The sequence below is a fragment of the Ursus americanus genome, chromosome 18 (assembly GCF_024610735.1).
Source record: "Ursus americanus isolate L20-20 chromosome 18, mUrsAme1.1.p, whole genome shotgun sequence".
Lineage (NCBI taxonomy): Eukaryota > Metazoa > Chordata > Mammalia > Carnivora > Ursidae > Ursus > Ursus americanus.
In genome coordinates, this window is record NC_142144.1 from 37,041,827 (window position 1) to 37,113,915 (window position 72,089).

The 72,089-nt window shown below is 39.9% G+C and overlaps 1 protein-coding gene across 8 annotated transcripts; it reads left to right on the plus strand.

The window, feature by feature from the left end:
- Positions 1–11,907: 11,907 nt before the first annotated feature.
- APTX (aprataxin) lies at positions 11,908–51,171 on the plus strand. 8 transcript variants are annotated; one of them, XM_045780394.2, is made up of 10 exons: positions 11,928–11,987; positions 19,507–19,542; positions 19,663–19,799; positions 21,093–21,139; positions 21,360–21,662; positions 22,297–22,356; positions 23,149–23,375; positions 28,833–28,936; positions 29,693–29,874; positions 46,201–46,337. In XM_045780394.2, the coding sequence occupies exons 2-9, from the start codon at positions 19,514–19,516 to the stop codon at positions 29,845–29,847; spliced, it is 1,062 nt and encodes a 353-aa protein (XP_045636350.1). In that variant the 5' UTR covers positions 11,928–11,987; positions 19,507–19,513; the 3' UTR covers positions 29,848–29,874; positions 46,201–46,337. The 8 variants fall into 8 exon arrangements, 7 of the variants coding, with proteins under 7 accessions (XP_045636352.2, XP_087725726.1, XP_045636350.1 ...); XM_045780395.2 differs by lacking the exon at positions 46,201–46,337 and adding an exon at positions 42,966–43,234; XR_006776597.2 differs by lacking the exons at positions 28,833–28,936; positions 29,693–29,874 and adding an exon at positions 50,129–51,171 and having other exon boundaries at positions 11,925–11,987; positions 46,201–46,361.
- The last annotated feature ends 20,918 nt before the right edge of the window (positions 51,172–72,089 follow it).

Here is a 72,089-nt window from a genome sequence, read left to right on the forward strand (position 1 = left end):
TAGATATGAATTGTTTGTCCTCATCATCTTTTTGTTAGAAAAAAAAATTGATGAAAGGAAACTCGAGGAATAGCCTCAGTTTGTTGTAAACAATTTCTATGGTGTCCCATGAACCCATGAAATGACATAAAAATCTACTCTGTGAGATATTCTTTTTTTTAGGGTCCTGTACATGGCAGCAACTTAATTTTGTTTAATGCTTGTCATATTGTGAATAAACTCTATAACACCCTTAACAAAACAAAGAACAAACAAAAGACTCAACTCAAGCAAGCATGATCCTTATACAGAGTCTTCTCTCATGCTCTTAACAGAATTATAAGCCCTCGTGTGTTCCCACATCATGCTGTGGACCCACCTCTAACATAGCATGTATGTATATGTGTATAGTGTATTATAAACACTGACGGTGATGTCTTCTTCCAGAAGGGTTCATAGCCATTTCTAAGGATACAAGAACCCAAAAAACAACAACAAAAAAATCACACACACACTCACCCCCCCAAGATGCCATAAATTAAAAGTGCAGAGAATGAAGAAATAAAAACATGGGTAGAGACAAAACGGAACCAGGGACAAAGCTAAAAATGCGTGTAGGAATGACCTTCACATTTGCTACAGCTGGGCCATGAATTTATCTCTAAGCTGACAGCCTCATTGGTCCCACAGTTCACGGTGTCCATTGAGAAAAAAACAAACCCATTACTCTGCAAAAGTAAAACTGTTCCCTGAACTGAGATCAGATTGGACTGTTTCCCGGGGCTGCTCTTAAGAGAACATTGTGTTACCTTGGGAGCAGTATCCTTGACAGCATCGCTGACAAGGTGGCCAGTTCACAAGGATGCCTCTCACAGCTGGATGGCAGCACACCCAAAAGAGATTCAGCGGGTTACACTGAGGTGGGGACTGCCTCAGTGATCATGGCTTCACAGTGTTTTATCTCCTCCACTTAGCACAGTTATTGGCATATAGCAGGGGGCAAAAAATATTTGTTGAGTGAATGTCAAATGGAGAAGACCCAGTTCGAAGACTCTCTCTAGAAAGGCCCCTCTAATTTCAAGACTTAAAATCCTGCTCCCCAACTCTGCACCCCTTTTGTAGCTACCTAGCAATACAGTTATGAAATAATTCTTCTACTCTTGGGTTAAACTGCCATTTCAGTATTTTTTTTAGAAGATCTTATTTATTTATTTTAGAGAGACAGCACAAGTGGGAGGGGCAGAGGGAGAGGGAGAGAGAGATCTTAAGCAGACTCCATGCTGAACGTGGAGGCTGACCCGGGGCTCAATCCCAGAACCCTGAAATCATGACCTGAGCTGAAACCAAGAGTCAGAAGCTTAACTGACTACACCACCAGGTGCCCCACCATTTCAGTATTTTAACATTAAATTTCTTATGTTTTCTCCGAATATGGGAGTGAGGCCAGAGGCATTTGTGTGTGTGTATACATGCTTGCTAGTGGTGATAGTGGTGGAGTTGGGTTAAGAAAGTACTGTACTCATCAAACTGGGAGGTCAGTTTGCAGGTGACCTTGAGAGTGCTACTGGCTTAAATCCAGACTCCCACATCCAGGCTTTCCTTTAAGGAGAGGTAGGGCTTGTGATGATGCCAGGGTGAGCCTTTGCCATCGGTTTCTGTGCTGAGCATCAGGAAGACCCAGTCATAGGCATTAAAAGAGACTCAGTGCTGATCTAGCAGCCACTGACTCAGGGCTCTCTACAGCCCTGTAGGGCGGATGGGGTTGAGCTGAGCTCCCAGGTTGGTGTTTAGTCATTTTAGCTGGCAGAGTTGGAGGTTTGGGGTAAGGGTTTTCCTGGAGGATGTCACCACCTCTCATTCCTGATGTCACTGACGTTGCAAAGGTGTTTCAGAGCAAGAACTTAATCTCTGCGTGCAGCTTTCTATCTACTGATGTCTTTATCACAGTGGTGCCCTTCATCTTCTGATGTGTCACCTTACCTTATTCTTGTTTCAACAGTAATGGCACTGCCCGACTTAGGACAGGAATCTGTCCTGAGTTTGAAGAGATACTGTAGTGGCTAAGAGTATGGATTCTGGAAACTGACTCCCTGGGTTTGAATCCTGTCATTGCAACAAGCAAGTTATTTATCCTTTCTGTGCCTCAGTTTCCTTACCTGTAAAAGAGGATGATAATAGTACCTAGGTCATAGGGTTATTGTGAAGACTAAACAGTCAATGAGTTAATAATGTAAAGTACAGGTATCTACAGGTAGTAAACCTTATAGAAGTGTTTGCTAATAATAGGAGTCAAAAAATTGTTTATTCAAACACAGGAACTAACATAGCTAGTAAATCAACATAATATTGATTTACTAAAAATTTTTAAGTGCCTACTATGTGCTAGGGTCTTTTTTTTTTCTAGATCAATGAGACAATGTTGACCATGACAGACATAATCCCTTCCCTTATGCAGGTTACAGACACGTGAGAGCATAGACATTAAGCTAACACTTAATTACACAAGTATATAAGGCAGTTCTCTTATTAAGGAAGTTGAACCTTGACCTGAAGTTTGTACATTTCAGTCTTAAGAATTCCAGCAGACAGTGGGAACAGTGTCTTTTATTTTATTTTATTTTTTTTTAAAGAAAAGGCTGTTCTGGTTATCTAATACTGTGGGACAAACTGCCCCCAAAATGTAATAACAGTCATTTATTTGCTCAAAATTCTGCAATCAGAACAAGGCTTAGCAGGCATAGCTCATCTTTCTCTGTGTGGTGACTGCTGGGATGGCTCAACTAGGGCTGAGGGTCCTTCCAAGCTGGACCATTCACATGCTGTCTGTTAGGAGCTCAGCTGGGGTGGTTGGCTAGGACCACAGTTTTCCTTCACATGATCTCTTCACATGGCTAAGCTGGGTTCCTCACAGCATGGCAGTTGGGTTCTGAAGAGGAGCACGCCAAGAGGATAGGCCATAATGTGTAATCATTTATCAAGGCTTGTACTTGTAAATTTCCCACTGGCCAAAGCCAGTCCCTTGACCAACTCCAGAGTCAATGTGGGGAGGGACCATACAGAGGTGAGAATTCTGAGAGGTGAGAATCAATGGGGTCTAGTAAAGTAATAGATTACCGTAGAGAGCCTAAATCTTCTTTTTCCAAAAAATGTTTTTGTTCTTTTTTCTCTTCAATCACATTTGCCATATCCGTCCTCTCTAAGACATCCAGGAGAAGTCACATAGGTAGGTGGAAAGTGAGGTCTTTTCTGTATCAGAAGCCCTCTGGAGAGTGGCTAAAAACTTTTGTTAGAAACGATATCATTTAGAGTTATGTTATTCTATGTGTGTAGAAAGAAAGAGTAAATTTCATTAAACTGTGTAACTTTAATATGCAGAGGTGGAGCTTTGTTGGCAAAATGATGACAAGGTAGGAGGGTTTTGGGGTTGTCTGAATAGTGTAGAAGTGTAGACATACAAATCAGTTGCCAAGAGGAGTGACACCCTGGTCAGGAAGATGCCACTGGGCATCCAGTCTGAAGTAGGGCAGCTAGGTCAGCTAGTGAAGGATTGGCAGGAAGGATACCAACAGGCTTGGGAGAGTAGAATAGCTCAGAAGTAAGTCTATGAAATGTGAAAGTGTGCTGGCCCCATGCTCACCAGACTAAAAGTCCATTAATGGGAGGAGTTGTGTCTGGCTTGACTTCTCCATCCTTACCACTTAGCTTCCTGCCTAATACAGAGGAGACACTCTTAAGTGGTGAGTGGATACAGACATTAAGGTTTGAAGAAACAGCAGAATTGTAAACCATTCCCCCCCTTTTTTTTTAAGATTTTATTTATTTATTTGACAGAGATAGAGACAGCCAGTGAGAGAGGGAACACAAGCAGGGAGAGTGGGAGAGGAAGAAGCAGGCCCACAGCAGAAGAGCCTGATGTGGGGCTTGATCCCATAACGCCGGGATCACGCCCTGAGCCGAAGGCAGACGCTTAACCGCTGTGCCACCCAGGCGCCCCACCATTCCCTTTTTTAAAGATCCTGGTGCCGTGAAATAATTAAAATGATCCTTTAAAAATATGTCACTTAAACATATGTTGGTGGTGGCAGAGCTCAAAAAAGGGTCACTTCTCTGATTAAAATCCTTTGATGATTTCTCACTTCACCTAGATATCTACATGACTTCTTCTTTTAGGTCTATGCTCAAAAAAGGCCTTTCATGATACACAAGATATGCTCATCAATTTCTATACTGCTTTTTCTTTACAGCATTTATCCTCACATGACCTGTATTATACTTCTCTATGGTCTGCCCTTCCCCACTAGATTGTAAGCTCTTTGTAAGCAGGAACTTTTTGTTCACTGTGGTAGCCATAGTACTTAAAACAATGTCGGACAAGTAGAAGGTGCTCAGAAATACTTGTTGAAGAGTGGAGAACTAGAACTTCTCTTCTTTCATCTGGCTGGAGGCCAAGACACTGGAGAATGCGGGATGCATGCGTCTATGTGGGTTCCTACAGCCACATTCCTCTTACTAATGGGAAGAGCTGATTTTGACAAAGCCAAGAGTTCAGGTCCTTCTGTTCTGGGAGTTACTGTTAACCATCTGTAATTATGAGGTTGAGGGCCTGGATAGTACAGGATTCATATGGTTTGGGAATGGTACCAAGGGCACACCCATCATCTTTAAGTTAGCTAGAGTAGTTTTCTACTCTACTAGAGTAGTTTTTAAGAACCTTGACTGAATGGGTTCAAGAAATTGAAAGAAAGGCCCTGTGTTTGGGTATGTGGATTGGCAAGGGGAGAGTGGTAGATGGGATTAGACCTTCTATAAAAATAAGACTAAACAGTGAGTTTAGTCTTAATTGGATGAGCAGTGGAGGCCCATGAAAGGATTTAAACAGGGGAGTGACATGGTCAGATTTGTGTTTTGAAATATATTCTATACCTGCAGTGTGAATTTATTAGAGGGGCAAGAGTGAATTTGGGAGAAAAGAACATTCCAGAAAATAGCATGAACATCAAGGAATGCATTTGAGTACTGCAGTTGGGCCAGGGCTTAGCTCATCCCATATAACCACTACTAGATTCTAAAACTGGCATGTTACTCTGCTTGCTCTATCCCATTTTTCTTCATCTCTCTATTCATCAACTTTTTTTTTTTTAAAGATTTTATTTATTTATTTGACAGAGATAGAGACAGCCAGCGAGAGAGGGAACACAAGCAGGGGGAGTGGGAGAGGAAGAAGCAGGCTCCCAGAAGAGGAGCCTGATGTGGGGCTCGATCCCGGAACGCCAGGATCACGCCCTGAGCCGAAGGCAGGCACTTAACCGCTGTGCCACCCAGGCACCCCTATTCATCAACTTTTTAAATACAATTCAATAAATTGCAGATATGAGTACATTTTGCCTTTCAACACTTCAGCTTGCATATAATTAACTAGAGTTAAATATTTGTTTAAAGTTTTAAAGTAAGCTTTACATAAAAAGAAATGAACGTACAAGTTTTAACTATAGCATTTTGATGAGTTTTGACAAACACGTGTATCAGTTAACCCAAACCCTTATCAAGATATAGAATATCAACATCACCAAGAAAGTTCTGTTAAGTGCCTTTTTCAGTCAATCCCTGGTCCTACTTTTAGAGAGGCAAGCACTGTTATAATTTTTTCCACTATAGATTTTAGATTAGTTTTTTCTGTTCTAGAAATTAACATAAATGGTATCAGTATGAATGCTTTTGAATAGGGTTCTTTTAATCAGCATTGTATAATTTGTATTATTTTTTATATCACTCAAATCACCATGTGGCATATATTTGTTCATGTGTTATTGTCAGCTTTCTCTCCACTAGACTGAAAAGGGGTCTTTATTTTGTTCATTTCTGTATTCCTCATACCTGAAATTGTACCTACCACATAGCAGGTACTCAAAAAATATTAAGTGAGTGGGGAAAAGTAGGGACAGGTCGTTCATTTCAGTATTGGCGGGGGAGGGAGTTGAAGGGTAAGAAGTTCAGTATTGCTGGTACAAGGTTGGGAATGAAGAGATGGTCGGAGGTAAGGCAGGACAAGTTAGAACTTCCTGTAACTTTTTTCTTAATATGTTTATAAGACATTTAAGGAGAGACAGCACAACATCTGTGATTTGCACAAATAAGAATTGCTGAATTGAAATAAAAGTTCTAACACGAACTTTGGGGATGTCACTACTTGGGATTTTGATGACTATTTCCTGAACTGTTGGAAATTTAGAAACTTGAGGGAGTTAAGCTGTGAAATCAACCCATAGTAGGAAGCTAACCCAGTCCTAAAAGCAGGAGTTGAAAACAATAAGGTTTAAATTATAGGTGGAAGATCTTAAAGTAAATTATAGGGTATAGTTTATGGATGCATTAGCATGTTTAAACTGTGATGTGTAGGACAAAACTTCTCTACTGGTGTGCCAATTATAGGTATGACTACCAAGAATTTGAAAAGATTATGATTAAGACATTTTAATCAGAAAAAATATATTTTATTTCATCATGAGATCCAATGTCAGAATATTCACAGGGCTGCCTGGGTGGTTCAGTTGGTTAAGCATGACTCCTGATTTCGGCTCAAGTCATGACCTCAGGGTCATGGGATTAGGCCCCGCATTGATCTCTATGGTCCGTGTGGAGTCTGCATGAGATTCTCTCTCCTTCTGCCCCTCCCCCCACTCGCACACACATACGCTCTCTCAAATAAATAAAATATTTAAAAAAAGAATAAAAGGTAATATTCACAGAAACGTGCTCAAGTTTCATATGAAAAATTTTAAAATATTTTATTTGACTATCTAGCCAAAATCAATACGATTTTTCCAAATACTCTGTTTTTTATTTTTCTTACCATAATTAATTACAAAGAAAATGTAATGATTTTTTTCATCTAGTTCCTCATAAGTTTACCCCAGTGTTCTGTGAATATGATTTAATCTTTGTGCTATTGCATTAAAAAGTTGGGAAGCAGTAGGAATTATTAACTTTTCTTAAAAGAGAAATAAAATGATATCTTTAGAAAATAGTCAGGAGGAGTTTGTTAGGTTGGATTCCCCTGGAAACAGACACTAAGGCAAGGATTTCAGCATATCATTTAGGAGATGATCCAAAGAATGCCCTGTAGGGGTGTGGAGAATCGAGGCTGGGATGGGAAGGAAGCCAGTGTGCAGGCTACCACTCAGGGCAGCTGGGGCTTAGTGTTGCTGGAGAACATCTGGGAGTTAGTGTTGTACATACTTCAGAGTTGTTTCACCTCAAGGTGAGGAAACAAGTTTACCCATCCGCCTTCTTTCCATCATTTTACAAATGTTCCCAGGGGCATAGATTCCCCTTATTTCTGGTGTGTTTGCACCCAGGAAAGGCTCCTGGGTCCAGATGAATACTGCAGGTAGAGTTGTGGGTGCCTGCAGTGAGAAGATTTTGCTTTGTTTCGTTTTTCTTTTTCTTTTTTAAAATTATTTATTTGTTTGTCAGAGAGAGAGCGCACAAGAGCACAAGCAGGGGAAGCAGCAGCAGAGGGAGAAGCAGGCTCCCCGCTGAGCAAGGAGCCCAATGTAGGACTCAGTTCCAGGACCCTGGGATCATGACCTGAGCCAAAGGCAGCTGCTTAACCAACTGAGCCACCCAGGCATCCTGAGAAGATTTTGGACATATGAAACATGCAACTAAATTCATAGGCTTTGTTCCTATCCCCACTCAGTGACTTTTATTATTTGGCATCTCACCTAGGTCTGCCTACAGAGAAGAATATGTCTTGTCCAGTTGATGCTGCTTCCAAAACATCTCTTGAGTTATCTACCTTTTTCCTCTTGTCCAGGCTGCCAACATCCTTTGCACCATATCAGTATACTTCTAACTGCTCTCACACTTTCTGTTCTTGTCCCACCCATCCATTCCTCCTTCCAGCAGCCACAGCATCCAATGAAACAAAAATCACATGATATTATTCCCCCGTCTAAATCTTCAGGGCTCAGATCTCACCATTTCTTTTTACTGTCTGCTCTTCAGCTCCATTGGACTTCTGTCATGCCTGAAAGAATGTGCTTAAGGCTTGATGGAGGGCTTTTGTATATTGCTCTTTTTTCAGTGTAGATCATAGATTTGTAATATTTTTCTCTCATGCCTACACTTGTCTGTTTCCTTTTGAACTTTCTGGGCTTGGTTTATTTTTTTTCCCTCTCACAGGTCTTTTCTCATATCCCTCCCAATCCCCTTCTCACCCTATACCTCCCACCAAAACAAAATGAAGTTTCTTAGCTATACCCTCTCCTAGGATTCTGTACTTTTCCTTCTGAGCAAATCTCTAGACCAGACCACTGCAGTCTCCCCAGGTTGGTCCTCTGGCTCCAACTGCTGTTCCCTTAGACTAGGATTCTCAAAGTCTCAAAGAAAGAAGAGTCCTCAGGGACCAGACAGGTTATATAAATGAGTGGGTGGAGACAGTAGCCTAGAGAGCACATGATAGTCACTCACAATTCTGGCTATTTGCTGCCAGAATTTGCTGGATTTATTGTTTTTTTTTCAATAGACCAAGAATCCTGATTTTCATGTGAGATATTCTAATTTGTTGGAATTAAAAAATAATTAAAACCTCCTGAGCAGAATAGTCAAGACAGTCTTGTAGAAGAGCGAGGTTGGAAGTCTCATAACTCCTGATTTCAGAAGTTATTATGAAGCCACAGTAATCAAAACAGGTGGTAATGGTAAAAGGACAGACAAATAGAGTAATGAAATTGAAAAGAGAAGCCAGAAATAAACCCTTGCATATATGGCCAAATGATTTTCAACAAAGATTTCAAGACCATGCAATAGGGAAAAGACAATATTTCAACAGATGGTGTTAGGAAAACTGGATATCCACATTCAAAAGGATGAAGTTGGACCCTTCCCTTACAGCATATAAAAAAATGACCAAATGGATCAAAGATCCAAATATAAGACCTAAAACTATAAAATGGGAAAAGCTTCCAATGATTTCTTGGATGTGATACCAAAAGCACAGGCAGCAAAAGTAAAAATAGATCATTGGACAACATCAGAATTAAAAATTTCTTTGCATCAAAGGGCACAATTAATGGAATGAAAAGTCAGTCTATGAAGTGGGGAAAAATAGTTGTAAATCCTACATCTGACAGTGGATTAATATCTAGAATATAAAAAGAACTTCTACAGTGCAACAACAACAAAATCACTTGATTTAAAAATGGGGGCCCAAAAAGAAAAAAAAATGAGCAAAGGACTTGAATAGACATTTCTCCAAAGAAGATATAAAAATGGCCAATGAACATATGAAAAAGTGTTCAATGTTACTAATCATTAGAGAAATGCAAATCAAGGCCACAATGAGATATCACCTCATACCCATTAGGATGACTGCTATTAAAAAAAAAACCAACAAAATCCAAACCAGAAAATAACAAGTGTTATCAAGGATGTGAAAAAATTGGAACCCTTATGTCCAATGTAAAATGGAGCAGCTGCTATGGAAAACAGTAGGTGGTTCCTCAAATATAAAAAATAGAATTATCATATGACCCACCAATCCCACTTTGGGGTATATATCCAAAAGAATTGAAGGCAGGATCTTGAAGAGGTATTTGCACAATAATGTTCATAGCAGCATTATTCATAATAGCCATAAGATGGGAGCAATCCAAACATCTACTGACAGACAAGTCAGTCGTAAATGAAGTGTGGTGTATACATGCAACAGGGTGTTATTTAGCCTTAAAATAAAAAAGTTTTGACACATTACAAGTAATGAAATGGGAAGACATTATGCTAAATGAAATAAGCCAGTCACAGAAAGACGACTACTACATGATTTCACTTATGTGCAGTATCTAGAGTGGTCGAACTCCTGGAAACTGAAAGTAAATTGGTGGTTGTCAAGGGCTGGAGGAAGGGGAAACAGAGTTAACACATAGTTTCAGTTTTGCAAGATTAAATGGTTCTGGAGATAAATTCAGTACAATGTGAATATACTTAACACTACTGAGCTGTATACTTAAAAATGGCTTATAAGTTTTATGTGTATTTCGCCACAATTAAAAATAATTTTTTTTGAATTTGAAAAAGGAAATAAAACCCCAAAAGCCTTGAGCAGGCCAACAAAACACATTTATCATGATGTACAGTTTGAAGTCTTTGCCTTCCTAACTTGAATCTCTAACTTGATCATGCATCAGGATAACCTGGTGGGCTTGTTAAAACAGATTGCTGGGCCACACCCCCAAAGTTTCTGAATTAGTAAGCCTGGGGTGAGGCGTGAGAATTTGCATTTCTAACAAGTTCATTGGTGTTGTGAGGCTACTGCTACTGATCTAAGGATTACACTTTAAGGGCCACGACATTAGTGGCTTTTTATTAATTTCTGTGTATCTGTTTGTGATACATTTTTGGTTCTGGGGTCTGTGAAAGTCTTAACTGTTTGTCATGCCCTTGTGCCATGTGACCCTACTTCTCTGGCCAGTAATATGCTATAGACAAAGGGCTAGACCTAGTAGGCTGGGCATGGAAACTGCCCAATTTTGCACAATATACAGTAAACAACCCAATTAGAATAATCCAATCAATTTTGAATGCAAGACACACTAAGGCAGGTCAGGTAGAAGCAGAGGCTAAGAGAAGCTTAATTCTGAGGGAACTGGTCAGGTGACCAGAGCTACCTCATTTTACCTCCAGTAGTGTGAATCACATTCCACAACCATGAAGGCTGTGTGGCCGCTAAGATGCTTCCTGTGCTCCCCTACTTCCTGGTGTGACCCTAATATAAACCTGCATCTTCACTGCTAAAAAGAGGAAGTCTCTTCTCTGTGTTTCCTGGAAGATTCTCCCACCCTATTTTGATAGCTCTGGTATCTCTATCTTAACTCTGCTTTTCTATGGAAGGAAATAATATTCCATCTTGATCAAGAAATGTGACTCCTTAAGGCTCAGTTTTTATTTAGTTTTGAGAAAAATTATAAACTATGCCTTCACCCACAAGATAGGAATTTTTCCATCTGCCAGAATGCCTTCGAATAATTGGAATATATGACTCTTAGGGAATATCCTGGAATCGCTATAAAAATCGGTAAACCCATCTCACACAAGCAGCCTGCTGCTTCTCTCCCCCCTAATTGCTTGTCAGCCAGTTCATTTAGTAAAGACAGCATGAAAACAATAATATAATAAAAAATTACTATAAAAAAATAACACCAAAAAAAATTAACATCCCTCAAATTCCACCTTCACATTCTTTACCTGAAATAAAAGGTAGTTACAATGTATGCATTGAGGAAAAAGTATTTCACTTCAGGGAGACCCAAATCCACTAAGCAAAGATAGGAGATTTTCAGTTGAAAAGGATTAACCTTTCTTAGATCTATTGAAAATCCTCTTATTTATTTTCTTCACTCATAAGGATGCACCTCAGGGCATACATGCATCAGTACAAAACCCAACAACACAAATGAGTTACATGCAATTCTAAATAAAAGATTATAATGGAAAAAAAAAACACCAAAAAACAATCTTATCAGGTTTCCCCACCTTAAGCCCCTCCAGCCCTTTCTCCCCAGAGAAAAGAGAGTCGATTGCAGTTTTGAAAGAGGGCAGAAAAACAATGCCACAGCAGGTACTTTCTACGGCGGAAAAGATGGCATTAAAGGTAGCGAGCTTCTACTAACAAAGGGAGTGTCAAGGCACTGCACAGTTGCCTAGAAACGGCCACAGGGGGGACAGCAGGGGGAGGTCTCTCCGGACTCAAGACGTGGTGACAGGGAAGAAGATCTCGGAACGAAACTGCTCATTGCTAGAAATCGCCCTACGTTCTCGGCCAGGAGGGACCAATCGGGGCCCACGCTTCCCGATCGGGCATTGGGAGAGACCCTTTCAGCCAATCTTTAGACAGGCACTTGTGACGTCGCTGGTTGCTCGCAGGCTTGCCTCATGACGTCATCACACAGCGCCGGAAGTGGTGCGGCTCTGAAGAGTGACTTGAGCGTGTCTGTCTCCGCCGTCTCTAGGTAAGGCGGTTGTCGGCCTACCTCCTCTGCTGGCCGGGGGGAAAACCGTGGCTGTGGGCCCTGGACCGGGGCCATTACTGCCCTTGAGTGATGTTCCTTGAATAACGCATTTATGGCTTCTTTCTCGTCAGGCTTTGTTCCGTCCTCGGGCTCTCGGCGTCTCACTTTGCTCAAGCTCCCTTGGCCCGTTTTTCAGAGGCTCTCACGTTGGTCGCCGTCCCACTTCACGTTCGTTCACCCCCCCCCCCCGCACACCCCCCCCCCCCGCCGCCCCTGGTCACAACACAAGCAGAAAAAAGATTTGAGAGAGTGGGCACTGTCCAGTCCAAGGAGGCGGCTCAGCTTGTCAGTATGGGCATTGTTTCCTCTAGAAACGCTTCCTGAAAGGAACTTGAGGGATCTTCACGTCATCCTCAACAGGGCTAAGAGGAGGGCCAGAAGAAGCAAGCTTTTTCTCATGCAGTCCGTGATAGTGGTTCAATAAAGCAGGGATATAATTTCCATTTGGAATTAATGTGGTCTAGGTTTAGAGCCTTTGGGGAATCTTACTTTTATTGGGAATCGTTAGAATACTTGAGACAAGACGGTCCGTGTGGGGACACAATACAGGTTTGTGCCCTTCCACCTTAGTTGCACATTCAGTGCTGTGGGATGATCTTTTTACATATCCTTAGCTCCTGCTTTTATCCTGTCTTCACTCTTAACCAGTGCTAATAGTGTTGAATGCTTGCTTTTTGCCAGATGCTGAGCTTTGCCTGCGCACTTCCGCATTCAGTCCTTGTGACAACCCTGTGTTGTAGAGAATTCTTAACGTTGTTTTACAGCTGAAGAAATAAAGGTTTGGTTAAAAAATTGGCGTCAGGTCACACAGTGGGTGGGTTATGGAGTCATGATTTGAACTCAAGCAGTTGAACTTAAGAGGCCCGAATGTTATCCACTATGTTACATTGATTTTTTTCTTCTGTTCATTAAGCTCCCAAACACTTCACTCCTACCTACTGTTTTATGGAGAGAATTGAGGTCCTCAGATGGTTTCCCTCAAATTTTTGCCCCTGCTTTCCCTCCTTAAAAAAATCATCTAGACTTACACTTTCCTTCACTCTGTCCTGGTCAAAGAGAAACCCTGTGTCTTTGCTTCTTACCTTTCTTTTATACTTTCACCTATGAGACCTTGTTTTCGTTTGTCTTTTCTGCCCCTGTCTATGTCCTAGTCGTATAAAAATATGTCAGATTTCTTAGATCCCTGGTCACCTGCCCCATAACCCCCCAAGCTAGAAAGAAAGGAAGTCTTAGTGATCCATCCTTCCTTTAGCTGTCATCCAGTAACTCTATTCCCTTTCTTATCCAAACTATTTTAAAGAGTATTCTAAATTCTGTCTCTCATTTCCTCACCTTTCACTCCTTTCTGCAGTCTAGCTTTCGGACCTATCATTCCCCTGAAATTTTAACCTTAAGGTCACAGTAATTGATTATCAAACCAGATAGACATTTTTTAGTCACTTTTGGATCCCTTTGCTGCTTTTGAAACTCTCACTCCCCTACTGCTTTGCTTTACAGGACAATACATTCCGCTGATTTATTTTATTTTATTTTATTTTTTTAAAGATTTATTTATGTGACAGAGAGACAGCCAGCGAGAGAGGGAACACAGCAGGGGAGTGGGAGAGGGAGAAGCAGGCTCCCAGCGGAGGAGCCCGATGTGGGACTCGATCCCGGAACTCCGGGATCACGCCCTGAGCCGAAGGCAGACGCTTAACGACTGCGCCACCCAGGCGCCCCTCAGCTGATTTATTTAACAAACATTTATGATACAGAGATGAGGAAGACAAAGTGCCTCTGTGTAAGGAGCTTACATTCTAGCTGTTTCTCCATGTGTCTCTCTCACCAGCCATTTCTCCTGTGCATAGTCTTTTTTCTTCCTCCCCTAAAATGGGTATTTGCAAGGCTTGTGACTTTGGCCCACTGCTCTTTTTGTTCTGTATACACTGCATTAGTGAGCACATCAGTTGGCTTGGCTTAACTCCCTTCTACATGCTCCCAAATCAAAGTTGTCAGACCTTTTTTTCTGAGTTTCACCCTCACCTCTGACCACCCTGCTAGACAGCTCTGCCTACAAGTCCCACAGACAGTTGAAAATTCACAAACTTGAAACTGAACTCAGTGTCTTCCCTGAACTTGCTCTCATCACATAGATCACTAAGTCCTGATGATTTTACCCCCCAAATCTTTCTCAAATCTGTGTTATATTCTTCATCCCTACTATTGAACTACTTTAGGCACCATCATCTTTCATCTGGAATATGATGGCCTTCTGACTGATTTCCCCACCTCCAGTCCTGTTCCCCATGTGTCTGCTCACACGAGGTTTTGTAAGTAACACTTACCCTCTTCCCCCGAATGATCTTTGACACAGATCTGTGTTAAAGTCCTGCTTAATACTGTCCATTCATCTGATCTTTTTTCTTATTCATTTAGCAAATATTTGTTGTTTATGACGTTGAAAAATCCAGTGGAACTTCTGAAGTTTGAGCTTCTCAGCCAGGGCTCTGCTTATTCTGGACCTGCCTGTGTCTCTAGCCTCTTTCTTGCCTCATGTTTTAGGTTGCAGCAACACCGAACTGCTTCTTCATGTGCACGCTGTTATTTCTCTGTGCATTGCCCTTCCTATTCCCTTTGACTTGAATCTTCTCCCTGTTTCCTTTATCCACTTCCTTCTTGCCTCATTAGGATGACCCTTTCACCTAGTTCACATCGTTTATATATAGGACTCATTTTAGGTCTAACTCCTATAGGAAATCTTCCTTGACATCTCCTTTCTCCAAGTCTGGGTTGGGTACTCCAGCCTTGTGCTCCCATGATAATCTGCACAGACCAATCATTTACTTACTACATTTATTATAAATGTTTTTGTGTCTCTCTCCCCCACAAGACTCTGAGCCTTTTGAAGGCAGGCATGGTATATTACACCTGCATTATATGAGTGAGATATATTATTTCTTTATTCTCAGTACTAGAATAGCACAAGGCACATAGTAGGCATGTAGTCCATCTTTTTAAAATATTTATTTATTTATTTTAGAGAGCACGAGTGGGAGGGGTGGGGGGAGAGGGAGAGAGAATCTCAAGCAGATTCCATGCTGAGCACAGAGCCCGACATGGGGCTCGATCTCATGATCCTGAGATCACCACCTGAGCCAAAACCATGAGTCAGACACTTAACTGACTGTACCACTGAGGTGCCCCGGCATGTAGTAATTTTAATTGAATGATCAAATGAGTGAAGGCAAAGGTATATGGTGTAGTGATTAAGAACCCATTCTTTAAGATTGATTCAAAGCCTATCTCTGGCACACATTGGTTATGCCAAACTAAAAATAGGTTACCTGTTTTTTCTTAAGCCTTAAATTTTCTCTTCCTTAGAATGAGAGTTGCTGGGAAAATTAAATGAGATGATAAAAGTAAGATATTTAACAAGTGCCTAGCAGATAGTATGCACTAGATAAAGGCATGCTGAACACCAGAGGTTATCCAGAAGTCTAAGGCCAGGCCTAGCCCAGGGCCGTGATCTTCTAGAGACCTGAATTTTCTGTATGGATAGGTAGTGATACAGGCTGTTTACAAGGAGATTATAATCTCATTTGGAGAGTAGAATTACACCCACATTTAATTTTCAGGGAACCGTGAAGATAAAGTGACTGCACCTTATGGCAAGATGTAGAGAAGACAAGATAGTCCAGTGAAGGCCTCCCTGGAGGAGGTGGGACTTGGAAATTGAGAAGGATTTGGGATTCTAGGAAGCAGGAAAGGGTATAATCCAATGCCAGGAGATCATATTAAGAATGACTTACTTGGGAGACGTGACTCAGTACATCATATCTGAGAGATGTATTTGTAAGAATAAACGTATGTGATTCTGGGGGAAGGGAAGTGTGGGCTAGTTCTATGAAAGCAAGTAGAAGGTGACAAAAGTAACCTTTGTGGGGTTAGAGAATGAGGGTCTTAACCTAAAGCCCGAGGAATTTGGGACTTATCAGTTTGGGCAAATTTCTGGGACTGGGTTGGATATCATGGTAGCAGCCATCAGCCACATGTAGCTATTTAAATGTAAGTTTAAGAAAAAATCTAAGAACTTTAGTTCCTCTGTTGCACTAGCTACATTTCAGAAGCTTGATTGTCACATGGTGGTTACATTATTAGACAGTGAGGTTTACAACACTTCCATCATTGCAAAAAATTCTGTTGGACAGCACTGTTCCATGCTATCAGATTGCTGGACTTGTGTGGCCTATCAGATCACTTTGGTTCCTTAAGATATAACCAGAATTTTTTCCTGACCAGTCCCTACAACTGGAATGAAAAGTAGGGAGTTTTTGCATAGATGTGAGGATGGGATTGCCCAAAGAGAGGAACAAAGGACCATATAAGAAGAGGAGCCAAAGCAGGGGAAAGAGAAGGAAGGGAGGAGAACCTGGATAGGATTATCATCTGGTGATTCACTTGCAAATATTTATTGTGTTCTCATATCCAAGTATTAAGTGCTGGAGATATATTGGTAAGCAAAAAATGGGCTTGACTTCTGTCATAGAACTTGCAGTTCATGGAGTTTTATTGGATGGACTATTTTAAAGATTCAGGAGCACCTATCATTGTACTCCCCGTATTTTAAAGTGCTTCATTCCTAGAAATTGGAACTGGAGGCTAAAATGGGCCAAAATGTTGCTGAAGGTTAGTTGCATAAACATTGTGCAGTCACTGCTTTAGCTGCTCAAGAAGTAGTAAATAGGAACATCATAACTTGAGAACTTTGGTGGGAATGAGTGTGTGTGTATAGGGCAGGAGGGGTAGTTCCTATTATGCTGCAACAGCCACCCATGTTCTCAGCGTCCATCAGATTCCTTCCTTTCCCTGCTCAAACTGTGCTCTCTCCAGATTTCTTTTGTTATTACTGTGAGTAGTCAATCACCATGACTTATTTCCCAAGGCCTGATGAAGACATGCTTCACTTCTCAGTCCATTACCTGCTCATTCATCAGTTTCCAGCAAGTGCAAACAGATGCCCCTCTGAACACATAGCGTTTAAAAGTGGGACTTGCCTGTAGCAGTATCATCATTTGAGGCTCCAGATTTAGGATTTTAGGGTTACAGCTGAGTCTCCCTGCTCTTGCATCCACTCCTTCACAAGGACCTGCTGAACTTTTGGACCTCACTCTGGTCATTATGTTGACAGCCTTGTGACTAATCTCTGAGTCTAGACTTCTCCACTCCAGCCTGCCTACACAGCTGTTGTTTCACTTTGCTGTGCAGCTCAATAACTTGGCAGTTGTCTCTTGTTGATTGTTAAGTCTAAACTTTTCAGCCTAGTGTTCAATACCTCTGCCATTTTTTGGTGATTCTCTGGGGCAGCTCCTCTGGGTCAACCAACAAGGTCTGCTTTCTACCCCTCATTGCTGAAATCTGTGTTGTCACTTGTCCCTTTTTTTTTTTTTTTAAGTTTTATTTATTTATGTAATCTCCACGCCCAGTGTGGGGCTTGAACTCATGACCTGGAGATCAAGAGTCCTAAGCTCTTCAGACTGAGCCAGCCAGGTGTCCCTGGCACTTGTGCTTTTAAAATTGAAGTGTCCCTTCCCACTTATTTTCTTCCTTACCAGGCCTCTCGACCTTTTCAATTGGGTGGTTTCCTGACTGATCGAGTTTCTGTGACTTTGCAACAACTCAGCACTCATTTGCTCACTGTTCCTTTGCATTATCCTTTCTTTGCAGATGGTAATGAAACTTTGATTTTTAAAATTCTTGTTCCTTTTTTCTTCCCTTTGGACACAAAGCTTGTGCAGAGGGCCTGATAAGTGCTGCAGGGCACGTTTCTCAAAAAGAGGGTATTGGAGGCTTGAAAGATAAGTTTCTGGAGGCATCCCAAAGATCCTAGTCCTGTCCCTGCCCATAATTCCCTGCTCTCCCTCTCTGGGTGATCTCATGCTCTCTCTTTGCCTCACCTTCTCTGACACGTTGATGCCTCTCAAATATATACATTCAGCCCATTCCTCTCCCTGAGCTTTCTACCCATATATTCTACCTTGACCTGTGGATCTTTTTTTTTTTTTCCAAGATTTTATTTATTTATTTGACAAAGAGAGAGACAGCCAGTGAGAGAGGGAACACAGGCAGGGGGAATGGGAGAGGAAGAAGCAGGCTCCCAGCAGAGGAGCCTGATGTGGGGCTCGATCCCAGGACCCCGCGATCACACCCTGAGCTGAAGGCAGACGCTTAACGACTGAGCCACCCAGGTGCCCCTGACCTGTGGATCTTAATCTAATTGTGTTTCAATCAGAAATCATCCCTTCTTCATCTGCCATTTAACTTTAAATTATGTCTCCTTGTTTATTTCTCATTGTGGTTAATGGCTATTTCCAAGTTAGAAGTCTTGATTTCTGTCTCCCTTTACTCCTTTGTCATTCCCCAAATACAGTCAGTAATTAAGTCTACCTTCACAATTTCTTCTGGATCTTCTTCCTTTCCATTCCCTTGCCCTGCCTTTGTTCAGGCCTCACCTCTCTCCCAAATTTCTTGTCTCTTTCCCTTCCATTATACCCTGTGTGGCCATGAAGGTTGTTTGTTTGTTTCCTTCCTTCCTTCCTTCCTTCCTTCCTTCCTTCCTTCCTTCCTTCCTTCCTTCCTTCCTTCCTTTTTAAGATTTATTTAATTATTTGGGAGAGAGAGAGAAAGCGTGTGCGATCAGAGGGAGCGGTGATTGGGATGGGTGGGTGGGGAGGGTCAGAGAGAGAGAATCTCAAGCAGACGCCCCACTGAGCACAGAGCCCAATGCATACATCTTATGGCCCTGAGATCATGACCTGCTGAAATCAAGAGTTGAATCAAGAGTTGATGTTTAACCGACTGAGCCACCCAGGTGCCCCTAAAGGTTGTTTTCAGAAGAAAACCAGTTCCTTCACTGTTGTACAGCTTGTGTATTGCACAGAGGGGCCACATTCACACTTTAGACACTGGAGGTTTGTATATTTATTATGACAATCTTCTGGTAGATGGCAATAAAATGTATTGTTCTAATCATCTAATGTTATGATGATTAAGGAGTGAAACCTAATACACATAAAGACGCCTGTGGACTGAAGAACATCCTCTATTCTTATGTCCTTAATTCTCTGCCAGGCAAACTCCTTCTCATTCTTTAAAACTCAGCATAAATATCCCTTCCTCATTAAGCTGTTTTTGATGTACCTTACAAGAGTCAGTTATTCCTTTCCCTGGTCTAATGCCATATTTGGTTAATCCCTTTTTATTGTGCTTTCACATTATATTGTAATAATTGACATATGAGTCTGTCTGCCCCACTATACTCCAGGCTCCTCAAGGATAGGTACAATGTTTAATTATTCTTTTATCCTCAGTGTGTAGGCTAATGGTCAGCACATAGAGTATATCAATAAACATAAATATTTGATTGCTTAGCCTGATTTAGGCACAGAGGTAAATATATACATTATCTTATTTAATTTTACAGCAGCCTCATGAGTCCTGTCATCATCATGTTTTACAGGTGAGAAAATTGAGACCTAGGTGAAGTCACTGGTAGATGGCATGTGTGGTGGTACTGGGGTGTGGCCCTGGAGGACTTGTGCTAATTTTTCCAGTGATTCTCTTCTGTTTTTTCTCTCAGAGTAATGATGCGGGTGTGCTGGTTGGTGAGACAGGATAACCGGCACCAACGAATCAAACTTCCACATTTGGAAGCAGTCATGGTTGGGCGTGGTCCAGAAACCAAGATCATTGACAAGAAATGTTCTCGACAGCAAGGTAATTGGTTATAGCAATGTGCAGATTACTGTGTTTTGTTCCTCAGGATAATGATAACCAAAGATGCACATTTCCTAGATTGCTATTTTTGTCTGCCGTAAATAAAACTCAGGAACTGAGCTCTTTTAGCTAACACCAGGGACCCGTTCACCCCACATTCTACCCTCTGGAAGTGGTTAATATTCAGTGTTGGGAATAGGCGGGTTCCATCCTGTTACTATGGGGTGGTGGACCTCAGTGCTGTACCCTGCTTTGTCCGGGGAGAGTCCTCATTGGGCAGTGAGACAGTTGAATTCTAGGACCTCCAGACTGAAGCCATGTCTGAGAAGTGATGTTATAGTTCCATCCTTTACATAATGCCTCACACAGAGGGGGTTATCTTTATAAGACTAAGGGCATCTAGCTCTTGAAATGCCTTTCCTGGGATTTAAAGAAATGAAGGTCCTTAGGAAAAAGCCTTACCATGTACCTCATTTTTTACATGTAAACTCTGGACATGCTCACTGCAGTCAGGCCCCACATGTGTGTTCCCCATAGCAGAGTTTCTCAGTGCTTGGAGTCTGCAGTACTGATTATGGTTTTTCCCGTATGAGTTAATCTAAATGGGGAAAAAAAAAGCCATACTTGAGCTGGCTAGGTTCAAGATACAGAAGCAGACACTCTCTCCCCTTTCATAACAACAACTGTAGGGACTTGTATGTCAGCCTGTCTTCTGCCTGTCCTTCCTAGAGAGCAGCTCTGGGGTCTGTACACCGTGTCTCACCCCAGAAACTTTGTTCACTTCTCTGAACACAAGTGTTTAGTGTTACTTCTTCCCACATATGCTCGGACTGTTCTGTTCCTGCAGTCCTCTTTCTAGAATATTCACTCTGCCTACTAAGCCAGCTGAACTTCTGTTTTGCAGGAATGTATCTTTTGCCTTTCTCTATTGAAGGCATCTCATAGTTGTATTAAATAGTGGGAGCCTGATTTAATCATGAACCAGGAGCCTGACTGCAGAGTCTGCGATCCTGAGTGGGCCAAGGGCACTGGAATAGTGAGACTTGTGAGGATTCTGTGAAGCTGCTTCGTAGGGATATTAGCGGGAGCTAAGGGAGTATGTGTGCTGGTGGACATTTTATGGAAGGATTTGGAGCCCAGCTACCTGTGTAACAGAAAGTTTTGCTGATAGGCCTTTGAGGAAACCCCTGTCAAGTTGCCTCCTGGAGTAAGCCTTCATTGTCCTCAGGGAGAATAGGAGCGAGGGCTTGGTTCTTTGTGGCATTTAGGTTAACTTTTTAAAATCTCTTTCAGTACAGTTGAAAGCAGAGTGTAACAAAGGATATGTCAAGGTGAAGCAGGTATGTGTGTTTGTAATTTGGATTTCCGTTTTGTGCTTGATGATTTTCTTATGCTATTGATTTTAGAGTGTTTGTGCCAGCTAATAGAAGCTTCTCTGTCATATGTGGAAGTGAGCATTAAGCATGGGGCCTGGCATGCAGTCAGAGGCTAACATAGCAGTGGCTATGCTGCTAATAGTAGTATTGCTATCATTGTAATTATTTTCTGATTTTTCTATAGGTAGGGGTCAATCCCACCAGCATTGACTCAGTCATAATTGGGAAGGACCAAGAGGCGAAGCTGCAGCCTGGCCAGGTTCTCCACATGGTGAATGAACTTTATCCATATATTGTAGAGTTTGAGGAAGAGGCAGAGAGCCCTGGCCTAGAAACACACAGGAAGAGAAAGAGGTCAGGCAACAGTGATTCTACAGAAAGGGATGCTGCCCAGGAAGCTGAGTCCTGTATAGGACTGGAACCTAGGAGTGACCCTAGCCAATCCTCTGTGCCCTCAAAGAAGGGGAAAGATGCATCTACCAGAAAGGTGAGGGTGGTGTGCTTGATAGATGATGTGGAGATTAAATGAGATATAATGACTGCTTGATTGTTTTGTACACTGTAAAGCCCAGATACGCTTAAGGGGTTATTAACCATGACGAGGCTTATTAACCATGATGAAAGAGTCACTTGTTTGTGTCATCAATCACTTGGGTGAATGTCCTTTCATGTACTTTTCTCTTGAATTCCTGAGGCAAGCCACTTGAAGGCAGGGAGATAATGGCGGTGTACTTGACACTGAACTGCTAAAATGGGTCAGTCATGTGTTTATCTGTAGAAGGTTAGCATTGGAACACTGTTCATAGATCATGTGATTCACATCCTGATGTCAAAGTGGAAATGTAGTTAGGCTGTAGATGGAGTGGGAAGGGCGAAGAAGATGCAGTTGATACTCGGGCACCTCCAGCCTTCATCTAGACACACCGCTCTGAATCCTGTATAGGAAGAAAATGGAGCCTGTTTAGGTTATAAAGGCAAACGATTGAGTAAAAGGGGTATAGCTTAATTCTTAATAACTAATCTCATTACTCAGTATGGTTGGGCTTAGCTGACGTACAATATTAACTAATGCCAAATACAGCTATTAACATGGCAATTTGTATTGCCCCTTTTTGTTTCAGGAATCATTGGGTCACTGGAGTCAAGGCTTGAAAATCTCTATGCAGGATCCCAAAATGCAGGTCAGAATAAAATTTTGGCATTGAAATACACTTCGTGTTTTAAGTGACTACTCCACAGAGGTCATAACTACAAATGAAGGCAAAGGAGATCAGTCCTTCTGAATGAGTTTCGTTTTGTTGGTCTATTTTGTGAGAACAGCTATCTTTTCCCATTGTCAGTAAGTTAGCAGCTGAAATTCTTTGGAGAGAAGCTGAGTTCTTCAAATGAATTTCCCTTCTTCCTTGTTCCTCCTAAACTTCTGGGTGCTATTAAGGGAAGTTATGTTAACCTTAGTGGGGTTTCTTTCAAGGGAGTGTCAGGTAATATATTGTGACTGTAGTTACTGTGCTGCCCTGGGATAAATAATCAGGCATCAATCCTGGGAGGGGTCTTTGAGTTCTTCTTAAATTACATCCTGGGTGACAAGGGGCCAGATCTGTTAGGGCTTCTAGGAACACATGATTGTGACACATAGTCTACTGGGTTAGAGTGGAGAAGGGTGCATTTGAATTAATGCTTGCAGGGATGTTACATCAGATCCTTAGGAACTGTTTCATACTGTGCATTTTTTGTGTATTCTTTGTAGTGTGGTGATTGAAAACACACACTCTGGAGTCAACTAGACCTGGTTTAGAATCCTAGACTTCCCACTTTGTTAACTATGTGACTGTGCAAGACACCCACCCAAGTCTCAGCTCTCATCTGACAAAATTGGGATACTGAAACCTTTTAGATGAGATTGTGTTGGGAATTAAGTGAGTTAGTGAATGTGTGGTAGATGTCTGTTTCCTTCTCTTATGCCCCTCTGCTAGGTTTACAAAGATGAGCAGGTGGTGGTGATTAAGGATAAATACCCAAAGGCTCGTTACCACTGGCTGGTCTTACCATGGGCTTCCATTTCCAGTCTGAAGGCTGTGACCAGGGAACACCTTGAGCTCCTCAAACACATGCACACTGTAGGGGAAAAGATGATCACAGATTTCGCTGGGTCCAGCAAACTCCGCTTCCGATTGGGCTACCATGCCATTCCCAGCATGAGGTAAGTGTTGTGTGTAGTGCTAGTGCATTCTGGTTCTGTCTAGGTGGACAGATGGATTCAGCCTGGGTGTGCAGATAGTCCCGAGGCCCGGGAGACTAGGGTGGGATGTTTCTGAGGAAGGTGGGCTGAAACTTCCACCCTTCTGCCTGACTTGCCTGTGATTTTTCTATTTTTTGTGCCTGTGACTTTTATTAGATTTTTCAGAAGCATCTGTAAACCCCTAAACGATTAAGGACCACTGCTTTGAAGGAGACAAACATCACTGACTTTTGTTGTGACAACTCCATAGATCTAAGATTTAAAATAAAATGAGAGAAATATGTAGAGCTTGTTTGCCTTTGGCTCATACCCGGAAGGATTCAGAAAGGAATAACTGAGTCTTTTTAAAGAATGCAAGCAAGACAGATTTCCACAGTTCTTTAGACCTAAGCAACAGATAAGCAGACTAATTGGATTTTGGAGTTTTTATCTTATATTTGTTTGTTTGTTTTTTTGGTGGTAAAATATACCTAACAAAATTTAACCATTTTAACCATTTTTAAGTATTACAGTTCAATGGCATTAAATACATTTACATTGTTGTGCAACCATCACCATCATTTGCTTCTAGAACCTTTTTCATCTTCCCAAACTATATCCCATTCCCCTCTACAGTCCCTGGCAATTATCATTCTACTTTCTGTTTCTATAAATTTGACTACTCTAGATGCTTCATGTAAGTGGAATCATTCAGTATCTGTCTTTTTGTGACTAGCTTATTTCACTTAGGATAATGTCGTCAAGGTTTGTCTCTGTCGTAGCATGTGTCAGAATTTCTTTTGGTTACTTTTTTTTTTTTTACCTGCCTAACATTCTTCACATTTTATTCAGGTAATTATGACTTATATGATGGGACACTTTAACCAAATGAAATTTTTGTGCCACATTTTTTCCCCATCAATACTCTTTCTTTTAAATTGAGGCATAACTTATATACAACAAAATGCATAAGATTTATAGTTTGGTCAGTTTGACAAACATATATGCCATGTAACTATCACTCTGATTAAAATACAGAACATTTCTGTCATGTCCCCGAAAGTTCCCCTGCGCTGCTTCTTTTTTTTTATAATAATTTTTTATTATGTTAGTCACCATACAGTACATCCCTAGTTTTTGATGTAATGTTCCATCATTCATTACTTGTGTATAACACCCAGTGCACCATGCAATACGTGCCCTCCTTAATACCCATCACCAGCCTATCCCATTCCCCCCTGCCCCGAAGCCCTCAGTTTGTTTCCCAGAGTCCATTGTCTGTCATGGTTCATTCCCCCTTCTGTTTACCACCCCCTTTCTTCCCTTTCTTCTCCTACCAATCTTCCTACTTCTTATGTTCCATAAATGAGTGAAACCATATGATAATTGTCTTCTCTGCTTGACTTATTTCGCTTAGCATTATCTCCCCTAGTCCCATCCATGGTGCAGCAAATGTTGAGAAATCTTTCTTTTTGATGGCTGAGTAATATTCCATTGTATGTATGGACCACATCTTCTTAATCCAGTCATCTGTTGAAGGGCATCTCGGCTCCTTCCACGATTTAGCTATCGTGGACAATGCTGCTATGAACATTGGGGTGCATATGGCCCTTCTCTTCACTATGTCTGTATCTTTGGGGTAAATACCCAGTAGTGCAATTGCTGGATCATAGGGTAGCTCAATTTTTAACTTTTTAAGGGACCTCCATACTGTTTTCCAAAGTGGCTGTACCAACTTGCATTCCCCTCCCCTGCGCTTCTTTTCAATTAATCCTCCCCTCAACCCTCAAGCATTGTTCTGATTTCTTTCTGCATAGGTTAGTTTTGCCTGTTCTAGAACTTCGTGTCAGTGGAATCATACAATGGGTACTTTTCTTCTGTCGGACCTTTTTTAACATTATGATTTTGAGATTCATGTATGTTGTGTGTATCATGCACATACTTCATTTTTTTGCGCTTCGGTAAATTCCTAGAACTAAAGTTGCTAGGTCATGGGGTTAATGTATGTTGGACCTCATTTTAAAAAAATGCAGTTGATCCTTGAACAACATAGGTTTGAATTGTGCAGGTCCACCTATATGCAAATGTTTTTTGATACAGTAAAATACTGTAAATGTATTTTCTTTTCATTGTGACTTAATTTTTTTTCCTCTATCTTACTTTATTGTAAGATTTCAGTATATAGTATATATAACATACAAAGAATGTGTTAATGGACTGTTTATGTTATTGATGAGGCTTCTGGTCAACAGTAGGATATTAGTAGTTTTTGGGGAGTCAAAAATTACACTTTTGGATTTTTGATAGTGTGGGGGGTCAGTTCAAGGATCAACTGTATATAATATTTTATTGTTAAAACCTTATTCAAAAATTTAGGGTAAAAGTCACCCATAATCATAATCCTATTTCTCCAGTGCTGCACAGCCCGTGGCTAACAGAGCCCTTTGACTATAGAGTGCTTTTCACATAGTAATAATGCTATTGTTCTAAGAATGTTAAAAAGAGCTGTGGCAAGTGTGGGTGGGAAGCAAAATGAGCAGTAAGTTGCCACTTACATATCCTTTCATGATCACTATTTATAATTTTAAATAAACACTATGGAGAGGAAAAGGTAACTTTTTTTTCTTGTAAAAGTAATATATTTTCCATTTAGAAAATATTTAAAAAGTGTGATGCAAAACAAAGATCTTCCATAGTATCACCACTGATTAAACTCTAGACCTTATTTGAATGTCACCTGTTTTTATTTTAATTTTTTTATTATGTTTTTCTGCTCCAGGATCTAATCCAGGATCCTGCATTTATTAGTTTTATTTATTAATTGTCTCTCCTTAGCTTCCCCTAACTTGTGACACTTATTCCTCCTTTCCTAGTTTTTATGACTTTGACACTTTTGATGATTACTGGTTCGTTTTATAGGATGTCTCTCATTTTGGGTTTATCTGATATTTTTTCATGGATTAGATTGAAGTTATGCTTTTTTTTTTTTTTTTTGCCTCTGGAATGCCACAGAGGTGATGTTGCATCCTTCTGAGTACATCATATCAAGGAGTATGTGATATCGAGATGGCTTATTACTCATATTAACCTTGATCACTTCATTAGGGTGGTGTCTGCCAGGTTTGTCTCCTCAGAGTTACTATTTTTCCCTTTGTAATTGATGAATGTCTTGAATAGTTGGGGACTATGCTAGTATCCTGTTTCTCCCCAAACTTTTGCCCAGTGATTTTAGCATTTATTGGAAGGTCTTGCCTGCAAGAGTTATTACAATGTGTTTACCTAATGGTGATTTTATGTTTCCCTCATTCTCTTTAATTTATTAATTAGAATTCTTTTTTTTTTAAAGATTTTATTTATTTATTCGACAGAGATAGAGACAGCCAGCGAGAGAGGGAACACAAGCAGGGGGAGTGGGAGAGGAAGAAGCAGGCTCATAGCGGAGGAGCCCGATGTGGGGCTTGATCCCACAACACCAGGATCATGCCCTGAGCCGAAGGCAGACGCCTAACCGCTGTGCCACCCAGGCACCCCTAGAATTCTTCTGTATTAAAGAGTTGTCCCTTCTCCCTCATTATGTATTTATTCAGTTATTTATCAGTGTGGACTCATAGATATTTGTTTTATTCCATAGGTTTTAATTTAGTCTATCATTACTCATTTTGTTGCTTGAATTGTTCTAGCTTTAGTCCTTGGAAGCTCCTTTAGGTTGAGTCCCTAATCATTTGACAGGGCCCCAACATTTTTTGAGTACTTCTTTATTTTCTGGAACAAGATGTTCCGGGCTCATCCTATATTTTTCCTGTTCTAGGCCTGGAATGAACCTTTTATTTTATTTAGTTCCTTTTATTGGAGAAAGATATTTATAAACCAAGACTTGGATACTAGGTTTCTATATTGAGAGAAGTGGTTGATTCCAGGGTGTCTTTGCTCGTAGGTCCTTTCGGCGGATTGGGCCAGGAAATACATGCATGAATCTTAATCCACACAGATACAGACACCTCCCTATTTCTTTATCTACTTGTGTATGTGTATGGAAAAACACAAGTTTATACTGATATCTCTGGCTCCAGTTCAATTCTGCAAGATTCATTCTTGTCTCCCCCTTTTCTTTATTGTAATTTCTTTCTCCAACGGTGAAAAATCCGGCTCTCATTAGCTATAATAAATTCACTTTCCTGTTTGGTCTTAGTATACACATAAAATAGTTACAGAATTGCTAACCCATAACCCTGTGAGAAAGACATTTACTCACAGTATTTCTATACAGTTCTTTCCCTCTTTACAGTATCCAAACTACTGTTATCCAAAGTTCATTTCACTAGTTATTTTCTTCCTGACTCCCTTCAGTGTGGTTCCCTTATTCATTTGTAATACTGTTAGGTTTATTTGTTACCGCCTATATGCCATTTTGGATTCCTGCATGTATTGGTTGGTTTTGATTATTTATTGGGAGAATAGGAAATATTAATGATTCTGAGAGTCAAATTTATACAAAAACGCATCCTACAGTTTAGTCCAAAGGAGAATTCTTGTTTTTTTCTCCCAAACCTGCTTTTCCTTTAAGCTTCCCCATCCCTGTAAGTGGTACCTCCCCCAAACCACATCCAATCCATTAGGAAGTCCTTTTGGTTCTATTGCAAAGTATATTTCAAACACTACAGCTCCAATGTAAGGCATGATTGTTTCTGCAGTAGTTTCCTAACTCGTCTCTGTATCCATTGTCACCCTCTTTATAGTTCTTTCTCTGCAGGGCAGCCAGAGTGATCTTTTAAAAGTGCAAATCAGAGACAATGTAAGCAGAGTACACTGCAAACCTCTTGTCAACCTGCAAGACTCTTTATGATATGACTCCTGCCTAGTCTCTGTTCCTCAGCTTGAACCATTCCAGCCATTATCTGTCACCTTTCTCTTCCTCAGTTGCACCAAGTTCTTTCTTATCTTAGGGTCTTTGCGCTTGGCATCCCCACTCCCCAAAACACTCTTTCTCCACATCTTTGCTTGCCTGACGGCTTTCTCAGCTCAAAACACGGCCTGTGAGTGGCCTTCTTTAACACTCTAGCTAAAGAGGTAACTTCTAACCCCTGAGCACTCTGTGTCCCATTTCCCTGGTTTATGTTTTTCCTTAGCAATGTTATTGATTTGAATTTTCCCCGTTTATTTGTTTTGTTTTTAAAATTTGTCTTTCCTTATTAGAATGTAATTTCGATAAGGGCATAGGCCTTTCTCATTTTGTTCAATGCTAAATTCTAAGTGCTAGAATAATGCTTGGCTCTAGTAGGTAATTAGTGAGCATTAAATGTTCTTAAGTGAATGATTGAATGAATTGGATTAAATGGAAACACTAGCAATATTTTATATACCCATGCTGTTAGTTTGTCATTTTGATTAAGCCATAGTTTTTAATGGATTTAATGGTCAGTTTCATTCTCTCTCAACTAGCCATGTACACCTTCATGTGATCAGCCAGGATTTTGATTCTCCTTGCCTTAAAAACAAAAAACATTGGAATTCTTTCAATACAGAATACTTCCTAGAATCACAAGGTAAACAGAGTTCTTTCTTTTTCACATTTGTTTCGTTTTCTCAGCTATTCTTATACTTGATTTAGTTGTTTCCTTAGAAAATTACCTGGCCTTAAAAGCCCATGTACAACTTTGTGTCCCTATAAAGAGAGACTCATTAAAAGAAATTGGATTATTTGGATTGATTAGGATTGCCACTTTGCTTTGAACAGCCTTCTTGGGGGGAACCTAGAAAGCTGTTATGTCAGAGTCAGAAAGGTGTTTTATTGTAATAACAGGGGACTTAAATCTTGCCCTGAGAATTATTGGAGTTTATGGATGTGAAAACTCTGTACAGTTGTCTTTTCTGCCATCAGCTGGTTAAGAGCTTGGGGGCTGCCTCGTGTCATGAGTGGTTAATTAACAGGGAGGGCTGTGTGTATGTAGAAGGGAGCATTTCCCAGTGCGTGTACTGTGGAACTTCAGTATGCTGGGACATTAGTGGTGGCAGCTACCACTGACTGAGGGCTAACCAGTGGTAAAGCACTGTGCTAAGCCTTTGACATAATAACGTGAATTGCTTACAGTGTGTCCCAAAGGAATGTAATTATCTCAAAAACAGGTTGCTCAGATTTAGAATCTGATCAAGCCCATTTTCCCGACAGTGAGTTTAACCTCAAGTTTACTAGCTTTAGGACCTAGCACATTTTTATTTGGAGTCAGATTTGCTTTTCTGGGAGGTATATTATATTGGCTTTTCAGAGTAGCTGGGCTCTGAACTTTTTTCTTTGCTTGCAGCTGTGATAGAGATGGTACAGGACACTGGGAGAGTGAGTGTCCGAGATGGCATGCCTGAGCTCCTGAAGCTGCCCCTCCGTTGTCACGAGTGCCAGCAGCTGCTGCCTTCCATTCCTCAGCTGAAAGAGCATCTCAGGAGGCACTGGCCAGAGTGATTGTGCGGAGCCTGAACTTTGGAGCAGGTGTGGCTGATTGTTTAGAGCAAATTCCTGGCACCTGTTCTGGATTGCCTGTGAACTTTTATTTCTTGAATTAAAACATGCAGCTTTTTTTTTTTTTAAACAAAACAAAACAAAACAAAACAACAAAGCCTCTTCTGTTCCTGAGTGGCTACAATATGGGGTGACTTGAAGTAGTTTAGGAATTAGGAATTTGTGTTTGTCATGGATGTGTTCTTTGGTGGTGGTGGCTGGAACAGGCCTGACCCCCAGTCTCCAGGACCCATGTCAGGTCTGATTAATGGGGGGCAAAGCTATGTTCAAACTGACCTAATGCAAGATATGGAAGAGGGTGGGCTATATATTTCTGTCCATAGGTTTAATCCTTTCTCCCCAGAGGCATGTGGTGCCCTTCATCAGAGCAGCTAGAGAGGTCTCATATTTATCTTGAAGGCACTAATTGGTCTTGTTCTTTGATCTTAATCTATTCTGTAATATTCTTTCTCATTCCTTTCTTCATGGAGAAACTTAGTTGCTTCTGTCCCTTTCATTCCTTTCTATCCAAAACCACCCATGCTCCCTTCTCAGGAAATGTGTCTCACCAGTTCTTATTTGCTTTAAGCAAACAGGCTAGATGAGGGGGTGGAGAGATGGAGTTTTCTGGTTCCTGGCTGGTGGGGAATACTTGGCCAAATGTTCATCACGGTTCAGCTGTAAAGTCTTCTTGCTGGTCTGAGTGAATCTTTCATCTGAAAATAAAGTTTATTTGTTTGGGGCAGCTCTCCCAGGTAGTTGGAAACTGTTGGGAGTTCAGGTAACAGTCACAGATTGAGTTTTGATGCATGCAGAGGTCGCTATTGATGGAAAAGTTGCACAGAACCCCGTAGCTTCATTTTTCACTCAGAACAAATTTGGATGGCACTGTTGGAGCAAGTCGATTTTTGGATAATGTCAGAACTGGAAGTAAAGGGAAATTTAAAATGTTTTTGATTACACTGGTGATTTGTTTGAGGATGTGACTCTTTTTGCTCTTGAGTTAAGAAAAAAAAAAAAAAGAATACCCTTAATAATAATTTCCCTCTGGAGAAAACCTCAATCCATAGAGACCACATTTGACCTCAGTCTTTCACAAACAAACAAGATGCTACAGTGGTTTCTTGGTGAGCATGGATATAGTCATAATTAGCATTATTAATGATTACAGCAGCTAACACTTGCTCAACTCCTGTGTGTCTGGGCATTATGCTAAACACTTTGTTCAAATTATCTCATTTACTTCTCACTGTATGTAATTCTATGGGCTAGGTACCATTGTTATGACCCTTTAAAGCATAAAAATTTAATAATCTATAAAGGTTGCTGGGCTTCAAAGTTGATCTTGGTTCTGGTGCGTCAAACTCATTTTCCCTATTAGTTGAAGAATATTAATGTATTACTAACCAGTAGGAGCCATAGACCCTCAGGGGCCTTTGGCCTGTGCTGACCAAAAGCTCTCCGTGGCATTTCAATGATTTCTCTGAGGACTGGCAGTTCCTTTAAAGGTCCTTTTCTACATCTGATGCCTTAAAGCCCCTAGAAACCCTAGAATACTTTCTAAAGGTATACTCTGTGGATGCCTGACATCAGAATTGCTAGTTTCATTTTGCAGCCTGTAAATACCTGGGTCTACCCCAGAACTAGTGAATCATAATCCCTTGGGCCTAGGAATATGTATTATAAAACAAATGTTCAGTGGGTGCCTGGGTGGCTCAGTTGGTTAAGTGCCCGACTCTTGATTTTCTCTTGGGTCATGATCTCAGGGTCTGGAGATCGATCCCCACGTTGGGCTCTACACTGAGCATGGAACCTGCTTGGGAGTCTCTCTCTCTCTCTCCGTCTGCCCCTCCCCTTGCTTGAGTACTCTCTCTCTCTCTCTTTCTCTCTGTCAAAAAAAAAAACACAACACAAAAACAACAACAAAAACATTCAGAATGACTGTTATTCATACTAAAGTTTGAGAACCACAGTATAAATGAACTCTGGGCTTCCAAGCACCTTTTCCAAAGCTCCCAGATTAGACTCTGCCTTGTGAGGATACACACACCTTTTTCTGGTTGGCTTTCTGGGCTAGTTACAGGCCTTCCTTCCCTTTGCAGGGTCAGTTTTATTTCAGGATCCAGGGATACGTTGGGCATTAGATAAGGGAGAATGGCTATAGGGACCGGTGCTTTGTTTCTACTGGGATTGGGGGGAGGCCCTCAGGCCCCATGATTATAGGGGCAAGGCCTAGAGCTGATCACTATCCCTCTTCAATGACTCCCATCTCCTCTTCCTGCTTGGAGGGCAGTCTCAGAGGCATGGCCTGGGATCTGTGATGAACTCAGCTAACCTTAGGCTCAGGGTTTGTCTGGGTTTGTCTATGAGATATCCAGGTACAAATGGTCCTTTCAGGGACCCGACCATAGTTGAGATGGTCACTAAGTCCTTGCAGGTTCAGGGATGTTTTCTGGAGACTGGAATCTGGTAGTCAGGCACATACACTGGATATGGCTGGATATCAGAGATTCAGGGCTGATCTGTCAGAATTGGCCTAACTGCCTCTCTCTATCCCAGTAATTATAACTTGAAGATTTCCACAGAGCTCTGAAGATTCTTCCATAGATTAGATTTAAAAAAATATGATGAAGGCCATGAAGTTCACTCCCCAGAATAATGTATATATACACATCTTATATACCCTTGAAGTGCTTCCATAGACCCCCTGGGGGTCTGTGGACCCCAACTTAACCTCTGCTGTGGAGAAAAAGGTCATAACTATGCATCTGGGATTTTAGGAGGTGTCTGGGATCACTGTGGAGGACGAGGGGAGAGACCCCATCTCTAGGATGTCCCTGGGATCCTCTCCTTTGATCTCAGTGCTCCTCCCTCAACCCTTTGGCACATACACATCCTGGGGGCTTCTGGCTTCTGGCTCCCATTTAGCCACCACATGGAGGCAGGAATCTTGGGAAATAGAGAAATCCTCAGCAGGTCTGAGGGGCTCAGGAACCCTGGCTGACAGACTTACCATGAGCTATCTAAAAGGCAGTGAATCCACACTACTAAAACCAGTCATCTGCATAAATAGATCAGTTACATCATGAATGTATCCCAGGATAGTGGGAGTGGCAATATCTCTTGGGTACAGTATGCTAACAGTACAAACTGTGCTGGACTCCGTAAGTAATCTCTGACTAAGGCAGAGATTTCATTAAGGCCTCAGCACATGTACTTGAGAATTGCAGAACATTTAACTAAACTTCAGATGAAGAGTCCAGTGAACTTTTTAAAAACAGATATTGCAAAAACATTCAATTTAATTTCCCATCTAATCAACAATGCTATGTAGTTTAGCATATCGATATTAAAATCAAAATGAGAATATTTGATAAGAAACTGCAGCCAAGGAGAAACTATATCACAGTGTAATATGTGAGATATAATGAAGGGAAATTTGGAAGAATGAGGTGACCACCTCTACATTTTTTGTTCAGCCAGGCTACTCTGACCTTGAATAATAGAATTTTTGGAAGAGCAAATGTGAATAATGACTTCGAGGGGCCAGAAAAAGGACATGAAATATTGAGGTATATAGACCCCATGCCACTCTCTCTCTCCCAAATGGGCAATTGTTACATTACCACTAGAAAAAATGATCTTTCTTTGCCTATTTATCCCAGATTTATTATTGTGTTACAATCGGATGGAGTCTTAAGGTACAGGGCATACTGGCATGAAAAAGTAGGACAAATGCATATAACTCACATTTGTGACTCCAAGTTGTATTTTGTCCATTAGGGACTATGCTCTTCTACTTAAGCCCCATCATAGCCAGGCAAGGCAGCAGTTTTATTAAAATAAAATGGTCGAATATGGGTGGTTATTTCAACTCTAGCCAAGAAGCCAAATTTATAATCGAGTTCTTTTGTTGCTTAAAGAGAAGGTAGGTACGATGACAAAGATGAACCTGCAACTGAGCAAGTGAATGCTTTGTATGAGAGCATGAAGAGTAGACCTTAAATAGTTCATAACAGATCTTAAGTCAGAGCTGGAGAAAAGGGCTCTCAAGTTCCAGAGAGTCTAACTCTCTGAACTGGAGTAATCTACTTTTGATGTTTTTTCATTTATTTTTATTTTATTTTATTTTATTTTATTTTATTTTATTTTATTTTATTTTATTTTATTTTATTTTATTTTAGTAAACAAGCTCTACCATCAAGGAATGGGTTTTGGGTTTTAGAGTCTACTAATGATTAGTGCTCTGATGCATTATTAGTGTTATTTAGGCCATTGTATGACTCATCAAATCAGAGACACATTCAAGGGCCTGAGTGTTCCTTATCAGCAGCTGCTCTCTACCCAAACCTCAGGGAAGGGAATAGCCAGGCCGTGGAGCAGTGGGAAAGGAGTTTAGGAGTTTAGACCTCTAGGATTCTGGGCCATTCACTACTCAACTCCTTTTGCCTGTTCCATTTTACAAATTTATTTTGAGACCGTCTATTTCAACTTCCTCAATTTTTAGAAGGCAGCTGGGAACTTGGAGATTTAGCAATTTAAACCAGATCTTGGCCTTTATTGCAATCCTCTCCTCGACTCTTCCCAGATCCTCTTAGACACTGGCAGCTTTAAAAAAAAAATTTTTTTTAAGTAAACTCTGTCCCCAACGTGGACTCAAACTCACAACCCCAAGATAAAGAGTCCCATGCTCTACCGATTAAGCCAGCCAGGCACTGTAGACACTGACATCTTATTTGAGAATAAGCTGCTCTCCTAAGTCCCACTTGCTTCTGTCTTGCCTCATAATTTTTTTTTCATGTAAATGTTGAGTAGAAAATAAAATCACCTTAGGTTTATATTTGAGGCTCAGCTCTGTTCCGTGTTAGATGTGTGGCACTAGGGTAGTCATTTAACCTCTCTGGCCTCAATTTCATCATCTGTCAAATGGAACTAAAATATGTACCTCCCAGGTTGAGGATTAAACAAGCATGAACATGAAAGGGCCAGGCACTGGGGTAGTCCAGCACTCAATCCTAGTCTCCTTTGCCAAACTCTAATCTTATCTGATCTGTAAAGCCTCAGTGAATATTCTCTCAAGCAAGCCCTTTTCCCCTTCGAGCCTTGGCTTCTCATATTTAAAACTAGGGCCTTGGATTAAATTATATTTAAAGTTCCTGTAAGATTCGAGTCCTCAGTCTTCAGCTGGTTAGCTCCCATTGCTCTGTCCTCAAGGTTTTTTTCCCCCTAAGACTGAAATTGTCAGATGAGCTTTCTAAAGTGCAAGGAATTCTTTGCACTCATGCATTAACCTGTAAAGTAAGTTTTTAAAGAAGTCTTCATTTTCTCTACTTTATGCTGATTTTGGGTCCATGGGGGAGGCAAAGAGCATAGCTGAATCTAGGGGCTTAAATGATACCATTAGGCTCCCTTTCCATCTCTTAGTTCTGCTTTCCTGTGTTGCGACTCTCCAGGGGGGCAGCACAAACAGCTTTGGGCCTCAGAGTGAGAGAGCTCAATCCTCTCTACCCCTCACCCCTCCACATTTCTGCCAAAGCACAGAAAGCACCCTGACTTCTTTGCTTAGGTCACATAATCATCTCTAGACTAATCACTCTGTCTCTTCGGTGGATGGCATACTCTGGCCATCTCAAGTAACAGGACCATCTTGAGGTGAGGAGTGGAGAGTCACACTAGAATTTCATGGATGAGGGAGGAGCAGTTTGCAAAACAATAGTTGTTTACCACTAATGTGGACTGCAAACATCATTCCCATGTGTGGAGCTCCTTTCATCCCACGCTATTGCCATGGGATCTAAGACTGAAAAGGAGGCAAACTGTCCTGGACTTATGGCAGCTACAAGTTGAGAAGTTGACACAATCCACTGCCCCCACTACTGACCTGTATTGTTTGCCTTGACTGGAAGAAAAATTGGATTATATTTCCAAATTTAATGATTAGTTACTGGCCTAGGGCCTTTTGGTAGAAATTTCCCCAGAAACTATGGGAAATACTCTTAAAATGCTAGTTGGAGTTGCCAGGGTCCTAGGGCATCTCCATGTCGTGGTGCACCAGTAGACCGTTAGCCTTTGCTGCTCTTTCCTTGGCTGGATTCTGGAGATAGGAGGTCAGGGCTAGGGCAGAGGAGAGGACTTTGAAGGATGCCTGAAAAGCCAGTTGAGCAGCTGGATTCTTATCCACTATGGACAGCAATTTCACTATCACAATTATTCTGTAGGTTACTAAATACCTAGAGAATTGTCAAGTGACTAGGGAACAGAAACTTATTTTTGCTTTCAAGAACCCGGGAAAGAGAAAATGTTCATGACAGAGCAAGGGTAGGAAATAGGTCAAATACTAAAAGTGATCCCTCCGGCTGGTCAGGCATTAGGGAAGAGACCCTATTGGGTATACTTATCTGAATTATCTGTCTGAGAAGCTGATAGACTGTAAGTCCTGATAATGTGAACGAGAAAAAGGTGCACCCTGCAAGCAGGAGCTTTTAGCCTATACTCACCTCTGAGGCTGAGGCCAAGGTACTGTACAGATGCCAAACCTTATAGGCTGGGGACCCATTTTTTTTCACCAGACCATGAAGTTCTTTAGAACAGATGCTGTTTTTTGGTTCTCCATCAAGTACTCAATGCAATTCAGCGTACCTGGAACATAATAGGATCCCAATAATATTTTATTGAGTGAATGAAACCTCGTGTTTCATTGAAAGCATAAAGAAAACAGAACTCTCGGTTGCAGCTGAATTTAACTGTCAAGTGCGTTTGGTGAGGCTGCATCTTTGGCTTTTAGAAACATTTTAATAAACCTCTTGTTGCCATTGTTTATGGACAGAGTATCTCATATGGATCAGAATTAGGGGAACATAAACAGGTTAATATTTTCTCATGTAATGTTCTAGATAATATTTTCCTACATAACAGTCCAGATTTTAATCTTTGCTAGCAAACCAGGTGATTAGGGCTGTTGGGGTTTTCCCTATCTTTTCAAGTAGAGGTCTGTTTTTTTGGTTACTATCTTTGGCCACCAGATGGCAGCATTTGAACAATAAATTATTAATCTGTTTTCTAATCCAAAACTTAGTTTCACACAATTCTTTTATGTTTCAGAATCAATGCTTCAAAATAAAATATGTAAGTTTTTTTTAAAATAAGGCTTATGTGTGTTTAACTGATGTCCTAATCAAGATAGAAGTTTGAGAGAAAACCAGGGTATAGGTAAGAATACAAAACATACATGATTGTTAAGGGGAGGCTGTTTGGCTCTGAAGTTAGCCAGGGTTGAGAGCTGAGTCTGAAATTTATCAGATGAGGGTGTTGAAGTATGTCAAATGCATGGTAGGCCTTGAAAATATGATAGCTCATTTCCTCCCATTTCTTAATTTGACCCCAAGATTAGTAACTCTTGTTCTCATCACAAGTATAACTGGGAGTAGTACTGGGAGCAGACATTTCTGGGCATATCCTTGAAAAGTGGTGCTATTTTTACATTAACATAGTTATTAAGTCTCTGATGGTTCGATGTTAGAGAAAGCACTGTGAAAGCAAGACAAATGATACAAGAGACGGCAAAGGGGTATGTGTGCATTTTCCATGGGTCAGCTTCCCTCAAAACCTCCTTGTGATATATGAACCCAGCTTCACTTCCGTCCTCCAGCTCTTCTAAGACTTCAGCTTCTAAGCAGGCAGAATAAATGCCCCAGCCTCAAATAATGCCAGAATATTAGAGCTGGAAACAATTTTACAAGCCAGGACTTCTGACATTTTGAAGGAGTCACAGATTCAGAGAATTTGGTGAAAGCTATGTACCCTCTCTCCAAACATTTTCAACAAATCAATTATCCATGAATTTCCTAGGACAGAGGTTCTTAACTGGCATGCATTCCGTAGGCCCTGATTATTTTGAACCATCTGGTAGGGCTTTTTTTCCAAACCACACAGAGAAAGTCACTCTATTACCATGGGAGGGCATCTAATGCCCTTGGTGCTTTGGGTAGATAAATGTTTAATCTCTTGCCCTGAGACTCTGTTAAAACTCTTTTTAGTCTAGTAGCCTCTGATGTCCCATTGAGGGGTTTGGGACACAGAAATGATTGTTACAACATCAGTGACAAGCTTATGTCCTTATTAAACACCAAGTGTGTTTATATTCCCAAATTCATGTTGGAGAAAATATACTAAAATGTTAATTAGTGGTTGGCTTTGGATGGTGAGAAGGTAAGTAATTTAAATTTTGTTATATTGTGTAGATTTCTAATTAGCTACAGTGAATATATATTTGCGAATGTGAAAAAACCCCAGATTTTATATTTAAAGTAATAGATCACAAGGAAATGCAGTCAATATTCAGTTACTTATATTAATAGCTGATAAAACAAAAAATGGCTAATAATTTTAACAAGTCATATCAGTTCTCCAGCCCTTTAGAGGCAGAAAGACATCCTGCAAGGCCAAATTCCAAGCCATAACAGATTCAGTTGGGCCTAAGGGTGACACAAATGAAGGTAATTCAAATTTTGGATCTGATTTCGCTGTTACTAGATCTAGAAAAGTAGATTTTCTCTGTTTGCTCCCAGCCTTAATCTGTGTCTCTTTCACGGAGACATCCACTACATTTTGTTCAAAATTGTTGTCCTAGCAACTTCCTAATTGTATTTGCAAATGTCTTTCAGCAGTCACTTAGGTCCCATAATTTCTCTTGAGTGTTATGTTAATGTGGCATGTTCTATTAAATTCCAATATTGAACCATCCTTGAGTTCTTGGAATGAATCTCCTGGATCTTGAGGGTTTCTTTCTTTCTTTCTTTCTTTCTTTCTTTCTTTCTTTCTTTCTTTCTTTCTTTCATTTGTTTATTAGAGAGAGAGATAGCGAGATGGAGAACACAAGCAGGTGGGAGAGGGAGAAGCAGGCTCCCCACTGAGCAGGGAGCCTGATGCAGGGCTCAGTCCCAGGATCCTGGGATCATGACCTGAGCTGAAGGGAGACACTTAACCAACTGAGCTACCCAGGCACCCCTGAGGGCTACTCTTTCGATGTTGGTTGGACTGCAGGAAACATTTTTGATGGATGGAGATGGGGGTGAGTTCTATAGATTGATTTATGTGTGAAAGCTTTGTGGCCTGGAACCCAGACTTCTAATATAAAGTACCAGGAGAAGAATGGGGAGCAAATGAGACCTGCAAATCAGGGGGAGAATGGTTAGGAGTTTGGCTTGCTGGATCAGTTCCCAGGATATTCTTTGTGGTAGAGAATTCAAGTAATGGGAAAGGTGATCTGACTTCCACATGATAACCCTACATGGTAGGGGGGGTGGAAAAATATGAAAAACGATACATGAGATAAACGTTTGGAGAAGACTTTGAGGCATTTGGGAAGTGGGAGCTTTGGAGTGGTCTGGAAAACTGCAGAAGAGAAAAGGGGAATTTGGAGAAGGGTTTTTCTGTCTGGATAGGAACTGGATCTCCTTAATGGTTTTTGATAGATGTGAGCAAAGATTATATACTTCACTTTTTTTTTTGAAATTTTGAATTCTGTTCTTAATTTCATTTCTCATGTTTTGCATTGTGTATTTCTTTTCTTGATTACATTTGCTAGATGTTTCCTTGAATTTATTGTTATTTTTCGAAAGAGTAATTCTTGGATTTTTTACTTTTGTGATTTTTTAAATAATGTTTTTGCCTTATTTCTTTTCTCTTTATTTTTTCCTAATTTTTTGAGTCAAATACTGAGTTCTTATACATTAATATTAAAACATCTCTTTTCTTTTTATTAATTGAATTTTTAAAATAGCGAAAATATGTGAGACTGTGAATTGAATGCTGGGTTGAACCAGAGACTTATGGAGGTGGCCTTGGCTGTTGATAACAAGGAAATATTTAATCTGATTTCAACACCTGAACCATGAGGTTTCCTTATGTCTTTCAGAAAAGGCATATGTTCAAGATAGTGAAGTGGAAATGACATGTTATCCCTAGGATAAGGTTTTGTTCATTATATGTTTCACAAATACTTTTTTCTTCCTATTTTCTTATGAATGAGTAATTGTGTTAGGGTGTTCTCATCTCTTTTCTCCTTACCTGCACCACAAACATGAAACAATATGACCCGGGCAAGGATCTGCCATTAGTCTTTTATTTTATTTGTTTATTTAAAAAAATTTTTAAAAGATTTTAAAAATCTTTTAAAGTAAGTAATCCGTACACCCAGCATGGGGCTCAAACTCATAATGCCTAGATCAAGAGTCATAATGCTCTACCAACTGAACCAGACAGGTGCCCCCATTAGTCTTTTATATTCAGTATGATTTTATTTATTTATTTATTTATTTATTTATTTATTTATTTATTTATTTATTTATTTAGTATTCTCCATGCCCAGCATGGGACCCAGTGTGGGGCTTGAACTCATGACCCTGAGATCAAGACTTGAGCTGAGACCAAGAGTCAGATGCTTAACCAACTGAGCCACCCAGGCTCCCCTATTTAGTATGATTTTAAACTTCAACATTATCTTTTCAAGATAGGAATTTGCATTTCAACTTTATTTGTACAACAAATTTGTCCCCAGTTAAAGGATTTTTAGTTTTAATGAAGTGCAACTTTTTTTTCCCCATGGATTATGCCTTTGGTATTATAAAGTCATCACCAAACCCAAGGTCACCTAGATTTTATCTCATGTTGTCTTCTAGGAGTTTTATAGTTCTGTATTTTATGTTTAGGTCTATGATCTGCTTTGAATTAATTTTTTTGTGAAAGGTGTAAAGTCTGTGTCTAGATTCATTTATTATTGTTTTCATGTGAATATCTAGTTAAAGGATTTTTAAGCATTACCTGATGGGGTAATTTTTTTATATGAAGTTTCTCTTTCTTCCTTCTCTCCCAATTTCTCCTTCCCTGTAATGAGAATCTTTGATTAAAGAAAAGAATTTCGAGGGAAAAGCATCAAACTGCTAGCAGAAGGCCATGCAATTTCGACTAGCAGAAACCCATGCAATTTCGACTACAGTATGAGACTTCTACTTCCTGTCCAACTATTTGTTTTTCTTCCTCTGATACCTGTGGGGTGGGAGGGGTGGAATGCATTCCCTGGGCTGGATGTGCCAAACTGTTTCCAACTCCAGTGTAACCGTCAGTGGAGTTCCCTTACCTCCTGTCTGTGCCTGCCTGTCAGTTCACAGGCACCATGGAATGGGAACGTTTGTCTTGGTATCATAATCCCAAACTCTTTTCAAGATTTGGGGGAAAATGAGCAAGGGCAGCTACCATGGATAGTTAAGTGTGAAAAGTCAGTTCTTTGTAGGAGGTGTGAGTGAATTGTCAAAATTTGGAAAGAACTTGTCACAGTGTGTGATCTGCCCAGAGGCACTCTCCAAAACACCACGAAATCCTCCAGGAATCTTCTCATCTTTTTGAAACTCCAGTTTGCATTTCCAGGATCCTGGCTGACCTGCTGAGCACAGTGTTCTATAATGGCAGAGTTTGCTTTTTGGTTACTGGTGGTGTCAGGAACACCAGAGTGGCATCTACTTTTTAAGAAAAAGATGGCAACTCATTTGTGAAAGGGAGATGGGCATAGAGAGCGTCAGGCTGCCAAGGCATGTGGGTGAGCAGTGAGGGAGGTCTTTGGGACAAAAGGAATTCCCATGCTAGGTTTGCCATGAGAAACAGAAACTGGTCCCTTCAAGATGAGATTTTTTTCCCCATTTCTGCTGGGGCCTAGGTAATATGGTCTGCTGGGCATAGAGGCACTAAATAAACTGTACTGAGGTTCCATTTGTACCAGTCACCAGCCTTGGCAGTAAGGCTATGGGGTAGGTGGCTTTAGTTTCACTTTGGCTGCGGAATCTACAACTCCGCATGGTTCTGACACAGATTAAGGTGGGGGTGGGGGACTGGATAATCAGAAGACAGAGCTCTTCCCTCACGTCCAGGTGCCCCCTCCTGTATCCACATATTACATCTCCCTTAAACTGATTCCTGAGCCTTGAATTTTAGTCAAGGTGTGTTAGCAGGCAAATTGAGAATGACCAAGCCTGGCTGAGGTGAAGGCAGTAACTCGGTTGCCTGGGGCACGTTATGTTATTCTTTCTTTAGTTCCCTTCATAAAAGCAGCTATAATACCATCTACCCTGCAGGGTTACTGAGAGTATTAAATGAAATAATGAGGGTAGAGCACTTGGTGGATGGTCACTAAATAACTATGATGATTATGGCTAAGAGCTGTTTTCAAAGGAAACTTAATGGTGGAATTGGTTCAATCTACTCATAGGGCCTCTTGTTTGCTGACATAAGGAGCTATACAACAATGAGCAGTCTTAAGAAAAGATTCATTTTGGTAGATGCCAAATATACCCTAGGACCAAATAAGACGTCCTTGACAAAAACAAGTTGTTTTTAATGCAGAAGAATTTCAAGAAAAATAACTTAGTCCCTCTTCTAAAGATAAGAGCTTGCAGCAGTAGTTTCTACATTAATTAATAAACTATTAAGTTTTAAAGTGGGACAATAATCTGATAAGTGAAGAATTTAGGTGAATTCACTTCACAAGTGTTTAGAGCTATGGTCAACTTCAAGATTAAACTCCCTGTCATTTGGCCAGGTACAGATGAACTCATTTGTTGTGCCTATATGAAAAGTGAACATTTTGTGTAATTATAGACGCTTGTCATTTTCATAGTATCCACCCTCTGAGTTCTTTCTTATGGGAAGGTTTTCTCTCTGTTCTATCCTCACAAAACCTCTGAGGCTTTAAACCAATGTGCCTAATGGCAAAGATGGTCAGCAGGGCATCTCCTTCTGTGGCTCATTGCTTTCTGGATGGGGCTACTCTGTACACATAACACAATTGTATTTTGCACATTATCTGCTCCTTATTTAAAACCTGAAGAGGAGTTGTCCAAAAGAAAAGCAAAGGACCTTTAAAGGTGAACAGTGCAGGCAGGTTCTTTGCTCATAATCATGTTTGTGGGCTAGCCTAATAGGACTTTGTATTATATTTAAAGTGTTTCTGAATTGCTTTTTAGTTTCTCATCACTGAATTCATATGGCTTCTGTTGCTTGAGAGAAAAACCTAATTTTTGTCCTTTTAACAGAATTACCTAATTGCACAGTCATTTTCAACCACACAGGAGCCAACATTAAAAATGAGCCAACGGGAATAATTATGACTCACAGAAGAGGTAAATGATCTGATATGTAGTTCTTGTGTTTGAGGTATTTAATTTGACATCAACAGAAAAAAGATTTTTGTGAGGAAAAAAGTCTTATCATTTAATCCACAATGTATTTAGCTATAGACATTCTATTAATAATTCATTTAATGTTTTTCTGATTCATGTGGTATTTAACAAAGGGGATTACTTTAGCTCTTGCATCTCAATTCATTGTTGTATGATTCTTTAATCTTAATTTTCATTGACTAGTGAGATTAATAAAATGATTATAATAAGAGATTTTAGTATGTGCGTAATAAAATTGGACATCTCCAGTAGTTAAAAAAATAAGTAAGGACATATAGGAATTGAACAATGTAATAAGTAAATTTTGTGCACATGTGCTCATACACCCATGTGTGCACATGCACTCTTGAATATAGGAGGAAGACCTTACGGGATACCTGGGTGGCTCAGTTGGTTAAGCATTTGCCTTCGGCTTATGAGGGTTGTGATCACAGGGTCCTGGGATCGAGTCCTGCATTGGGCTCCTTGCTCAGCAGGGAGCCTGCTTCTCTCTCCTGCCACTTTTCCTGCTTGTGCTCTCTCCCTCTCTCTCTCTGACAAGTAAATAAATAAAATCTTGGGGAAAAAAAGGAGAAAGACCTTACTCCCTTGGAATAGAGAAGAAACACTTTTTTCCCCATATGCCCATGGAACATTTAAAATAGTTGATCCCATATTTGACCACAAAGAACATTTTGATATGTCTTTGTATTGTTTTACTTTTTGCAATATCATATATTACTTTCATAATACAACACCAAAATACATACATTTAAAAATGTGTTTGCTCTATTTCTGATGTCTAGAATAATGTTTGGGACATATTAGGGACTCAATAAATGTTGGCTACATAAATAAACAAATGGATCTTAATATTTGTTGAGTATCTACTATGTGCTAGGCACAGAACAGCAGGTATTCCCCTATAGCTGTGTGGTCTAAAGCCATTTGAGTTAAATGGATTTTGGTATTATCACAGAACAAACCATATACCCTCAAACATAACTAACAGATAACAAGTCTGCAGTCATTCCTTTAGCCCATGACCTGGGTTATACCTGTTCTCCAACTGCACTGTAAGGGCTTCTGCTGAATTGGTTTATTTAATACTTTTGCTGTACAGGTATACATTTCCCACACTTCAGGTGATAATTTAAAGAGGGAGGGAGGAGTGATAAGGGCATATGGAGTAGGGAAAGCTTTCTGACAGTGAACATGTTGACTGCACTGGGCAACTCTGAAGTCCTTTCCAGCTTTACCAAGAATAATCCTGCTAACTCTAAGCACACTGGCTCTTTGGTTTGTTTACTTACAATTATTTTTTACTTGTTATCTGGAAGTAGGTTCTTTTTCATTTAAAATATCTTTCATTTAAAAATTTTCTTTCCTCTTTTCAAAATGTTGGCTTAGTTGATGGGGTTGAATTTTTGCTGTAATTGCTGACAGTTAATTGTTAATTGCTGGAATACCAGTCACTATTGTGTGTACTCATTTTCTTAGACATTCTTTTTTTTCCTTAGACGTTTACAATCAAGGGAAAGGAAGAGCATATAACCGGATTAGGCTTTTCACTTGTTCTTATTAGGCATTTGCGTACAATTTGAAAAGTTTGCTGCCCATAGGCAAAATTAGCATCAGTATTACAGGTATTACATTTTTCCACCCAATGATGTGTTGTGCATCTTCTTTTTTTTTTTTAAAGGATTTTATTTATTTATTTATTTATTTGGGAGAGAGCGTGAGTGCACAAGTGGGTGGGTGGGGAGGAGCAGAGGGGGATGGAGTGGGAGGGGGAAAGAATCTCAAGCAGACTCCATGCTGAGCACAGAGCTGGATGCCAGGCTTGATCTCAGGACTCTGAGATCATGACCTGAGTTGAAACCAGGAGTCAGACACTTAACTGACTGAGCCACCCAGGTGCCCCTGTGTTGTGCATCTTAAGTAGTGGTAGACAGAATAATAGGGCATGTATGTGTTTTTTCTCCTTTTTTTTTTTTTTAAACTATCAGTTATTGAGAGCTTAGTATGTGCTGGGCACTGAACAAAGCTCTTTAGTCCAAAGAAATTAAAATTTCTTTTAATCCTCACAACAGTCTAATGAACAGGTGTGCTGAAGAAACCAAAGGTAAATGAAGATATATAATAAAACTAGTAACAGAAATTCTTCCTGACTCAAAGTCCATGCTCCTTACCACTGTGTTACACTTTTCCTGTCTTTTGCATGGTCATATTCTGAAACCTTCTTCATTTTAGAATATTCAAGTAAAACTCAAGTATCCTGATATCTGACTCCAGCCTCCACCTTTTCCATAGCTTCATTTCCACTCTGTCTTCAGTTTCACTCTTTTTTACCATTGTCTAGATTTTCAATTCCTTGGTCCTTCCACTTCCTCCCAGTTTAGTAGCCCCATCTTAGGCTTGCTTTCTTCTCCATGAACCTCATGTTTGATCATCTAAAATATTCTCCCACAAATACCCCTTTTACTTCTATGCCAAACCCACTGTACTATGTCCCAACCCTGGTTTGATGCCCATTTCCTTTCTTTGCTCCTATTTTCACATTACTGATCAGGGGCACCTGGGTGGCTTAGTCGGTTAAGCCTCCAGCTCTTGATTTCTGCTCAGGTCACAATCTCAGAATTGTGAGATCAAGCCCCGTGTTGGGCTCCACGCTTAGCACAGAGTCTGCTTGTCCCTCTCCCTCTGCTTCACTGCATGCATGTGCATTCTCTCAAATAAATGAATAAACAAATAAATAAATAAATAAAATCTTAAAAAAAAGATTAGCTAATCAAGGTTAGGGGGAAAAATCAGTAGACCTTATAATAAACCTTGCAAATTGGTTCCACTACACATTTATGGCCTTAATTTCTTGCTGGGCTCTCCTTTCATTCTGTGGCATTGCTGTTTTCAGGTTCCTTCTTCATTGTCTTCAGCAATAGTGCTGTGTTAAAACCACTCTCCTTAAGTTTTCACTTCCCTTACTCTTAGGTAGGTTTTCTCCTGCTTCATCAAACAAAATGAGGCTGTGAAGCATTATCTTGCTCAACTTTCTATCCCCTCACTGCCACTTATCTACATGCATACCATTCTTGACTTTCTTCCACAGGATAAAGGGAACTCCTTTCTGTTCAAATCCAACTCCTCACCTTGACCTCAAGTCTAAGATGGAAGCATCTGTGTTCTGGGCAGGAGGATGGAGGAAAAGATGAAGAAGGGAATTAAGGACTCACATATCGCTCTCTGAAGAAGTTTCCTGGAATCTCCTCTGTGAGTCTTTTTGTATTACCATGGCCAGAATTCAGCCACAAGCCACAGGTGACCAAGCTTTAAGGGAGGCTGTGAAATACAACCTTTATTTTGGGCAAATCCATGTCCAACTAAAATTTTTATTATTACAGAAGCAGCACAGAATGAAAATTGGAGATATTGAACAGTCTCTACAGTCTGCCAACGTTCTTTTGCATATGAAAAAAACTGAGTTGCCTTTCTCTTTCTTATTTTTTACTTACGTTGCAAATATTTTACAAATTTAGACCTTTTAATCTTTTAATTTTGTTTATGCTATCTTTCATGATACAGAGGTTAAAATTATTAGGTAGCCGAAACATGCATTCCTTTTGTAAAAAAAATTCCTTGTTTCTGGATTTCACATTTTGGTTAAGTAGACCTTCTTTACCCATATGTTCTCATATTTTCTTTTGGTACTTTTATACTTTGGTTTTTTTTACTTTAGGTCTTCATTATATCTGGTATTTAAATTTTGGTCTAGTGTGACATAGGGGTCTATCTTTATTTTTTCAAATTTTATTTAATTAACTCCAACTCATTTTAAACTAGCCTTCATTCTCATTCACTTGAAGCACCACATTTATGGTAAACTAAATTTTACTACGTACACAAGTCTGTTATGGGCTCCCTATTCCAGTTTTCTTACTAAACTCACACCTCAATTTTAGTTACCATAGTTTTGCAGAATTTCTTTATTCTTCATTCTTTTTCTTTTTTTCCTCCCCATTCCTCCTCCTTTCTCTTCTCTACTTCCATTTCACCTAGCCGAGCTTGTTGGACGCTCCTGTGAGGATGAGACAGATGATCTCTGTTTTCTTCACTGTAGAATCTTGGTCCTTTTTGTACTCAACACCCTCCCATTTCTCTGCTGCCTAGTGTCACCCCTTCTAGGTCTTGCATTGTGTGGGATGCTGGCATTGGAAGGATTGCTGCTTTTAGTTGACTTGGTCTTTGTGCTTCATCCTTTTAATCCTTTGGATCCTGTGTGTGTATAAAATCGATTTCTCTTTATCACTACATTTAAAAATTTTCCTTAAGTTCTCTGAAGATGTAAAAACAATAGTTGATCTCAGTGTATGTGGACTCACCTCTTTATTTCCTTTTATTTATCTTCTTTGATTGCCTGACTTGTTTCTTCAGGAAAAGCAAAGCTCTTCTCTGAGTCAGTGAGCTGTTGAATCTCAGAATCAGGTAGCACATGAATGTTACATGGTGCGCATCGTTTCATATCGCCTTGGAAACCGTTTGCTGCCTAAAGTTCTGGCTGAACTTGTACTGGATGCAGATGATGACGTGCTGGGGTGTGGTTCAGCAGGTTGAGAAATAGGCACACCTCTCCGTAGGGCTCTATCTCCCTAGGCTCTTTGGGCTACTTTGCTGCTACCCACTTTGACTTGCTCTATGGTCATGGCCTGTCTGATCAGTGTTCTTGAACGTTTTATTGGCTTGTCTATAGTCACTTTTCCCGATGAACTTCCTATTCAACTTGTCAGAGTCTAATAAAAAATCTCAGGATTTAGACTTTGATTATATTTAATTTATCAACTAGTGGGAGGGATATTAACCTTTTTGACCATGTTGGATAGTCAGAACAGATTCCAATGACAGGAGCTGGGACTCTAGTGGATTTTATGAGTGCGTGTATGTGTGTATTCATGTGTGTGCGTGTGTGCATGTGTGTGTGTATGTGTGTATGTGTGGAATGGCGGTGGTGGGAGATAAACATGAAGAGCTATCCTTTACAGTGTCATTTCAATAGAATTTAGGGGTAAAGTAAATTTACTTGTTTAGTCAGCCATCTTGAGTAGAAGCTCTGATAACGTTTATGAGACAAAACAATCTATATTTAAAAAGGAATCAAGGCCAAATAAGCCAATACAGTTTGGTTTACATTAAAATGTTAATGAATGCACATAAAGTCACTGAATGCACACTGAAAGGTTGCCATGGTAACAGTCATTTTCATGAAATGATTTTAGATACTGGATTCTTGAGTGATGGCATGCCTTGTTATTTGCTTTAAGACATCTTTAGCATTCTCTCTCTCTCTCTTTCTTTCTTTCTCTCATTTCCTTGGAGGATAGAAAATGGGAAAGGGACCTGTACCTGATACAATTCTTTGATTGAAAGCAACAGAAATAAATTTTTACTCATTGGAGCAAAAACTATATTTATTGGTAGGATGAAAGGGTGGTTCACAGAGTTGAAGGAAATGTGAACAGGGGGTTTCAGAGGGGTGGGTCAGAAGTATAGAGCAATTCTGAGAACCTGGGAAGTAGTAATCACTAGACAGCATCTTCAGGAATGTGGGATTAACCCACATTAATCATTTTCAGTTTTGTGTCCCTGTGTTCAAGGTTTAAATTCTAGGAAGTTTCTGATCTGCCTGATTTGAAAGAAAAATTCTGTGTACACACACAAACTACAAACTGCTCTACAAATCCTCTTTTTTTTTTTTTTAAAGATTTTATTTATTTATTTAACAGAGAGAGACAGCCAGCGAGAGAGGGAACACAGGCAGGGGGAGTGGGAGAGGAAGAAGTAGGCTCATAGCGGAGGAGCCTGATGTGGGGCTCAATCCCAGGACTCTGGGATCACACCCTGAGCCGAAGGCAGACGCTTAATGACTGAGCCACCCAGGCGCCCCTGCTCTACAAATCATTGTAGAGAGGATTGTTGTAGAGAGATTCTTACAGATTATAAATCACAACCTCAGATTATAAATCACAAGCCATAAGTAATGGATTAAGGATGGCCATACAAGGAATGCCAGTTTCAAAAAGAGAAAAAATTACGCTTGAACGGTTTCATTTCTCTCTGCAGTTTTTTAAAAAAACTTGTCTTTCTCTAGGATTTTTCTTTTTTTTTTTTTTTTAAGATTTTTTATTTATTTATTCGGCAGAGATAGAGACAGCCAGCGAGAGAGGGAACACAAGCAGGGGGAGTGGGAGAGGAAGAAGCAGGCTCATAGGGGAAGAGCCTGATGTGGGGCTCGATCCCAGATCGCCGGGATCATGCCCTGAGCCGAAGGCAGACGCTTAACCGCTGTGCCACCCAGGCGCCCCTCTAGGATTTTTCTTTTACCCTCCATGTACCTATGTCTTCCTACTGTCATATCTTGTTTTTCTTCATTTCTTAATTTTTATCAGTGAATTTCATTCATGAGGGTGTCTGCTTTATTATTTTCTCTTCCAAGGACCTCCACTGTGGTACCTCCCCTGGCCCTTCCTCCCTCCCAGAAATGTGATACATTTCTAGATCCTACTTTCCCCCTTCTGTTTCCTTAGTGTCCTGCATTTATGACTAGATAAGTATGAAAACAGAAATGTTACTGTATAATTTTTTAAATAAGCATTTAGAGTAATCTCTACACCCAATGTGGGGCTTGAACCCACAGTCCCAAGGTCAAGAGTCTCATGCTGTACTGGCTGAGCCAGCCAAGCACCCTGAAATATTACTGTATTATTGGTTAAAAGTGAATTCATGTTACCTTTGGATGATTGCATTATTGTTCTCAATTCTTCAGCCCTCCCTGGATGTCAGCCCTTTGTCAGGTAACTTTGTGGTTCCTCTTGCTAGAGATGGAATATATTTTTCTGTCCCACTGATGTTCAGATGGGTCATGTGATTTGCAATGAGATGTTAGTAAACATGATGACAACAAAGGCTTCAAATATGCTGACATGTTTTGGCTTGCCCTCCTGTGCTTCTGTGTTGCCAAAAACATATCCTGGGTTCTTCTCTAGTCTCAGAAGAATGATGACATGTGGAGCAGAGCTGCCCTAACCAACTCACAAACCCACTGTGTAAGGCTGAGCTGTCCCAGCAGACCTGCAAATTTATGAACACGAGAATAAGAATAAATAATTCTTGTTGCATGCTCCTTGGTTTTGGGGTAATCAGCAGCATCATTTTTGTGGTACAGTTAACTGCAGCAGCATTTTTGTGGTGAGTTAACCAATGCATTATTTTTCCAGTGAATGTATTTTCATTTAAATGAGAGTACTCTGGAGTTCATGCCTTCATCCATGTGCGTGATTATAGAGATTCATGCATGGTAGGGAGAAAATGCTAGGCAGAGGGTATCTTGTGGGATCCCTTTAGTATACAACAGGAGGCAAAACCCTACTAAATGTATATTGGTTTCACACACTTAATGATCACTGTTTTTGTTAAAAAAGTGAAGTAGATTCTGAAAAGCCTTTATAACACAGTATAGTTATCCAGAATTCTTTCTCAGGTAAGTACATTTTCATCATAGTTCTAGTATAAGTTAGAGAATGATTCTGGTTATTATAAGCTTGCCAGGGCTTTGATGGGCTCTTGAAACTCTGTTTAATATGGTGTCTAAAAAAATATGGTATCCAGCAGATTTCTAGGCAGAAGTCTTCCAAGGGGAAAGTCATCAACACTTTCCTGGAAGTTGGACTGTCTAGTCAGATTGACTGAGGTTGAAACTCTAGGTTTTTTTTTTTTTTGTCTATAAAGAAAAATCAGTGTTTCTTTGATTAACTCATATTAAATAGGAGTCCTCTTATTTGTATTGATGATGGCAGGGTACCCACCAACATGGTTTCTGTCCTTTCTCCTTATCCCAGGTTGATTAGACTTTTTAATAAGGAAGGAAGTAATTTCCATTTCTTCAGCTGTTGAGAAAATGGGGTTTATCTTTATAGTGGCAAACACTGCTCTCACTAATACAGAGTAACATAGTCCTACCCCAGGAAAGCAGCCTATGGAAACAGTTCACCTCCACTGGTGTGTGTGTGTGTGTGTGTGTGTGTGTGTGTGTGTGTGAAGTCTCATTACCACTAAAACATGGACAGATGGACCAGGTGATGCCTTTTGGCATGGTCCCTATTGTCCAGATGACTAGGATCCTGAAAGAAGCCCAGTTCTCTAGGTTTGAATAACACAAAGTCACTGGCTTTGACCTTAAGTGGGGTCTCAGTGGGCCTGGATGGACTTCAGTTGTACAACTCTTGAACTTTCCTGGAAACTGATTGAAATCTTCCTTTATGTCTTACGGCATAGTTTTGTAATTTTCTCTCAATGTATATCCTCCACATTACTTAAGTTTATTCATAGTGCTTATTCTTTATATGTAAAGAGATCCTTTTGCTGTTGGAGTAGGATTTAAATTTTTCATCACATTTTTGACTTTTCACTAGTATATAGGAAATTTAGTAATTTGGGTAATTTGTTTCATAACTAGCCCCTTAGTGAATATTCTGATGAGTTCTGATTAGTCAATATCCTAAAGTTTTTAGATAGACTCTCATGTGATAATTCTTTCTCCTTTCTGATAGTTGTATTTGTTTCTTTTTGTTGCCTTCTCACTATCCCCATTTGCCAAAATATTCAAGAAACTGTTAAATAATAGCTGTAATATTATCTTGATCTTGATCTGTCTTGATCCTAAAACTTATATCTGTATTTATAAGGGGCTTAATTTCTTATTTTCTGTTTTTCTATTCAGGTGTGTGTCTGTGTGTGTATTAAAGATTTTTAAAAAACATTTTATTTATTTATTTGACACAGAGAGAGAGAGATGATACAAGCGGGGGAGCACAGGCAGAGGGAGAGGGAGATGACAGGGGCTCGATGCCAGGACCCTGAGATCATGACCTGAGCTGAAGGCAGACGCTTAACTGACTGAGCCACCCAGGTGCCCCTATTTGAAAGATTTTTATATTTAAGTAATCTCTACACCCAACATGGGGCTTGAACCCACAGCTCCAAGATCAAGAGTCACAAGCTCCACTAACTGAGCCAGCCAGGTACCCCAGGCATATGTATATTTTGTTAAATGAAGGAAATTGTTCCCTAAGTTTAAAGCTCTGTAATGGATTATTAGAGCATGGAAATTATCTGTACCATGAAAATGTGTTATTTTCAAATTATGTTAACTGGAGTATGGAAGAAAATCACATAAATCCTTCTTTAGAAAGAAAACAAATTATAAGAACAGAATTATGAATTTTTACTTTAAGAACAGAAGTCAACTTATCAGTAAAGTACTTGTTAGCTAGATTTTGAACGTTCAGGGAAAGTCTCCAAGACAAATACATTTGCTTTGATTGAACTAACTGTTGTGCAGCTTCTGACACCCAAGGAGAAGACAAAAATTTTTCTAGTACTAAAAAATCTTTTCCTTTCCTGTAGCGCACAATAAACCCTTTGTTTAATTTACTGTCTCTAACGCTTATGAAATATTGTTAAACAAATTATATGATTTTAGTAGTGGTTTTTTTTTTTTTTAAGATTTTATTCATTCATTTGACAGAGAGAGAGACAGCCAGTGAGAGAGGGAACACAAGCAGGGGGAGTGGGAGAGGAAGAAGCAGGCCCCCAACGGAGCAGGGAGCCTGACTCGGGACTCAGTCCCAGGACTCTGGGATCACACCCTGAGCTGAAGGCAGACGTTTAACGACTGAGCCACCCAGGTGCCCCTAATAGTGGTTTTTATTAAGAAGATTAATGAATGGCTCAAACGTTGTTGTAAATTGTCACAGTAAACCTTTAAGATCTTAAAGGGTGATCTTAATCAACATTTAGATAAAAACATACACCTGATTTCTTTTATGTTAGTAGATAAAAAAAGATAAAAGAATTCTTGACAGTTTTGCCCCCTGAAACTTAAACACAATGCAGTAAGTAATGGGGTGAGATAGTTACGTGGTCATGGATAACCCCAAATTGCAATGGAAACCAAACTCACTAAGGCAATGAACAAAGTGGACTTAATTAATTTATTTGGCACATATTATGTCAAGAATTAGGCAAGAACTATATGCATTGATTGAATAACTGAACTCTACACCTGAAAATAATGACACATTATATGTTAATTAATTTAATTTAAATATAATAAAATTTAAAAAAAAGAATTAGGCAAGAACTTCTGAGTTATGTGGATCTTGCACTTTCCTTAGCCCTATGCTCTTCACCCCCTCTTCTCTGCCAACCCCACCTTGAGAAGCCCACTCAGGGAGGAAGCCACTCAGCCTAATCTTCCATTAACTAACTGCTTCAACTTCCTTCTTTTGCTTCACTTTCATTCGCTCTCCCTAGCTTTAAGCTTGAAGGCAGTTGAGGCTGCTCGCATTTAGCTGTAAGATTTTGAATTAGGAGAAGAAACCTAGAGTAGAGGCTATTAGGTTTAAGAGTATTTTTCAGTGGACATAGGACAAGCTTTGAAGTTCTCTCCCCGCCCCCCCCCCCGCCCCGCCACTGGTATCCTATGAAGTTCTTCCCTACTCTGTAAGAATACTTTTCTTTTTTCAGCGTGTTGTGTACAGCCTGAGCAGCCCCAAGGCAGGAAGGGCTGGGAAGACTGGGAAGGGCTTGGTTCGCCCAAACAGCTTTTCTCCCATCATTGAAATTCTTCTCACATATCAGTCTGGTTATTTTCTTATACATTTGCACAAGGCATCTATGGCATGAGTCACAGTAAGAAACTCATCATAAGAATGTGCCAGATTGCAAAATAGATTTCCTTTCCCCCACTAATGGCAGATTCAAGATTTTAAAATTGCAGTGATTTAGTAGGCTTAAGAGTATGTTTTTTGAAGCCCCATACTTTTTTTTTGCTAATATAAACTGCATTTTTGTCTATAACAATTAACTAAACTTGTCATTTAATTAACTTATTCTCAAGTTTAAAACAATTGCCTCTACAGAGCTGTACTCGTTAAATTTAAAATGAATTTCATCATAAATAAATATCACACCACAAATAAGTATCACAAGCACAGGCAGCACATACAACTTTACTGTTTGTGTGTGTGCTGTGTGTATATGTTGAGTCTGTGCTGTGTGTGTGGTTTGTATGGCATGGGTGTCTTGCGGTATACGCGTGTATATGTGATGGGTGTGTGGTTTGTGTGTTGGATATGTATGTGTTATGTATATGTGTGTGGTGTATGTGTGTTATTTGTGGCGTATTTTTTGTGATGCATAAGTGTGTGCTGTGCTGTGTGAGTGGAGTGTGTGGTATGTATGTGGTGTATGGGTTATGTGTATGTTAGTGGTGTGTATTGTGTGTGGTGTGTATGTGTTTGCTTGTGTGTGTTGTTTGTGTAGTTTGTGTATGTGTTTGATGTTTATGTGATAAATATATGTGTGTGTGCGTGTGTGTGTGTCTGTGTGTCTGTGGTATTCTGCAAGAATTTGAGACCCAGATCTTAAAATTTTTGGTTCAAGCTTATCTCTGCATTGAGATCAATTGGCAGAGTCTTCATAATTATTTCATCTCTTCAGAAATCATTTAGAAGGTATTTTCTTAAGCTCAAAGTGTTTGTTTTTTAGGAGGAAACTTCATATATTATAAACTAGATGAAAGTGAAAGTGATTACTGCATTACTATAATTTTATCTGACAACATGGTTTAATTTAGCCAACAAAACCACTTGTATACGGAGTTATTATACTCAGAGCTTCAAGAGGACCCATGTCCTCTGCCTCCAATGTGTAAATCCACCCTAGTGAGTTGCAACCATTTCTTTCTCTTCAGAGGCCGTTGCATGGGATGATGTGCCTCATTTTGACATTTCAATCAATGGCCCTGTGCCATCCTGTGGGAGACTGTGTAGCCTAGAGACTGAGAGTGGGAGCTCTTGAGTCAGAATACTTGGGTCTAAATGCTGGCTCTATCAACTAGGTGAGGGCCTAACCTTGATGGATTTCCTCATCTGTGAAATAGGATAATAGTTGCATTTACCTCGCAGGGCTGTTGAGAGGTTTATATGGTGCTGTAACATCATGCTTGGAACATGGTAAGTATGCATGACATGCGTGTTGAGGATGGAGAGGATCTTGTATGGATATGGGTGTGCCATTTGGAGGGGAGAGGAAGCTGTTAGTGGATGATTTCTTCCAAGATTTATTGTGAATGTATTCCATTTGGTCTCCCTATACCTATTAGATTTATGAATGATCTCTCAGTTCTTGCATCAGTGTAACCTGATTTCTTAGTGGGGTTAATAATGCATCTCTTAATGAATAATCACAAGGGGTTTTAAAGATGTTATTGGTTCTAGGTCTGGTCCAATGTTAGGGCAAAGGTCCTTTGAGCAAAAGTTCTCTCCCTCACATGTTGAAACTGCCCTTACCATCTGTTCTTTGCTCAGGAATAGGTAAATGTCTCAGCAATGGAGAATTGTACTCCAAGAGCATAAAAAACCCCTACAAAGACCCTGGCATATTATATAAGTCACTCTGATGAACATGCAGTCATTTAGCACAATTTTCAGAGGAAACTTCACATTTTGTCCTTGCTATTTCTGGGCCCCTATATAGACATTAATGTCTGAGCAAAGTGTCCATTAGAGGGCTCTGGGTGATGAAACAGGCTGTTGATAGAGGATGTTTACTGCTTTTATTCGATTGTGCTTGTCCATCTTGTTTAAAGAGGAGTACCTCAAAGCCCTCTCGGTGTGAGGAATGCAAATTGTGGAATTGGGGCATATGAGGGGGGTGGGGAAATACCTACAGAAATCCAAAACCTTGCACTTGTCTAGTACTGTGGCCACTGCCGAAGAGTTTTGTGAAGATGTGGAGGGCCCAGCCAGCTGGAAAGATGCCAGCGGGAACAACTGCTATATCCACCATGCCAACATCTACTCCTGCCACTGGCCTTCATGGTTAGTGCTAGTCTTTAACATCTCTGCTGGACTTTTGGCTGAATGTCAAGAATTAACAGTGAGGGGGCAGTTCTGCCAGGTTTCTATCAGAACTTAGCTCTCCCTTTCTTTTTCTCTATCTTGTCTTCTGGCCTTAGTCTGGGGCCGACAGGTAGATGAAAGTGATGTCTTTAGTGTCCCCACCTATAGTCTTCAATCAGTGTTAATGACAGTCATCTACTGCACCCATTCCTTTAATCCCAATTTATCCCATCTCCTCTCAACCCCATCCACCCTGCCAAGTGTTCTTCATTATTTCTAGAGCAAGATTTGGTCACCTTTCTTTAAGGCTGTCCTCAGACATCCTCAAATTATTTTATCCCCCTTAATTCACTCTGTCTCCACCAGTTTTTCCAGGAGAATTTTCTTGGAGAATGTTTCAACCTTTCTAGATTTTCTCCTGCTAAACTCTGTGTAAGGCTTAGCTGTGCCTGTGGACCCTCCCTATCCAGCTCACCAAGTCAAGCTCTCTTGTTTATGCAGATAACTCCTGCTCTCTCACTTCTAACAAATCCTTGTCCACTTTTTGAAAGGGAGATGACAATTTTCTCTACACCTTAGCTTATTCACTTGTAACCAAAATGTGGTTTTGCTCTTTATCAATCAATAAAGAAATTGGTACGTTAAGAATGTTGCTGAGCAAATATAATAAGCTCTGCCCTTTGATATGTGCTTGAGGACATATGAAGGGCTATTATACATGGGCTTGCTTTCAAGAAGCTTAGTCATGTTAGAGAAACAATATTTTTTTACATACATACAATAATATGTATCAACATTATTGATACATATTTTTTTTTAAAGATTTTATTTATTTACTTGACAGAGATAGAGACAGCCAGCGAGAGAGGGAACACAAGCAGGGGGAGTGGGAGAGGAAGAAGCAGGCTCACAGCGGAGGAGCCTGATGTGGGGCTCGATCCCAGAACGCCGGGATCATGCCCTGAGCCGAAGGCAGACGCTTAACCGCTGTGCCACCCAGGCGCCCCAACATTATTGATACATATTAACATCCATGTATCAATAGATGAGCTTGAGTACAAATTTAGAATTGGGCTTCCTAGAAATTAAGAAAAAGAGAAACATGATGAATTATATAATTTCTCTTTATATATATATCTCTTATCATAGGATACGTATCATTTTGCAATCACTGAATTTTTTTTTTAGGTATTACATACTAAGAAGAATCTGTCCATTCATTTACTTATTGTGCATATGCTGTGTTCCAGACACCATGGATATGAAGTGTACAAGAAAAATAAATTCTTGGGGCACCTGGGTGGCTCAGTCGTTAAACGTCTGCCTTCGGCTCAGGGTGTGATCCCGGCGTTATGGGATCGAGCCCCACATCACGCTCTTCCACTGGGAGCCTGCTTCTTCCTCTTCCACTCCCCCTGCTTGTGTTCCCTCTCTCTCTGGCTGTCTCTCTCTCTGTCAAATAAATAAATAAAATCTTTAAATAAAAAAAAAAGAAAAATAAATTCTCTGTCTTCATGAGATTTTTAGTGAAGAGAGAGGGTCAACAAACAAGTCAGTAAATAAAGTAACGTTGGGTAGTGATGAGTGCTCTGAAGGCAAATATAGTGGGCTAATGGGATAGAGAGTGCTGGGGAGACCTCCAGTCAGTCTGCCAAAATCAATACTAGATAAATAAGTTAATTGACCTAGTGATTCAAGTAATTCATCAACCCATTAGAGATTTATGAAGATTTTTTAAATTGCCAGATAATACCATTAGGTCACAGTCTATTTGGGAGACCAGCACATGAACAGGTAAACTGTTTCAGTGCTAGTGTCTAGCCACGGTGAAGGTATGAGGAAAGGGCTTCAGAAGAACAAAGAAGGAAGAGACAATTCTGATGGAGAAAGGGGTGGTGGTCAGGGAAGGATTCAGTGAAGAAGATAGACCAAGGTTTTGCCTCGTGAAGAAGGAGGCAGAGGAGTTGGGTATAGAGAAAGGCATGGAGGTATGGGAGGGCCTGAATTGTCTGGACAGAAGTGAGGAGTTCAGTGTGACTGATGTGTAGGGTACACAGTATCGAATGGAGGGAACTGAGACCAGTCGGGCCCAGAGGTTGAAGGGCCTTGTATTTCTGCCTAAGGAGTTTGGATTCTCTCTTGCAGGCCAGCATGTCTCCACCGTGAGTGGGCACAAGAATCACCTGGGAAACTTGTTAAAAGTGGGGATTCCTAGGCCTTCTCTCTAAGGAGATGGTTGCAGTAGGTCTGGGGCTCAGGAAGTGATAGCTTAATGAGTTCCCCAGATGATTCCAGTGCAGTTGGTTCATGGACCCCACCACCACCATGTGCTATGAAGGCTTTTCAGAAGAGGGAGTGACCTGACCTGATTTATTTTTAGGAAGATAATTCTGCCAACTGTGTGGAAAATGGACTGACTTCACTAGCAGGGAAAATGTATAGGAAGTTGCAGCAGCAGGCATCCCAGTGAGAGATTATAATGAATGCGGCTAAAGTGTTAGTGGGGATGAAGAAATGGGCTCAGTCTGAGAGACCTCTCTGAGTTAGGATACACAGTTGATGCAAGCAGGAGAAGGGCTAAGAAGAATGAAGGTTGGCTCTCAAATGTCTAGTTTGGAAGAATGAGTGGTTAATAATGGCTGGTGCTTGGTAACTATTTGCTGCATGAATGGGTGAATAAATATAGGACAAAAAGTAGGTGAGATGGAGTAAGTAAAATTCCATTTTAGAGGTTATATTTGAAGTTAATATAAGAAATATTGATCTAGTATTGGTGAAAAAAGCTCATGCAGGTTTGGAGATATGGATTTGGAAGTTAGTGTAGAGATAGTTCTTGAAGCAATAGTAGAATCTGAGACTACTTATCAAGAAGATACAAACCTTAAAGAGAAGAAAGCCAAGCATGCAGACCTTTCAGTGTGTTTATTTTATTTTTAATTTAATTTAATTTAATTTATTTGACGGGGTGGGGGGAGAGAACAGGAGCCAGGGGGGAGGGGCAGAGGGAGAAGCAGACCCCTCGCTCAGCAAGGAGCCCAACATTTGATCCAGGAACCCTGAGACCATGACCTGAGCAGAAGGCAGACACTTAACTGACTGAGCCACAACAGGCGTCCCCTTTATGTGTGTGTAAAGGACAGATAGAGGAAAACTAGTTGGCAGAGAGAGAAAGTAGCTGAAACGAAGTTAGAGGATTCACAGGAGGTATGTTTTGAAAAGTTCTGAAAATAAAGGAAAAGTTATAGGAAGTATGTGTGCATGTGTGTAAGTATGAATATGAGTGTATGTGTGTGTGTGTGTGTGTGTGTTGGAGGGACATATTGGGACTATGGTGTCAGTCTGAATGCTGAAATATGTTCTACGAAAACCCTTTTCTAAGATACAGTTGACCCTTGAACAATGCAGGGATTGTGGCACCAACAACCTGTGGAGTTGAAAATCTGCCTATAAATTTTAACTCCCCCAAAACTTAACTACTAATTGCCTACTGTTGATTAGAAGCCTTATTGATAACATAGTCTACTAATACATGTTTTGTATGTTATGTATGTATTATATACTGAAATCTTACAATAAAGTAAGCTAGAGAAAAGAAGTTGTTATTAAGGAAGTCATAAGGAAGAGAAAATATATTTATAGTACTGTATGGTATTTATTGAAAAAGAATCCGTATATAAGTGGACCCATGAAGTTTAAACCTGTGTTGTTCAAGGATTAACTGTAGTTTGCCTGATTTAGCTCTCTCTTACAAGGTCATTCTTGAATCATGATAGAAATCCAGGCAGATCAACAGCATAAAGGAAAATAGTAGTCTTTCTATTTGTTATAGCTGGAGGACAGTACTTATTTCAAGTAAAAGCTATTTTAACTTATTTAGACATGAGGTGGGCTAAGACATATTAACCCCCCAGCCCCACAGCATTTGTTTCTCTATAGCACTTAGGTTAATTAGCTTTGTTATAGAATTATCTCTCTCCTATCTGTTAAGTTTCTGCAGATTTTGAAGATAAATTAGTACACCCTCCAGTAGAAATGATGGTGCCCATCTTACTTAAAAAAAAAAATTGTTAAAAAAAAACTGTTTTAGTAAGTTTGGCAAAGACAGGTAACTCAATTTTAATTTTGTATTTCTACCCCAGCCAAACACTCTTGAGATGGTTATTGGACACTTGTATTAATATTTTTTTTCTGTAAATTCTGTTAAGGATTGTTGTCCATTTGTATTTTAGGTCTTAAAGGTCTTTTGGATTGATAATTCTATGTTCCTTACATATTAAGGGCATTAATAACCCTTTGTTATATTTGTCATAATCGTTTTTCCAGTCATCAGTAAAGTGGTGGAAGAGAAGTGTTAACAGTCTTTAAAACACGCTTTCCATCAAATTTGGAAGCTTTCCAGCCAGGCTTCTTGGCCTCTGGCCTTTACCCTTTTGCTTACATTTTTGGCAAGTTCTTCAGCTGGGCCCAAGGAAGGTCTCCTTATAGAATCAGTGTCCCTTGAAAACAAGGGTTCCCTTTGAAAATAAACGGAGGACGAGCTCATGGTTTGTATCATGATTTAACTTCCTGTCTCCTTCCCCAGAAATCAGGTAGACATTCCTGGAACTATTGTGGCACCTGGGATGTTGGGTTTCCTTGAAGCTGAATGCCAGGAGAGATGTTCTGAAGGCCTGTCTAAAAGGAAGACATGCATGTATTCATGTTTGTTGGATGAATGGGAATCCAGCCATTTAATTGTAGACTTTTTTAAATGACTTCTTTTAAAGTTTTAAATTCAGCTTCAGATGATTATGTAAAAAAAAAAAAAAAAAAAAAAGAATCTGAGTTCCACTGGGGAAGGGAAAGGTGAGAGTTACTATTGTGTCATTTTTCAAGTCTCATTTTCTAATAGTTTATATTTGGTATTTTATTTTTGTTGTATATTGACCTTGTTTACTGGTAAATTTGATACATTCACTTATTTACAGATTGTCTTTTCTGAGATAGGTTTTCTTAGTACTGATGTTTGTTTTTCCTTAAATATAAGAATTCATCAGTGAAACTAACTGTATCTGGAGATTCTTCTGTGGAAAGATTTTTAAATGAGAGATTTAGTGTTTTTAATGGCAACAGCTTTATTTGGATTTTATTTTTTTTTTTGGTTTCTTCCTGTATCAGTTCTGATAGGCCTTACTTTTCTACGGGTTTGTCCATTTCATCTTTTTTTTTTTAAGATTTTATTTATTTGAGAGAGAGAGAGAGTGAGAGAGAGAGCATGAGTGGGGGGGGGGGGGGGAAGGGAGGGGCAGAGGGAGAAGCAGTCCCCTCCTAGCAGGGAGCCTGATGCTGTTTATTGCTGCTCAATCCCAGGACCCTGGGATCATGACCTGAGCCAAAGACAGAGGCTTAACCAACTGAGTCACCCAGGCACCCCTGTCCATTTCATCTAAACTTTCCAATTTATTGGTATAAAGTTGTTCTAATATTCCATTAGTATCTCTTTGATGTCTCCAGGCCTTGTAGTGAATCAGTCATTTTAATTTTTGTTATTGGTAATCTGTGCCTTTTCTCATTTTTCCTGATTAGTCTTGCTAAATAAAGGATCCTCAGTTTTATTAGTCTTGAAGGGAAATCCCTCGATGTCAGCCTGTCTTTCCTAGGCTTCCCCATTTTCAGGGTCTTGGCTATTTAAGGCCAGGCTGCTTCTGCAGGCCCTGACTCCTGTGTATTCTCTCCATCTCCATGAGATTATTGGCTTCTCTGTCTCTAGCATTTATTCTCTGCCTGGCTTTTCAGCATTCCCCACCCTCCCCCCCCACCCCCGACCCAGTACAGCCCCTACCACACTAAGAATCATCATTTCCTTGAGGGGGAAGAGAGACAAAGATTACTGGGCTCACTTCAGTAAGTGTCCCTTTTCTTTGGCATCTTGGCCCTTCAGATCCTGGCTATTTTGACAGGTCTCTGTCTCTGATAAATTTAAACAGATGGCTTAAACTTCGTACCCTGTAGCTATCACCCTCCAATTCCATACCCCACCCTCCCTATCTGTAGGCAATCATTACTTTCTGTGTCTATAGATTTGTTTATTCCAGACATTTCATATTAATGGAATCATATAATATGTAGTCTTCTGTGACTGGCTTCTTTCACTTAGCATAATATTTTAAGGTATACCATGCTGTAGCATATATTGGTATACTATGTCTTGGCAAATGATCATAATCCTTTCTAAGTTTGAATCAGCTTTCAATATTTTATTCTTTGTGTTTAGAATGTTGTGAGATATCTTTGAGAGTTCCTTTAACTTGTTTTTTTTTTTTCCAGTGTCACTTATTGTGGTATGTCCTCATGCTTTTGTCATAGCCACTTTCATATTTGAGAGCATCATAATTTAACTAATCCTTGCAATCTGAGTTTAAATTTCACAGCAGCATCCTTGTTTGTGCTAGCCACTTAACCACGTAGTTTAACATTAATTTATGCCAACATTTGAAACCATGGAACCAATCTTTCCTGGAAGTAAAAGGTTATTTTCCGGTCTCGCTGTAATTATATTTTTCTTTCAATATGGCAGCTAACATTAACACTTGGGCTTGAAAGCTAATTAAACTGATTTGGTTTACCTTTTATTGTAGCCTTCAAGCCAAAGTAGATGTGCTCCATTCAACCATAATTGGCTTTCTATTTTTACCCCAATTTTAACTAAAATGTGTTAGAGCAACTTTACCCTTTCTTCCAAAAACTTTTAAATTTTTATTTCTTTTTTTTAGAGGGAGATTGCAGAGTCAGAGGTAGAGGAGAGAATCTTAAGCAGACTCTACACCCAATGCAGAGCCTGACATGGGGCTCAATCTTATAACCCTGAGATCATGACCTGAGCCGAAATCAAGTTGGCTGCTTAACCGACTGAGCCACCCAGGTACCCCTACCTTGTTTTTTATATTCATTGCATTTTATCAACATAGTTTATACCATGGCTTCATGAAAACCTAGATCTCATCCTGCCTTTGCTTTTCTGTTGCCATTTTTAAAATCTAATTGCATCAATTTCACTTCCAGCATTATCACTTTCTGTCTCTTTGTTGCACTTTAATCCTTGTTGTAAAATAATACATGAATTTATCACTGGGGGACAAGGAGGCAACACAACTGTACTCTTTTCTGTCTGTGCAAGAGATGACTAACAAATGTGCAGTGCTCAATCACTGACAGACTTTGAAAGAAGTGACGTCATTGGTCACTGATCATGCTGCCCATCTGCTATATAGTGATTTGTGGGCTGAAGGTTAGCAGCAAAGTTTGCACTTTATGTGATGACTCAAAATTAGTATGTGATGGTGACTGAAATTTTAATGGTGGTAACTGTTTCGTTGAATGACTGGTGTTAATTTAACTAAAGCATGATAACTGAAGTTTATACATATTGGAACCATGCAAAGTGAGGGATGCCTATAATCTATTTCAATTAATCATGTATCTTTCAGCCTCATCTGCTTAATAAAGTTGGGGTTTTTTTATTTTTTTTTATTTTTTTAGATTTTTTTTAAAATTTATTTATTCGACAGAGATAGAGACAGCCAGCGAGAGAGGGAACACAAGCAGGGGGAGTGGGAGAGGAAGAAGCAGGCCCATAGTGGAGGAGCCTGATGTGGGGCTCGATCCCATAACGCCGGGATCACGCCCTGAGCCGAAGGCAGACGCTTAACCGCTGTGCCACCCAGGCGTCCCTAAAGTTGGGTCTTAAACTAACTCTGAATATTTTATTTGAGGCAGACTTGAGGCTTTACCATTCTAGCCTTTGAGTTTAAAAATTATGGTAGCTGCTCCGATCCTGTGATTGTCTTCTCAAAATGTGGTCTCCTCCTTGCCTCCTACCTCCGCTAATGAGGCCTTGATACAGCTCTGCCTCTGATACATGTCATTTCCTTTTGTGGACAAAACAGCAAAGCCTTCTCTATCTCTGATGTCTCCTGTTCTGTCTTTCTCTATGTTTTTGTGATTTAGAACTGCCCTCCAGAAACACATGGCAGCGCTTACCTGGCTTTATAGCTCTTACCTTCCAGCCAGGATGAAAGTGTTGCCTTAGTACCCACAGTGTCAGCCAGCTAGACCCTGCCTCTCTAATGAATAACTCATAAACACTGAAAGCACTATTTTCCCTGAAGAATGAATGCCTCATAGTGGCAGTTACAACCTCTCTTTCAAACCTCTGGCCAACCTTTTATTTTCCCCTTAAAGAATCTAAGTTTCAAAAGCTCTTCTTTAGTATTTAACATGAGATTCAAAGGCTTACAAAGGAAAAAAAGGTTCCTGAAGAGGTTCTGTCTCTTTTTTCTTTGGAACCTTTGAGGCATTTTCAATGTGACAATACGTTTTAAATGGATCCAGAGAGATTCCTTGTGGTTCTTTTGTGTCTCTGAGCTCTTAGAACATGGCTAGGCACAGAGGAAGGATTTAACAAACGTTTGCCACTTTGTTAATTGAAATGACAAGCTATAGGCATACTTTGATTTATACAAATTTATTTCTAAAAATTATTTTTTTGAGGATGGGGAGGGAGACATGATGCTGGATTGGCAGGAGGGGAAGAAAACCTGCTCTGAGATTATTAAGGTGGAGCCCCCTAGCAGTGATAAATTCAGACATCTTTTTGATGATGCTTTTGAAAATGAGTGGTTTGTGGCAAAAATATCTTTTGTTTAAGTCCATATTTTAAATATTTGTTTCAGATGTGATAGCTGTCTATTAGTGAAAAGCTTTTGCAGTCAAAACAAAGGATTAGTATTTAAAAAGGTAAGGCTATGAGACTTGGGAGAAGGTGTTGTAACTTGTTCTGTCAAGGGGAAAAGCATAAAAGCTAATGGGAATTTCTTCTGGAAACATGCTTGTGGTCAGGCTGTCAAGTCCTCCTACTTGTTGAAAATTTGGGTTATTTTCCTTATCATTTTGTCTCATCTATGATAACTATGAATCCAGTAGACAACTAAGTATGTATGTAGTGAGGGTAACCTTTTTACTTCTGCCATTATTTCTGAGCAGCCTAAAGGCTGTTTGAAGGTAGGGACCAAATCCATTGGGTAGTCTCATCTTTGTTTCCTATAGCCCCTAGCAGAGAAGGGGCCTGTGCACTCAATGGGTATCTAGAAGTGTTTATGGAGTGATTAAATCATGCCTTCTTTTTCAGTTTGTACCATCCACTGTGGGAGAATCAAAGATCATTAACAAGATCAGTTTAGGGCCCACAAGAAGGATCTGAGAGCTCACGGCACCGTGTCATGGGGTTGGATTCAGAAACAGAAAGCATGGGGCGCCTGGGTGGCGCAGCGGTTAAGCGTCTGCCTTCGGCTCAGGGTGTGATCCTGGCATTATGGGATCGAGCCCCACATCAGGCTCCTCTGCTATGAGCCTGCTTCTTCCTCTCCCACTCCCCCTGCTTGTGTTCCCTCTCTCGCTGGCTGTCTCTCTCTCTGTCGAATAAATAAATAAAATCTTAAAAAAAAAAAAAACAGAAACAGAAAGTATGACTCTAGGAACTCCTTTATTTTTTTTATTTTTATTTTTTTATTATAATATTTTTAAATTATGTTAGTCATCATACAGTACATCCCTGGTTTTTGATGTAAAGTTCGATGATTCATTAGTTGCGTATAACACCCAGTGCACCATGCAATATGTGCCCTCCTTACTACCCATCACCAATCTATCCCATTCCCCCACCCTCCTCCCCTCTGAAGCCCTTGGTTTGTTTCTCAGAGTCCATAGTCTCTCATGCTTCATTCCCCCTTCTGATTACCCCCCCTTTCTTTATCCCTTTCTTCTCCTACCAATCTTCTTCTAGAAACTCCTTTATGACATGGTTCATTACATGATTCAGATAGCGTAAGATAAAATGTGTAATACTAGTGCTAATTCCACCTCAAACAGCACATCTCAGTCCTTACTTAATTTGGTTTTTGTTCATTTATGTTAGTTTATGTTTAGATGAAATGTTTCTAGAAGGCACAGTACAGGACTTACAGGCTGAGCTGCATACCCCCAAATTCATGTTGAAGCCCTCTCCTCCTCCACTTTGTGCCTTCTCACAATGCCAAGCAGAGTTAGATAAGATTTATTCAGGGGTTAAAAGCCCAGTTACACTTATGTGTACTTATCCCTTTTGTCTTTTCTGCTGCTTTATACATTTTACTTCTGTACTGGAAACCTATAGAAACTTTAGTTTCGATCTAAGGAGAAGTGAGCATTTAGCTATTAGCCTGGATTATTCAGCTAATTAAATGTTACAATTTAATAATTTAGAATTTTGGAACTGAGCCCTTTGAATACTTAGTAACTTTTATATCATTGAGTTTCCCAGCATATTTTAAAAAAATGAGCTTATCTTGTCTTCCCTGAGGAAGCTTTTGAAGGTAGGGAACTCTTCATCTTGGAAGCCCTCACAGAACTGAGACATAGTCTTTGTACAGAGCAGGAGCTCAAGACATGTCTGCTGAATTGAATACTCTCACCTCCAAATTAGCTTGAGAGGTGAAGATGTTTACGCACACTATCCTAAGGAACAGAAAGCAATACTGCTAATAAATATATATAGGATTGATAACCTTTACCAAAGACTCCACTTACTTAGTGATGGCAAGGAAAGAGCCACCCACTAGAGATGTCATGCTAGGTTCTTGTTTAAATTCCATTTGCAATCAGAGGAGCTTGTTAAATTTTAAGACTGAAAGGTATTTGTATGAAGAGTGCCATGGACATTGTGCTTACTCTTAATTTGGTAAATGTCATTTCTATTCAGTTGTTTGAAATTAAATTACAGATCTTTATATCAGTGAGAAACATATAAAATATTGCACATATGGTAAGAATAAGAGTGAAAGCTTGTAGTCATGGCAGGCTAAGAGGTTTTGATCTGAGGTGAAAATATGATTTGTTTGGAAATCCCTTCTAATCCACTAGTATGTTTTCTTAATTTTCTCCAGTGACTCAAATATTTTCAGAGCATATGTAGGCCAAGCCATTTGAGCACTTAGAAATAATAGCTGTACTTTGGGTATGCGGCTTGTTACTGTGATATTCCTTGAGAACAAAAGACACAGAAAAGGGATTTTTTTTTTTAAAGGTACATTTCATTCAGGTGCATTAGATCCTGACTAGGGAGCTAAAATAACCCATTTTCAGGGCTTTTCAGAGTGATTACGCTCTGCATTTGCTGCAGAGTAGCTCTGATCAGGAGAAAGGGTTTAAATAATCCCATCAAGATCATCCTTTTTCTCACTTGCTTTTTGCTGGGCGCTTTCTTTTCATTATAATTGATGCTTTCTTGTCTGTATCTATTGTTAATAAAACAGCTTCTTTTTTTTGGTGAAGGGGAAAGGTTGGATATGTGGCCTTTGGATTCCTGATGATGGACAAATGTTCACACACACTGTCTACTGCTGGCAAAATAACCCAGTGAAACTGGACATCCAAGGTACGAGTTATCTGTGTTTGAACACACTGCATAGGACATGCAACTGTCAGCCATAGTCACATGGGAAATGAGTTCTTTAATAAAATAATGTTTTATACCTATGTGTAACCACTAACAGAGCAGTTTCTTTGATTAGAATAAAAAATAATTCAGGGTGAGACTAGAGTGTTAGCTCCACATGTAAAATTCATTCACTGTTAATCATATTTAATTTCGCGTAGGAAAGAGTTGAAGCCAGAAAGGTACAAAGTTCCGTAGGAGGTCATTTAAGTGGTTAATGTGATAAAAACAAGGGCTTTAATAGTAGAATCATCCCAAACTTTGTAGAAAGAAAGGGTATGTCTGTGAAAATCTTTTATATCACAAGATGTTTTCTGGTCATCTTGTGACAAAAGAATGGTCCTTTTTTATTTTTTAATTTTTTTTAGATTTTATTTATTTATTTGACAGAGACAGAGACAGCCAGCGAGAGAGGGAACACAAGCAGGGGGAGTGGAAGAGGAAGAAGCAGGCTCATAGCAGAGGAGCCTGATGTGGGGCTCGATCCCATAACGCCGGGATCACGCCCTGAGCAGAAGGCAGACGCTCAACCGCTGTGCCACCCAGGCGCCCCAAGAATGGTCCTTTTTTAAAGATGTGTTATGCATTTTTATTTTTCAATAGCTATTCCAAATTCACTGACCTTTTCTATGACATTAATAGCTACTTAAAAAAAGTTTATTCTGGGGCTCCTGCTGGGGCTCTGCTTTTCAAAAGAACTCTTGCTATGGAGAAACATCTTGAAAATGGATATTTGGAAATGTTTCTATCGTTATATGATTTTGTGGTTGAAAACTATGTGTCTCAACCACAAAACCTTGATAGTTCTATACTTTAAAAACTAGAATTTTCTAACTGGTATAAAAGTTTCCAGAAGAGAAAATCAGTGGGTTTGATTAGTTTGTAAGAACTGATTGACCTCAGAGATGCTGGGAATTTATGAGCTTAATTTCAAAAAGGCCTTTCCATAACTGGTGGTTGGGATTAAAAAATCATAATGTTGAAAGTATCTTTTTTTCCTTCTATTATATGTGAACATAGCATCCTACATGAATTTTTAGGTCATAGAATTGAAAAAGTCTCATAAAACAATGAATAATAAATGAATATCATTCAAAAAATTTAAATATTTTATTAATATTTCTAATGCATAAAAAGTTTTAAAAATTAGTCGTAAATTTAAAATATTTAAATATTTAAATTCATATATAAAATGTTTGAGAGATTTAAAAGTTATATTCGTATAACTTACAAATAAGTATAATTATCAATATAATTTATAAATAAAAAGATATCTTTGGAAAGTATAGTTAAATCTTTTTACTGTTAGAGATGTGCAATCAAAAAAGTTGAGAGATCACTGTTCTATACATATAACTGAGTCTCAGTCCCAGATTCCCTGGAAAGAGATGATTGGTTTAGTTGCGTCACATGCCCATCTCTGATCTAATCATCTGTGGCCAAGGGAGGAAGGTGGCATAATTATAGATATCCAGAATAGCTGGGTGTTTAGGATTCCAGTCATAATAACATGATTTCATGGAGAAGCAACAATTTATTATCAGATGAAAATATTCAATATTGTCATATTTGTCTCCTCTCAAGTATCTATCCTGCTTAATACCAGCCTGACTCTTCTCACCTCACAACGTATTTTTCCAGTCATTTTTACTGATAAATATTGTAAACTTTGACAGTGAAAATGCAACCTCAGTGTAACTAGATTGTGAAGTGAAATTGTCACTCTTACAAACATTTAAGGATTTCATGAGGTTGAAGAAAATGATGTTGCTCAGATCACATACAAATGAGGTTTGGGATAGTCAGGTAAGTTAACAACTGAAGAGAAAACCAGTAAGGGTTATGACATCATAGATCCTCAAAGCAAATGATTTGAATAACAAAGGTAGATATTGATAATGGTAGATTAATATGTCCTTGAGTATTTTGAGAAGTTATCCTCTGTATAATCTTATTACACAAATTAAACATGAAGTGAGGGATATTATATAATGCTATTATAGTCTTTTTGTTAAAAAAGTTATGTCTCCTAACATAAATATTTTAGTTGTTCAAACTCAAATATATGAGTTCTTCAAACTTAGTACATAGTTGTGCCAATTAGAATCTAATTACAAAAGTAAGATAAACTTATTTTCTTAAATTTTAATTTCATTTATTAAAGATAAAGCCCTAATCAAATGTTTTCCCTCAGTTATCTCCTATGGGATTGTGTTCCTTATTTGAGGATCTGATGCTCAGTTTACTGGCTATAAGGCTGACCCTCCCGAGAGCTGTGGGTAGGAAGCTGTGTTTTGTACCTAGCCCTTTGCACCTTCTTTGACTAATCCCTAATCATTTGTGTCTTCAAACCTGATCCAGCTTGAACCCTAATCCTTCGGGGTCTTTCTGGGTTTCTTATTTGTTGATGTGAAAAATTAATTTGAACTAAGGTGTTTATAAAAGACAATAGCTCAAAAAGTTACTCTTCCCTGAAAATACCTTTTTTACCTAAAACCAAGAGGTGAAATAGGAGAGGTTTGGGGATTATAGGCAGGGGGCCTTTTCTGTCACCTGTTGCCCTTTGCACCACCTGTTGTCTCTGTACCACCAACTCCGATTCCCTTGGGGGTCCCTGGGGTGGGATCTTTGCACACTCATGCCCACATTGACATTTTGGCCCTAACCATCCCACAGACTAGGAATGGCAAACAGATTTGATCTCATGTGCCAGCTCTGATCCACTGGGAGTGACTGCCTGGAGAACTGCAATGAAAAGGTTTCTGGGACTACGTGCAGTTCAGCAGGAAAGATTGTATTGATTGATTAATGATGTCTGGCATGGTCACTGGAGGTGGGATGGTAGCACACACACCACATCCTTGCTATCCTTGTCCTAGATTGTGCCATGGCAGTGAGTATTTCTGCACCATATGGAGGTCATTTGTCACCACGTAGCTCTTAAGTGTTTACCAAGGCTCAGGGTTTACTATTAAGTTCTCATGACCCACAGCAGGTCCTAGTGTGCATTTTTTGTATATGCCTATGACTGTGCATATAAGATTAGTAGCACCATCTTGGTGTACACAGAATGGTTCTTTATTTCTACTTATGCTAAATACAATTGATTTCACTAAAGGGAACCTTGCTTTCATTAGAGAGAACCAAGGTGTGAAATTGTCAAGCATCATGCTCTGGATACAAAGAATATTTCAGATTTGGTCATTCATCCTTTGAAACATACCCAGAGTAGACATTTCTATGCAACTCAAACTTACAGAAGATATTATCATTTTTTTCCCCCTGTCACTTCCAGCATGATGTGCTTTTATACCTTCTGTACTGTCAGGGAAATTTGAGCAGCTTTCAGAGTTAGAAGCTTCAGGGACAATTCTGTTAGGAAAAAACCCCAGGGGGAAACAGTACGGGCTAAAGACCCTTATTTTAGCCAACACATACAAGAACATTAGGAAGTAAATGTTTGCTGTGGTTTTATTGGATTCTAGTTAACTTCACCCCTGAGCCCCAAGGTCCCTGTGGGAATGAGGTGTGCCTCATCAATGTGTAATCTTTTTAAAGCCTGCACTCTCATGGTATGGTCTCAGAACACTGTTGTGGTTAAAATAATACCATCCAGCATTTAAAAATAAATTCCAAAGCTCTCAGCTCTTCTTTTGACTTTCTTGAACTCTGCAAGGGGAGATAAGGAGACTGTAGTAATATATCTTTAACATCTCCTTTTCTCTTCCATCCACTTCTCTTACACTGAAGCAGCTCCCCTATCTCCCTCACATCAGCCTCCCTCCAAAAACCCTACATCCACTGCACCAGTTCTCGCTTCTCTGCCTCTTGTCATCCTCACCAGCTCTTTTCCTTTGCATTACAAAGTCCAAGAGAGCTTATTTAGCCAAGCAGGACCATCCCTTTCTGGGAGGTGGGGTAAGAAGTGTCAAGACAGAATTCTCTTAAGCATAGAAGGAAGAGAAAGGCTGAGAACCATCATACATGAACTGTTTCCCTCTTATGTATTTCATGTACATCCCTTAGAAATTAACTCTCAGGTTGTCAAATCCTGGATTGTGTTGCAGTCACTGGGAAAAGAAGGCTTGGATGACAGCTTTCACACTAAGTACTCTACAGTCTTTTCGACCCCTCACCTGGGTCTGCCTTTGGGATGCCATTGCTCCCGCTCTGTCTCTGGGGGTTGAGAGCTGTTGCTCTGGGCCCTATGTTTCAGTAACTGACTCTGGTGCCCACTAATCTGTTCCCAAGATACATTTGTCATGGCCTTTTCCCCATTGGCACTGGGGGGATGTCCCTTCTAGATGGCATCTTTTGAGATGGCTGTCTTTCTGTTTTACTTCTCTAGGTCCTCTTCCAAAGTGGGTCTTGAGTTGCATATTCAGTTGGTAATTAAGCTCCAAACTCAATATTTTATTACAGTGTGAGGCAATTTGGGGGTACACAGATGGGTAAATTATAGCTATAGAACCTTACTAACTAGTCCATTGCTTTAACAGCCCCTGCTTTGTGTCACTTCTAGAGCTGCCTTTA

Bases quoted from the DNA above. Each gene is read 5' to 3' on its own strand.
- APTX (XM_045780396.2), top strand. From the start codon at position 11,911: ATGACGTCATCACACAGCGCCGGAAGTGGTGCGGCTCTGAAGAGTGAC. The intron at 19,800-21,092 runs GTAATTGGTTAT...AATCTCTTTCAG, and splicing joins GAAATGTTCTCGACAGCAAG to TACAGTTGAAAGCAGAGTGT. The intron at 21,140-21,359 runs GTATGTGTGTTT...ATTTTTCTATAG, and splicing joins GATATGTCAAGGTGAAGCAG to GTAGGGGTCAATCCCACCAG.